Source organism: Anser brachyrhynchus (genome assembly GCF_964034855.1).
Source record: "Anser brachyrhynchus genome assembly, chromosome: 2".
Taxonomy (NCBI): domain Eukaryota; kingdom Metazoa; phylum Chordata; class Aves; order Anseriformes; family Anatidae; genus Anser; species Anser brachyrhynchus.
The window spans coordinates 154215771-154287205 of record NC_137695.1 but is presented as its reverse complement, the minus strand read 5'-3'; the positions used below and the strand labels follow the sequence as shown (position 1 = coordinate 154287205).

General features: G+C 44.7%; 1 protein-coding gene and 1 long non-coding RNA gene across 16 annotated transcripts; both read left to right on the top strand.

Moving 5' to 3' along the window:
- The first annotated feature begins 1564 nt into the window (after positions 1-1564).
- LOC308189237 lies at positions 1565-29966 on the top strand. Of its 2 annotated transcripts, XR_013946193.1 has the most exons (5): positions 1565-1733; positions 4790-4931; positions 11814-23724; positions 24611-26092; positions 26192-29966. It is a non-coding gene; the product is annotated as an uncharacterized lncRNA (long non-coding RNA). The 2 variants fall into 2 exon arrangements; XR_013946194.1 differs by having other exon boundaries at positions 24611-29966.
- A 13524-nt stretch (positions 29967-43490) lies between these two features.
- On the top strand, positions 43491-69783 carry LOC308189236 (uncharacterized protein). 14 transcript variants are annotated; one of them, XM_080579034.1, is made up of 6 exons: positions 43491-43595; positions 44385-44593; positions 45343-45550; positions 59679-59867; positions 60423-60514; positions 65525-69783. In XM_080579034.1, exons 3-6 carry the CDS (start codon positions 45413-45415, stop codon positions 65547-65549), a joined length of 444 nt encoding a protein of 147 aa, XP_080435160.1. In that variant the 5' UTR covers positions 43491-43595; positions 44385-44593; positions 45343-45412; the 3' UTR covers positions 65550-69783. The 14 variants fall into 14 exon arrangements, 7 of the variants coding, with proteins under 7 accessions (XP_080435160.1, XP_080435159.1, XP_080435164.1 ...); XM_080579033.1 differs by having other exon boundaries at positions 43529-43595; positions 44291-44593; XM_080579038.1 differs by lacking the exon at positions 65525-69783 and adding an exon at positions 63918-65518 and having other exon boundaries at positions 43529-43595; positions 44291-44593.
- The last annotated feature ends 1652 nt before the right edge of the window (positions 69784-71435 follow it).

The following is a 71435-nucleotide window of genomic DNA, read 5'->3' as shown; positions in this document are numbered from 1 at the left end:
GCATTGCTATGTGCAGGATAGAGAGTCCGACTAGGGCTTTTTTTTGCTTTTTTTTTTGGTATGATTTTGTATGGTATTGGCATATGACAGTCATTAGAAAGGTGCTCCTAAGGCAGCATTTATCAAATGGTTGTTCCTAAATGAGCAGTTGTCCCTAGGATTTTCTGTCTCTTGGCTATACCATACTCAGAAAGCCATGGACCAAATAAAGAAGCTGAAGCTCTTTGAAACGATTTGGCTACTGCAGATCACCCTACAGGATGCAGCAAAGAGTCAAAACTCAGGTCAGATGGTCACAGCAGGCAACTGGGAACCAAGAGTTCTTGCATTAGCACATTATCCTCAAATGCTGGCATAAAGCAATTGACATTTTTGTACTTCACTCAACATGAGCATTGCTAGCATTACTTGAATTAATAGGAGGCACAATACCTGGGAAATGCTTTAAAATTGTGAAATCGTTAAGTATGGTAACATAGGAGAACCAGTTCCCCAGTCTGTTTGTATTGATAGATATGAAAATCAAGGCTCCTGCCGTCTCCATTTTCAGGGTAATTGCTAAAAGAGAAAATGATCTATGTGTCAAGTCAACTCATTAAACAAATTGAGACTTTGAACTACTTGATTTGGGTGCAAATTTAATCACAGAGAGAAAGGGTGAATTGACACTGAACACACTTCCTATCTTCTGCCCTCAGGCCGTTTTAGACGTTACAGTAACACAATATTCTTATTGTTATTTTATAAGCTAGCTGAAAATCAGCATTACTCTGTGTGCTTCTTTTCCACAGTGAACAGAGGAAGCACTTATTCATACATCTGTAGTGAGGATGCATTAAAAAAGTAAACAGAGACTGTAAGGGGCTTAAATGTCTCTTGCCTGCACTAATACAGGCAATAGGAGGACAGGGAGTGTGGTGCAGACATGCCAATACTTTCACCTCGGCAACTGCCGAGGTACCCATTCGTTCATGACTTTGACATAAGCAGGCAGAAGAGCAAAGAACCAAGACCTGTCTACCTCCCTCCCATCTTGCTGCTGGCACGTTTCATGCTCCAGCACTGTGTAAGGTGGTCCTGGCTCCAACAGTGCGCTTCAACAAACTTTCCTCCAGCCTCTCAAGTTGCAGCTGCTATCACCAGATTTCCCAAGGATTCGTTTCAGTATGTGAACAAGATCAATCCTACTCATTACAATTAGGCAGCCAGTAAATAAGTCTTGTGTCCTGTCTTTGCAGGTTTTTCTGTTGTGTTGCAGAGTGCTTGGAAACGTTCTCAAAGCACCTGCAGTGCTCCATTGGTTTCATTTTGACATTAAAAACTTTTTACTTTTGTGTAACCACAGAGTGTTTGTTCAAGTCATACTTCTGTGCCGAGCAGAATCTGTGCTGTATTTACCAAGCATAAGCCAATACAAAGAGTGCTCACTGTAATGAACAGTGTTTGGAGTGAAAAGTCTAATGAGTATAGATGCTATCAAAGCTGTTCTCTTGCTCAGAAGTGAATGTTAATGCCAATTACTCATGTTTCTTGATTAAACTCTCTCCGAACATTAAGTACCGCAGAAAAAATCCTCCGTCTCAAAATATGCACATTGCAGTTGAGTCAGAAGCTGGTACCAGGGACAGAGTGTGCTCTGTGCTGTGAACCATCAAGTAACGTTGCCATGAAAGTGCCCTGGATGGGATTTATAAGAGATGACTGTGCTGAGTATTCCACTGGATCGTAGTCAGGTAAGTGGACAGCAGACTAAGATGTACTACCAGGGCAAGGGATGTACTTGCATAAGTAAATGACTGGAAGAGGACATTTTACATGGGGAAATAGGAGGTTTTGCTAAAGATGGGTCAGTCCTCATACTTACAGCAGGGTGTTATATAAGCCATGAGAACCAGCTAATGATCTCTCATAGTCGGAGTTGGGGCTACTCCCTCAGGTTGACTGATCCATGTTCACTATTCTGTTGGAGAAACTGTTGGGGGTTATGTCTGCAGCAATTCTTTTCCATCAGTATTTCAATATGATACAAAAGGGACAGGCAGCTGGTTATGTACCTGCACAGCTGACCTCTGGAGTTAGGAGAAATATATACACCAACCAGGATCAAAAAACAACAAAAGGTTTCTCTTTAAAGGTGGAAAGGCTTATTGTCAAAGCTACAGGAATGCATGTTTCTTTTATATTCACCAAATCAGAGTTTAAGAGCAGAAGGGATACTTAAATATTCTATCCTCAGCCACCTCCTTGGTCTCAGGCCATTGCATTTCATACAGCTATCACTGTCTTCAGCCAAATGTTTCCCAAAGCTGTGACATAGTGACCCCTAAAACAGCCCTGGCACCTCAAGGTAAACAACGGATGTAATATTGAGAATAGAAAGTACTAGGAAAGTTGCAATAAACCTGAAGGTGGCTGGTGGAAGACCTGCTCTTCCTCTTCATCTCTGAATTCAGGCCGCACTGAAATCTTCTGTCCAAAGTTTTGAGTGTTGAAGACACCGGTGTACCTTTCAGCCAGCACCTAATCAGAGCAGTGCTCACCACAGTGTTCACAAAACAGATGTATTATAGAATACGGGGGGAGATAAGTGGCAGGAACAGTGAAATGTCTTGTCTGGGAAAAGGCAGGAAGCCGTTAGCAGAGCTGGGAAAGGCCACAGATGTCCCAGTTCCAAAGACTGTGCTTTAAATATTTAACCACCCAATGTTTATCCCATTTGTTATCGACAGATCACAGCCCCTGGCATAAATAATGTTTTACACTTTGCAAATATCACTTCATAAATCTTCACGACAGGTGCGTGTGGTGGGCGGGTGACCAGCGTTATCCCCACCTCACCAAATGGGGACCCGGCGGGCAGAAACAAAACTGCCAAAAGCCAAAAGCTGCTCGGGTTGGGAAGAGCCCGAAGGCTAACCAACTCCCACAGAAAGCACCTCATGAACCTTGCAAGCAGCGGAAGGCAGAAATTTAAAAACTGGAGCTGTTTGGGGATAATTTGTAAGAGGAAGGAGGGTGGCTCCACGACTTGTTAGGAGCTGAAGGACCTCCCATGGCAGGAGGCGGCCTGCAAGGCCGCTGGGCTGGGGCTGGGCCTGCTCGCGCCGAGCACAGTCGCTGCCTGCAGCATTACATTTCTCACACAAATTTAAGTTAGCAGGAGAAAAAGAAAGAGATTGGAAGTAATGGGGGACATATGAATCACATCTGCAAGTCTTTGTGCAATTTAGCTTTGAAATTTAAGATTTAAACTAATGTATTCCTTGGCCAAAAGTTATTCTAGCTTCTCCAGGCAGGTGGTAATAGAAAGAAATGTGATCTTTTTGATTAAGTCAGAACATTTACTGCCACTGGGAAGTGCTGCACATAATGTACCATGGGGACGTGGTGCTTTCTGCAATTTCTGCTACAACTGCAATATCTTACAGTAAGCTTTCAAAAGTACAGTGTATAGGAGGTCTCAAATCATCCTCATTAACTGCATTTATACAGCAGTGCACCTATCTATTAAGGTGTTAGAGATGCTTCCAGTAAAGTAAATTAAGTCCTGATTTTGCTTCCCAACACCCAATATAAATCTAGACAACTTGCCCTATTTCTGTAGCATTATTCCAGAATTAAATCCATTCAATAAGGCTTTTAAATTTATGCCTTACTTGGGCACTTGACTATTTCCACCGGTGTCAACAGGGTTGCCCTTACAAGCTTTAAATTCTTCAGTGTCTTAGAAAATTTAAACGTGTGCTGGGGACCAAAAACTGCCCTCCAAGGCTAAAAACAAGAGATTGGCAGAAAGCTGCAAACTAATACAAAACTATTAATGAAAATCAAAAGGCACAAGACCTCCAGGAGTAAAAAAGAGAACTTGAAATGTTTAGAAAAACAGTCTAATCCTTGGAGGAAACAGGAGAGCTGAAGGCTGTGAACAGGCACCCTCATTTCAAATACACCAATATTTAGTCTTCCTTCAGGATCCCATTGTACTGATGCTGCACAGGGAGAAGTTGGGTCTCTGCCTCCCCTAAAGCTTACACCTGAGATTTCCACACAAGGTTTCCAATTGTCTGTAGCTATTTAAATACCCTACAAATTCCATTGTTATCTGCAATCTACTATTAGGGATAGTAAGAAATAACTTACCTAAGGCCTTACTTATCACACACTCAAACACCAGCAAATGAAGCCTGGCTCTCCCTACTGGCACATATAGGGGAAAATTTAGATATGTTTGGCAGAAGGCTTTGGGGGTTTTGCTTTCATCCAGGCTTACGTAGGAAATGGAAATGTCCTGTTCCTGTCAACCTGAAATGCCTCTGAGGTCACAACTGCTCAGCTAGAAGATATTAAACTACCACAGCCTCATTTTCTAATGAGGGATACACTCAGCCTAAGCTTTTAAGTTTACTTTAGGATCATCTTTATGGTCCAGGTAACTCTCAGCTCAGCCAGTGCAGGATGCTTAAGTGATATTGTAATATGAATAATAAATCTTAACCTGGGACCAGCCAGGAAGCTATTGAATGCTGAGGAAACGATGCTGTAAAAAGCCATTTTAGAGATCTGTGCAAGCACAGGGGCTGTGGGCATGTTCGGTTGTCCAAAGGGGGCATGTGGACACCTGCAGTTGGTTTGCTGTCTGCAGGCAGGTTTTTGCCTACCTTCTCCTGCACCGCACGTTGGACTGCATACCTAATGCAGGTGTTGACTTTCTCCCTGAATAACCAGCCCCCTAATTAAGCTGAACGCTGCTTAATTCAGCCAGCCTGTAAACACTGCATTCATTTTTCAGAATTCTCCAGATCTGAGGGAACTGAAGGGAAACGAAAACAAAGCTCCTCACAGGATCTAACACCTCCTCCTGCTGGTCTGCAGAGACCCAACTTCAGGCACAGCGCAGCTCCAACGCATCACCCGTTGTCCCACGCAAACAGGTATGAGAAGGGACACTTACCCCCCAGGAGGACAAGGGGCTCTTCTTTTAGAGCGGCCAGAGCCAGGGGACATGGGGACAATGCTGGAACAGGAACAGGGGAGGAAGAAATAAGCACAGCCCTTCCAGGTGGTCAGTGCTGACTCTCCCACCCCTTCCCTGAAGCACAGCAGATGCTGCCCATGGAACAGCTGCCAGCCCCCAGGTGTTGGGCCATTGAGCTCTAGCATGCCCATGGCACTCGTACACCAGCTTCCTGGCTCCCAGCTGCCCCATGGCTTGGAGAACTGGAAATATTATACTTTCTCTCCCACCTGCTTGTGCATTAGTCACAAGCCAGAGCAGCATCCAAACCTTTGTCCCACCCCCCAGGGAAGGATGGGATCCGGTCAAGGCTCACGAGAAAATGGCAGCTCGGTGAGGCTACACACAGAGAGCCCTGCCTTGGCAGCGGATCACAGTGGCTGTCTCCACAGGGCTCCGTCTTGGTCTTCATTTTCTTTAAAGGTTGCTGAAAAAATACCAGGAGGAAAGTGCAAGAATAGAACGTGGGAACAGCAAAACATTACCACATAATGGAGCGAGGGAGATCAGGAGTGGAAAGGACCTATTAGCAGCTGGACATGTGGGCATAGAGAGAATTTGATGCAAAAGCACTTAGAAATTTGGGTTGAATTCAGTGAGTCAGAACAAGCTGAAAGCTGAGCTGGTTCCACTTGGAGCAGCAACATTTTTTTTTCACATTTCCCAAGCATTTTGTCTGTCCCTGCACTGGTCCATGAAAAACAAATGGGAGTTGTGTGGCAGCATTTACACTCGCTCCCTTCCCTTGGCTGCCCTCCCTACCTCAGCCACAGCATGGCTTCGTGTCCGTGTTTTCCTCCTCCCAGAGGACTCTACACCAAAATCCAGGCTCTTCTGGATCTTGACATCTCAGCTGTTGACAGCAGCACTCACTGAAAGGAAGACAAGAGAACGACTTACACCTGGTGACAAGGCCACTTACCAAAGTGGGCTGACTTACACCATTGCCTTCATAACCCATGCTTTGGGCTCATTTTAAATTTCTTTAATTGAGAAAAGATCTGAAGGCAGGTGTCTCAGTTCCCCCCCACCTTGTTCTTCTTCCACCTCCTTGCTTCTATGGATCTAGGTTTCCTTTTTTTAAAAAATAAATAAATAAATAAAGACATTTTTCAAGTTGAACGAAACACCCATTTAAATCTAAATGACATTTTTTGAAAATACAGGGGGAAAAAAAAACAGCTTACATTAGATGACAAAAAAATTACAGTATCCTAATTAGATCATGGAATCATAGTATCATTTAGGTTGGAAAAGACCTCTAAGATCGTGTAGTCCAACCTTTAGCCTAGCACTGCCAAGTCCACCATTAAACCATGTCATTAAGCTCTACATCTACACATTTTTTGAAGACCTCCAGGGATGGTGATTCAGCTACTTCCCTGGGCAGCTTGTTCCAATACTTCACAACCCTTTCAGTGAAGAAATTTTTCCTAATATCCAACCTAAACATCCCCTGGCACAACCTGAAACCATTTCCCCTTGTCTTGTCACTTAGTGCCTGGGAGACAAGCCTGATCTTCACCTCACTATAGCCTCTTTTAAAGTAATTGTAATCAATGTAATGACACTGTCAAGGTTTTTCACCACAGTACCTAAGCACTGGAACCAGACAGTAACAATTTCTGGTTATACAAACATGGTTTCCTCCAGGACTTGCCAAATTTTTATTCAATTACTCTTTTTTATTATTATTTTTAATTTTTTTGCCTCTCTCCACAGGCAACGAGAGATTTTTAGGAGGATTTTTTGGGAGTCAATGAGAATTATTCACAAAATATATTTTAATAGCTGTGGCTGTGTTCATAAATTGCACTTTCAAATGCATGTGTGCACATTCAAGTTATTATTGCTTTTCAAAAGAATTGCTAAATAGGTCTGGAAAAAATCCCAAGTTTGAGGCTGTTTGGAAACAACTTTATCCAGCCAGAGCTATTTGATGCTGTCTCTGATTGGACTGTTGGAACATTTCTTTTTTCATATATAGAGAAATAACAAATATATATAAAAACAAACAAACAAAAAACAACAACAACAACAAAAGTACCACCATTCAGCCAACTATTCATATGGATTATGTGAAAGTCTGGTTTTCATGCATAACTGGCAATAGTTTGTATATTCATAAACCACATATTAAGATGCCAGAAATATTAGTAAATAGAATTTAGACTTCAGATTCTGAAATTCCGAATTAGACTTTCCAATATTGTGACACACTCTTCAACAGCCTGGCTTCACTTGCTGACTAGTAATGCCAAATAGGAGGTGGGATACGAGTAGTGTGATTACCAACCATACCATTCCCATTATTCACTCATGTAAAAAAAACACATTTCTTTATAGGACATTGGTCAAAACATTATGCCTATCAGCTTGATTTTTATTTATTTTTTTTTCTTTAAAGAAAACCTATTGCAAAATGTTGGGAGATCTAAGCAAAACTCTAGATTGAAAAGACCAGATCAGTAGCTAGATACTGCAGACATAGCAAGTTACAAAGATGCTATAAACAAGTTGAGCAAATGAAATAAAAGGAAATCAGACTATAATGTGTGTATTTAAATGGAGATAAATAAACTGATAAAAAGGAGAGTGCAGCTCTCAGCACAGATAAACTGGGAGAGATACCCAAAGTAGCCAGGTACAGCAGGGAGGGGGAAACCAATAACAAGCACAAGGAAACAGAGTCCTTCGGGCTAGAAGTTAAACTGTGAAAAATCACACTGCGTTCCCATTTCAGAAGTACTGGAGTTACTTGGTCTATGTGTCATTTACGAAAGTAAGAGAAGCAGCCAGCCAGGTTTGTGAAGGTGCAGAAGACTATAGGAGAGGACTGAAAAAGTGAATGGTATAGTAATGGGAGCATCGACACCCCCAAGGAAATGATGCATCAGCATTTATCATAATGAGAAATACCTTTTATCCATCCCAAGAGTACATAATAATAATAATAATAAATGTGTAGAAACATCATTTACATCATTTTTAGCTTTTTCATTCTCATGTTTCAGAACTGGGAAAGAAAAGAAAAAAAAAAAAAAGTGTTTTCATTGTGAAATGCTCCCAACTGCCTAAGTGGGTGAAGAGTAAGATTTTGCAGGGATTGCAGATGGGCAGGGCAGGGGAAAGCTGTCTTCCCTTATAAATGCTGTGAGCTGAGTAATCTCCCCTCTATCACTATTATTGTTTGCGAAGAGGTGCTACCTCACAGTCCTATTGGGAAGAGAGAAACAATGCAGGGAGGAGATATGCTGTTTTCTTCATTATGGGGCAGCACAAGATGCTTTTTGCCCCAGCTGCTAAATGACTTCTGTGCAGGACCTGTGCAGACAAAACACACAAAGCAGCTGATCACCTGTAAGTGATCGGGATCCCCAGACTTTAACACCAATTATCCCCCTGCATTGAAAATCTAACAGTAAAATGACAGAATGCAAATATTCAACTGCAAAAATGCAAATAGCAGAATTCATTTTTTTGGTGGCCGAGCTGGCCACTAAGCGCAGGAACATGTCACAAGCTGCTCCCCATTTCATCCCTGGTCCCCCAGTTCTCCTTTTGTGAGGGCAGAGCCTCCAGGAGAAAGGTTGCACAGAGAGTTTGTCTTGCTTCTGTGGGAGGATGAGCTCCCACCCTTGCAGAGAAGTGACAGAGACAATTGCATATCACCGAACCACGCAGCGCCTGCCACAGCAGGAAGGCAGCAAGGCCAAACTGATCGAATAGCAGCAGCGCCCAGAAGCACTGGAGATGCTTGGTCCCTTGGGCCACCACTGCTTGCAGGTGGCCACCTCCGGGCCCAGGACATCCCAGCCAATTCTCCAGCTCCCAGCCAGTTCTCCAGCTGAAACACGCGGCTGAAGCCATGCTGCTGCCTGAGAATAATGCGGCTCCGTGGCCCTGCTGGGGACTTAGCAGTCTTTGGTGCCATGTCACATACAGCAAATCAAATTGGTCCCCAGGTAAAATTGTTTCAAAGATGCCTGAAGTGTGACTTGTTGGTTAGATTGCAATTATTTTAATATTTTTTTCTGGGGGGGGAGGAGGAGGGAATCATGCTTTTTAAGGGCTTGGAAAGCATCTTCTGTGAGGCAGGTGCTGCTGTGAATAAATAACAGGCTTCATCGAAGCGAGCAACTTGCAGGTTCCTCCTGCCCGTGTGGTGCCTGAGCTAATGATGCTGAGCTGGAGGGCTGCGTACCCTATTACCCATCCCCGGAGCCAGCTGCTCCCCACACCTGCAAAATCTGTACAGAAATCCGTTCCCTTACAGACTGTGGCGCGAGCTGGGACAGGACATCTCCTGCTTCTGCTGCCCTAAAGGAAACTCTACCTGACGGGAGCTGAGTGTCTGAATCAAGCAGGGTTTTCAATGCTGTGCAATGGCTTTTTTTTTTTTTTTCCCCTAAAGTTAAACTTTTCACAGTTTGAAAACAACTCTGAGTGAAGATGGCAGCAGCTGAAGGAATTTGGCTAGAAATTGCACTGCCTCTTAATCCATCACTGCTGTGCAGCAGCTCTGCCTGTGCAGACTCCCGGCTTGTTTGAAGGTGGTTGGGATGGCTTCAGGGTTTTGGCTTTTTTATGCAAGCAGATTTTCATGCTTTGATATCATCTTTGACATAACTTTTGATCCAGCGGAGGTGATGCTGGCATATTATTTTTTTTCCCACTGGGAATATTTTATTTGTGTGCAGTGCTGCTAGAGCGTTACAGCTGCCTGAGTTACTTTGTGAGAAGGGCATTTTGGAATAGCCAGATTATTCTTAAAAAAAAATAAAAATTAAAAAAAAAATAAAAAAAATAAAAAAGATATTTCAAGCTGTCAGACTGGCAAGCTTTGGGAAAAGTGAAGAAACCTGGTGGAAAGTCTTCAGCTGGCTCTCCCTGCATCCCTGCAGGGTAGAAGTGCCGAGAAGGAGGGTAACAAGCCAAGGAATACTGTGTGCCTCAGGGAACCCCCTGCTGAAGGACGTTCAGCTAACTGAGAAAGTCAAACACCCCTATTCATGCTGAAAAAGGCTGCACTACCTTCTTCAAGCATATGAGCTACAAAGGGAATTGTTCATAAAGGCTGAAGGAATTAAAGGGCGTACTATTTAATGGGCCAGATTGATGCGCACACTGATGAAATATACTGCAAATTGACTAAATGTCTGATTTGGCTGAAATAATCTTCCTTTCTTTATATTTTATTTTATTTCTGGACAATGTTATCTTCTGTGATTTTTGTCATTTGTAAGCCCTATCCTTTGCCGTGACCCCAACCAGAACTGGCATGTGTTTAAAAAAAAAAAAGACAAAATCACTATATGCCCTAATTTATACCATTTTAAGGCCCATTCAAGCAAATTAGCTTCGTGCTAATGTAGTTCTCATCCCACCTAAAATAGATCCCAGCCTGATTGCAGCCTGCCTGCATACAGTACAAGGACTCAGTAGGGCAAATTATACCAGCTACTTACCAACATAGCTGACCTCTGTGCTAACCAAAGGAGAGAGATGGGATTGCACATCATCATTTTCTCTTCCTTTTCCTTGAATTGATGAGGTAGTCTTTTTTTTTTTTTTTTTCTCTCTCTCTCTCTCTCTCTTTTGCGTGATGCTATGAAAGCACAGTTGCTAGGAGCTGGTAGGCATTGCAAAGAGTCGAGACGGTCCGGATTTATATTCATGCAAGTCTTTCGGTTGATGCAGTTACCCAAGTGCAAACCTCTGCAGTGGGACTTCCACCAGAGTAAGGCTTGCGCGGATTTACCTTATGAATGAAAACTATCATTTCGGCGCAGAGCCATTGGAAGAGCTTGTTTACGTGAAGTTCCTCAGAAAAGTTGATCCGAATTTTTAAGTGGATTAGTTAAACTGCATTAATTAAAGCCCTTTGTGGGAGCTGTCAGAATTAAAGTGGCTTTGATTTGATTTGGTTTACTTCTCTTCCAAGGCTAAGTCATATTAAGGCCACTTTAATTGTGAAATGGGAGGTTTAATGCAATTTAGCTAATTCACATTAGACTCCTGCCTATAGTTAATTTAAATCAACTTCCTGATTGTCCCTTTATAGACAAACCCAAGCAGAAAGCCAGGACCACTATAACAGAAACATCTAAGAGCAGCTTTGAAAAAAAATCCAAATATTTATTAGCACATTCAGGATGTTACTATCTTTATCACTAACAAGCTTTGGGAATTGCAGGGAGTGATGTCAAGGTCCAAAGGGACACCATGAGAAACAGATCCTCAGAGCTGAGCTACAGTTGCCCATCAGAGACAGGATGGCCAGTCCTGCACAAAAAGCTTTACACCAGCCTAAAATAAGGATAACAAGTTAGGAAAATTCTTTTCAGCCCTGAGACAAGAAGAGGGGTCGGACCATGGGCTGCAGAGGGGGAAGAAGAGAATCTAAGAAAGAAGATGCTATTTAAAGCTCTTCTGATAAATTCTGCATCCTTTCTTCCTCCTCAGCCGGAAGGGAGAAATAAAATTGGTAAAATGGTGTTGGTTGTCTTTGTCCTGGAAGCATCACGCAGACCTGGTTGAGGCAGTGGTACAAGGCAATAGCTATACAGCAACCTGGAGATCGGGCATTTGGGACATGGTGGCACCCAGGTGGCTTCTCAGGACCAACACTGAGCCAAGAGCCAACCTGCCATGCCATGGGTTACCTACAAATTCAAGATTTTAAGGCAAATCTTTGAAAACTATGTCTTTGAAAACTATCTCTACAGGTGTGAGTAGCTTCCATAAGACCCTTCAATGCCTACGGAAATCTAAACCCTTTTTGCATCATCTTTTTAAGGGTTGTAGGTTGACCTAAAGCAACAGCGCCGCCGACAGTGCATGTTCCCGTGAGGATGTTTGCCAAGACGGCGCTACTCCCCGCAGCAGATGAACGGCTGTGCCTCGGCGTGGATTAAACTAAGATCCACCACGTTAAATGAGAGGGAGTGCGAGACAGGCTTCTTGTGCTGCCGAGATCCGTTATAGCATTGAATCATACTCCAAACAGCGGGGTAAGCGAGAGGAGAGGTGGTAATTAGGGGGCCGTGTCTCTTTGGAGGTGGCTGCGTGCATGGCTGAGCACGAATGGCCCGGTGATGAGTGGCTGGGACTCCAAGGGGCTGAGCGGGCAGAGCTGAGGTAGCAATGATTAGCTGCCACGCAGGGTAAGTTATTGCCTCCTGTGATGCTAAAGATATACTGTATTTAATAGTTCCTCGGCTAAATGCATTCGGATGGTTGATATTGCCCAGCCGGAAACATTCATTCACGTAATTAGTTTACCTTCCGAGTTTAAACCAAATGGAAAATCCCCCTGTAAGGCACTCTTAAGCCAGCTCTCGTGCCGGTGTTGATCAGCGGAGTGATATTGACTTTGCAAATCTGTCTGGTGTTCCCCAGGAGGGCGGTGAAGCCCTATAATCCCCTCCCTTATCACAGTGCCTTATCGCAGCCCTCATAGGGATGCTCTGGAATCTTTTTTGGATAACCTGACCCCAAGACTTGTAACGGCTGCTGATGAAGTCAATGGAAAACGAGCCCCCGTGTGACAGGATGTTACCCACCAGCAGTCCTAATTCCAGGTGTGTGGCAGGGGGGCAGGAGGTGACTCATCCCTTGTCAGAAAGCCTCCCTGTCACGGATTTGCAGTTATACTTTTTTTTTCCAGAGGGTTCCTCAGCAACTTGCCCGTTATAAATGATCTTCAGGTGACTTCCTCTCCGTTCTCTGGGAGATGTGAATATTTGACTTAACAAATTAATCTCTTCACTCCTTTCGTAGCAAGTCAGATACCTTTATACATGGGCTGCACGAGGCAGGGAATAACAACAAGGAGCAGAAAGGAGAGTATCTGATTTTCAACTACCTGTTCATTACAAAGTTTAAGCTAGACCCTCAACCACAACAGGGCAATGCTATCTGAACCAGAAATTGTACTGCTCCCTCTCTCTATCTCACTGGCCCTATTTTGTAGGCAACAGCATTCAAAGCCTATACCTGAATCAAAAATCAGCAATGGCTGAAGTAGCTTTAGTGTAAGGGGCGGTTCCTCAGGGTCTCGCTGCTGTGTAGCTGTGTTTTCTATTAATGTAAGAGAAAACTAATATACAGAGAAGACTCGTAAAAAAGAAGTGTACTGTATGCACCAAATGTCCCAGATCAAATGGCTAACCCAAAGTCTCCGTTGTAGCATGTCCTCAAAAATCTCTCATCCCCACTGGCTATTTGTGTTTGCAAGGTGACTATTTTAATCAAAGAGAAGGCAATCACCTTTCTTTTTTTTTTTTTTTCCCGGCATTTCTAGTACAGAATGTTGTCCTTCACTTTTTTTTTCCAGCATTTCTAGTACAGAATGGCACTGTTCTGTTGTCCTTCACGTAGCACCGGGGGAGAGGCGATGATGGGGCTTCTGTGATGCTCTTTTGCCATTCCATTTTGTTTCGTGCTCTTTGTGTTGTGAGAAAGGCAGGGCAGGGATTCTGGCCTTCTGTGAGGAAAAGTAGTTTTCTTATCAGGTAGCAAAAGCTGTGACCCATAAGGGGAACTGGAACTTCAGTTTCCAAAAATAGGAGCAGAGATCTGCCAGGAGATCCTGATGGGTGAGTCCTTACACTCGAGGGACTGGTCCGCCTAGAAGACCCTGCCAGGAGGGGCTCTTTTTCTAAACAAATGAAGCTTATGCAATCTTTGTACGAAAGGAAAAGCCCCAAAAGATTTCCCTAAAATCAGAAATTTTATTTTGAGATGTTTCACACAGAGAGGGTGGGTGGTGCTGAGCTCCCTTGGTCCATGGCTCAGGGGAGCTTCCAGCTGCCTGGAGGACCATGTTGAGGTACAGCCTAGATCTATGTGCGTTTCCTTCTCCGTAGGTCCATGTCCTTGTAGAAAGTCATGACACTCTCCAGCTGGGTGCTTAATAACTAAATTAACTAAAATAATTAAATAGCTGAAATCAGCTGGCAATGCTGGGGAGGGAAATTAGGTAGCTGCAGCAGCCATTTAAAGAACAGTAGCTCAGTAAAGGTTAAAAGACAACTAAAAGCAGCAGGTCTTACCCACTGCCCAATTTTAAACATTTGTGTGGTACTTGCTGCTGAGATTTGTGGGCTTGAAGACTAAATTCTGGAAGAAAAATGCTTGTCAACTTGACTGAAGGTAATATTTCACGCCTTTGGAGTTAAAGACATGTCCAGTGCCTGTATCCGTGAGTGGCTGACAGTGCTGAGCTTGCTTAGGTTTGAAGTGCAAAACTCACATCTTTCTTTCCTTGATATGAACTGAAGATTTTGCCAAGGACTATCCTGTGCTACCCACTTCAGTTGGACACTAGAAAGAAATACAGGAATCCATCTGTTTTGTTCACTGCAGGCTACTACATATGTCCTTTTTAACTGACAAAACAAGAGGCAACGGGCAGAGAATGAAGCACAGCAGCTTCCAGATGAACATCAGGCAGCACTTTTTTATTGTGTGGGTGACCGAGCACTGGCACAGGTTTCCCAAAGAGGTTGTGGAGTCTCCCTCCTCTGAGATCTTCAAAATCCACCTGGACGTGGGCCTGGGCCCCCTGCTGTAGGTGCCCCTGCTTGAGCAGGAGGTTGGACCAGATGGACTTTGAGGTCCTTCCAACCTCAGCCAGTCTGTGATTCAGGCACATGGAGGCTTAATGCAGATCAGCTGACACAGCTGGTTAAGCCCCATTACCCTTGAATTTGGCCCAAAGGCAGCCACTACAGTAATTGACTGATGCAGTCAGTTTGCACTATGAGAGACCTGACAGCTAGTGGGCTCACGATGAGCACAGTCAGGGACAGAATCCTCTGTGTGCAAACTCTCTTCGTCTGGAGACCACCAAAATGGTAGGCTATAATTGACAGTTATCAGATTGTCAGATTATAATTTTCCAGGCAGTGGATTTGCTAGCTGGGAGAAATCGGGACCTTAAGAAATTAAGAAATCAAGGTCCCCAAAGGCTCGCTAGTGCTACGTATTTTGTACCTAAGCCAAGAAAGTTGTCTAAGGCTGCTCATCTGCTGGCATCTGTAGCCATGTTGCCCTCGAGGAAAGCAGGTGTTTTCTAGACATCAGTAAGGCTGCTGGGATGAGAACCAAATTGAGCAGCTCCGAACGGTTCATTATCCATTTCTGTGCCTGTGTGTGAAAGAAGGTGCTGAAAGGCTGTAATCCACTAGCATCTCGCACCTGCTTTGTTTTCAGCCTTTGCAGGGATAAGTGGTTACATGGGGTGCAAAGCAGTGACCACTCCAGCCGGAGGTGTTTCTAGATGAGACAAGCAGCACGGGCATCTGAGACACTTTCTCATGAGAACTGCCTTTTAAGACACCGGGAGTTCATACACTTCAGATCAGATCCAGATAAATATGTGGACTTTAAGATGCTCTTCCGGATCCAGTGCAAATTTTGAACTATTTAGAGCTTTTGTTCGCTCATCATTTTTTGTTTCCTCTTTTTACCCAGGAATCTTAATCCCTTTGTGAAGATATTGTTTAAGTTATCTCAGCAACTGAGGATGTATAAAGTAAGGTGTAAGTGCACCTTGGCCAGGTTTACAAGCTGCAGAAGGTGCTGCAGTTTAGGGATGACAGAGCAAGTCAATAGCAAATAAATCCTGGCTGCATTTTTTTTTACCTGTTTCCTCTGTAATGAATCCTTTGCAAATCTGGCACAGCTGGGACTTGAGTATGGGGCTCCTTGGCTCCCTCCTTAGCTGTTCCATCATGAAATGCGGTGATAGTCAGAAAAGTAACTGCATAAAAATGGCACCTAGGCACTGTAAATATGTGCTCTCTGTGGGTCTCCTGAGGCACATGTGCTGAGTTTAATGACCGCTTTTCTTTTTTTTCTCTTTCCTGTAGCTGGGGATGTGCTAGCCATGTCATACTCAGCAATCCTGCCTCTCCCACTGCATTGCCAGTTAATGTCTGCTTCCAGAAGCTTTGCAGTTGGCAATGTTTTAATAAGCAGAAAGAACACAGCTTGATTCTCAGGTAACAGGCTGAGCTAGCTGTGCTGGCAGCCAGAGAAAAAAACACGGTATTGACTTGAAGACTGAGTGAATTTGGAATAGAAATTGCGGAGGAGGAATAAATGTGGCATACCAGGATGTCACTTTTACACTTTCCAGATGATAACTGCACTTTAAAGTGGAGAATCTCTGACAGTGACGTCCTCTTTTAAGCATCCAACATCTATGCCCGTACTTGGTCCTCCCGTAAACCCCTTGCTTTTGCAGCTCTGCCTGACTCACATAGTGTAGTCTTCACAAAATGCACTGACAGAGGCTCTGTTTATCAGAGTTACTCAAGTTTGTTTCCAAGTTAGAATTACCATTTTATGAGGAGGTGGCGGGGTTAAGAGAGGAGAAGTTTGCATTTGTTGGGCAAGGACATTGAAAAGCACTCACCGGGAATAAAAGTTGTAAGCTAAGTAGCACACATCTGACTGCGGTGCATAAAAAAAGTGCCTGGAAACTCGTTTCTTGTCTCTTGCTGCAATATCTTGAGAGAGCTGGGGTTGTTCAGCCTAGAGAGGAGAAGTCTCCAGGGAGATCTTACAGTGGCCTGCCAGGCCTAAAGGGGCCTACAGGAAAGCCAGGAAGGGCCTCTTCGTCAGGGAGTGCAGTGATAGGACAAGGGGGGAATGGCTTTAAACTAAAAGAGGGTAGGTTTAGATTAGATGTAAGGAAGAAATTCTTTACCCTGAGAGTGGTGAGGCCCTGGCACAGGCTGCCCAGAGAAGCTGTGGATGCCCCATCCCTGGAGGTGCTCAAGGCCAGGCTGGATGGGGCTTTGGGCAACCTGGTCTGGTGGGAGGTGTCCCTGCCCATGGCAGGGGGTTGGAATTAGGTGGGCTTTAAGGCCCCTTCCAACCCAAACCATTCCATATTTCTATAATATTACAAGGCACCTGTGAAATCAGCATCCAAGAGAAGTTTTAGCACCCTCTGCTGCAGCAGTCCAGGGTACCCATTTCTGGGAAATCAGTAAATCGGATGGAATCTGTCAATTGTCTGAGATATTTGGGGCGTCACCAAGTGGTGACGGAGGTGGCAGAGGGAAGGCCACATCTGTGTGTGACAGCAGCGTGCCCACAGCACCCTGGTAAAGAGGGGAAGGAGAGCTGTGGCTGGCTAACAGTAGCTAGTGTCCTTTGGGGTGGCAGGATCTGTCCTTACTGGCAGACCCCGCGGCACAGAAACATCTAATTTATTTTCAGGAGAGGGTGAAAAAGGATTAAAAGCAGGAAATCAGGCTTTTTGCTTTTTCTGGAAGAGAGAGGCTGTTTGAGAATAAGCTGCTTTCACATCGGCAGCTCAAGGTGATGCACTTCCAAGAGCCACGTCCCTCAGTGGAGGGACAAGTACAGCTGACCCCCTGGTAATTTTGTTAGTGTGAAAGCCAATGTCTGTGCAAAGGATGCTAAAGCCTATTCCAGAAGGTGAGGAGGCTCCACAAAATGCCCTGCTCTGGGATGTTAAATTCCCAGGAGAAATCCACCCCTCTCCACCTGCTGCATCTGCTCCTAGAGGCAACCCCTCTCTTCCAGGGCTCCAAGGACATATCAAGACCAGTGCCTCCGAAAGACATCAAATCTCTATTTTACCCAGCCACATTTGACACCACATATCAAAATTAAAAATTAAAAATCAAAATTAACCCTACATAAAAATCACTAGCAATATGTGATTCAGGGAAAAGTCAAAAGCAAGCAAAAGCGATCATTTGTTTGCCTCTCAAAGACATGTTTGCAGCCTGATTATAAAAGTCCTGGAGAACCAGAATGTGAAAATAACCATAAAGGAAAGCTCTGAATGTCAAACTCCATGTCCAAACCTTGCATAATATAAACAGTGAATAAATGTTAATATAAAAAAAGGCAAATGAGTTATTTTTAAAAGTTACTTTTAATGGTTACTGTGTTATTAATAATACAGTTGGAGAATTATTTCCAGCCGTGTCCCTAGATCCAGTGGAATAATTACGTGCTCCAGGACAGCAGTAAAAAGATGAGGAACTCCATATATCTTAGTGACCAGATCTATAAATATGCTACTAAAAATTAGCAACCATTGTCATAGCTGGCTCAAGAGAGACTTGTTAACTAATTATAGATCAAGATGTGCATGAAAATTAATGCAATTTTCAAGATATTATAGGAACTGTCATGTTCCTCAGATTGATAGGTGGACAGTCTTGGAACCCGAAGTGTCCGTGTAACCTCTGCAGCTCGGTCTGTGTAAGAACAAGTTTTCAAACACCATTTTCCTGTCATGCCTCTGACTTGAGGCATGGTAGAAATATTACCTAGGTAGACCAGGTAGAAATATTACCTAGGATTGGTCACTCTTTGGCCAGGGAGTCTGTGACCTCTCAGGATGCTGCCAGGTGGGGCGAACACGTGTCTGGCAAGGTCTGGACTGAGCCCACACCAGGCTCTGCAGAGACCACCAGAACATTTTCACACATTTTACTGAGCCAATCCCATTTGAGACCTCACAATATGATGCCTAACCTGTTGAATTTCTTGATCTGAAGACCTTGTAGCAGATGTGCTAAATACCATACCTAATGCTAAAACTACTCAGATTGTAAGATTTTGGCCATTGCCAGCCATTATAAATCATACAGAATAATGCCAGAGACATTATGCTATTCAAACTGTATTTCAAGACAGTGAAGTTTGTTTCCTCATTTAATGCTGCCACAGTCATAAAATCACAGAATCACGGGATATCTGAAGTTGGAAAGGAATCACAAGTATCACAAGTCCAACTCCTGGCTCCACACAGGACCACCCAAAAATTGGACTGTGTTTTCTGAGAGCGTTGTCCTGATGCTTCCTGAACTCTGGCAGGCTCGGTGCTGTGACCACGTCCCTGGGGAGCCTGTCCCAGTGCCCGACCACCTCTGGGTGCAGAACCTTTCCCTCACACCCAGCCTGACCCTCCCCTGTCCCAGCTCCATGCCGTCCCCTCGGGTCCTGTCGCTGTCCCCAGAGAGCAGAGCTCAGCGCCTGCCCCTCCGCTCCCCTCGTGAGGGAGCTGCAGGCCGCCACGAGTCAAGCAGACTCAGTGCATTACATGGATGAAATAAGAAGGCTTCATAACTATTTTCAAATGTGAGAAATGGGAGAAAGACAGGGTATATTGGCAAGTAAGTCATATTTATAAATCATACACAGAATTTCCAGGATTTAATCCAGGAACAAAATCTGGGGCTGAGTGGCTGACAAAGGTTACAACCCAGTGAGCACAGACAGGGAATCTTTATCACCTACCTTGCACTGTAGCTTGATCACTGGGAAAAAAAAAAAAATAAATAAATAAAAGGAAAAAAAAAGAAGAAAAAAAAAAAAAAGCAATACACAGTGCAACCTTGAACATCAAAAGGACTAAGCAAGCTGCCAGAGAGGAGTGGGTTATTTCCACTTGCTTGATCTTTTTGCTTTGGCTAAAATATTATTAATATTTTAGTATATTGACTGCTGCATACTTTTCTGGAGCAACACCTTTAAGAGCCAAGCCCATGCAACGCGGAGATGAACATAGATGACTACTGATTGACATCAACTGCAGGAGACAGCATTGTAAAAGTATGGAGAAAAATATGGCCTGAGGCTAAACTTTCTATGTATTTTTATTTTTAAAAAACATTTGGATTGAATTTTCCATTTACCTATGAAGAAAGGAGCATCTGGTTGCAAAGAAGCTGGAGCTGGACTGCAGCATTCAATTACAAGTAATCTGCATCACTAGATACTTGTAATGAGCCTGAAAACTATTTTGATCCAACAGAAATTGGTTTACTGTATGCATTTAGAGGTACACAAAGAGAACAAAAATTACAACTGAGCTAAAATCCAGGCCATTATTTGCTATTGTGACATTAATTATTGACCAGATTCTTATGATACTGTACAATTTGTCTGCCACTAGCAGCAGTCATTCTTCTGAATAACATGTTGGAAGCTGGTGTAGGAGAAATGAGCACTTAAAATGTAGAGTAATAGCACAGCCCAGTGGCTTATCAAAGAAGAAACCACCATTTAAGAAATGTAGCGATCCACACAATTTATTGCTGTAGTTTGTTGAGAAGTCTGGAAAATGAGAGGATGGGAAATTATTCTAGGGTCAGATAGGAGTAAGTGATCTTTATTCAAATCCCTTTTCTTTATCTAAAATCGCTCTGTAAACTGCTTCCAATTATGCTGACTACAAAACCCAGCTGTCACTCTCATGTTATTTTATATAGAATTATGTAAATTAGTATTAAAAATTATACTTAGAATTTTTTTTTTTAGATTTTTTTTTGTTCTACATTCTATTATTATTATAATCCTATTGTTATCAAAAATTGTTCTGTATCTCATTATTCCTTTACACACATGCTTGGATCTGCTTTTATTCTCTTGTACATTTTGCATATATCCCGGCAGTCATCTGAAAGCTACCTGCACTGACTTTCCTCTTCCTATTTATCCCAGAAAATACGTGTTGCTTGAGAACAACACACACAAATGCACACTCCACAGATTAGTCCTGGACATCTGATGTTGCGTTACGGCAACATATCAGAGGAAAGGAGCTGCTCGTTGTTGCGGCATGGGCATCAGCCCGCATGCTGGGAGTTTCAGGACCACACACAGACTGATGAAGATATCGTGGCGCAGGTATCTTGTGGCACCAATTGCAGTTATGACCCTCAGCTGTGCAACCTGAGGGTCTTCTCGACACCCTTCTGGCCCACACGTGCGTGTTGCCTCCTATAAAGCACGAGGAATGGGGCAGGAGGATGTTGTGTGCCCAAGTCTCATCCCGTCAGAGATGCGACACATTTTGGGGTGTCCTGGGACACAGACCAAAGAAGGGCTCTCCAGTTCCTCTCAAAAAATGCCTTGATGGGCCAAAGTACAGCAGACAGGTCCACAGAGGGCTTCTGAACACCTGAAAATGGAGTCCGTGCACGTTAGCACATGGGGAAGGCAAGTACCTGGCCAACATCACCAGGAAATACAGCAGAAAGTGCTGTGCCTTAGGCCTAGTTCCCATAAGAGAATAGATATGGCTTAATTTAGGAAAAACTACTCATTTTCCTGGGGTGAAATGCCAACCCTGTCCCTTCACAGGCAGCACAGCTCGGGTGTTTGGACTGCAGCAAAACCTGCACAGAACAAAGTCCAGAGCTGGAGTACGGATATGCCAGCTGGGAGGAAGGGGCTGGGAGGGCAGCGGGACAGTCCAGACAGAGATGAGGTGCTGGATTTAATTAACGTGGTAACTAATGAAAAGATGACCCGACAGGAAAAAAAAAAAAAAAAAGGGCTGTAGGAGGACAGCAAGGTCCTGGTCCCATTATCCATTTCAAAAGGGACTGTGTAATTTTAAGTGGAGTTATCTGTAAAGTACCAGAGCAGGGATTCCTACATTTTCAGTGAGAACTTTTGAAAGGGAACACAAAGACCATGTAGTGATCAAGCAATATAAAAAAAAAAAAAAAAAAAAAGAGAGAAATAAAAAATAAAATGAAATAAAAACCACAGTGAAAATAAATATTTGAGGTATGCCACATGAACCAGAAATCAGGTCAAAGAGCTCATGCTGACAGTGTAGCAAACATGGATCCCCACGAGTTAGATAGGCATGGATTTCCCTATATTCACTAGAGAAAGCGATGTATCTGTCCTAGATAATTCCCTAAATTGATTCTTCCAGAAGATGCTAGTGAAGATAAGAGATGACTTTGCACATTCAGTTAATTTGCTAGACAGTGAATAGATGGCATGGCTTAGTCCTTTACACCATTAAGTCTCTGAATTTGAATTTTAGCACTGCATGTGGCTTAGACTCCTCACCTCATGTATCCATCACAGCTGGTCCCATGGATAGCAAAGAACTGAATTAAAATAATAATTGGTAATAAAGCTAAAAAACCGCCGACTCTGGGCTGAGTTCTTAGTTCTTTTACACTTCTGTACAGCCCCAGAGAAAAATAAATGTAATCTGCTGCCATTTTGGTCCAGAAAAAAAAAAAAAAAGACAGAAAAAAAAAAAAGTTACAACCCTCCAGTAACAAAGTCCAGAGTAACAACACTCCAGTAACAGAGTCTGATGGCAGAGAAGGAAATACAGTAACAGAAGAAAGTCCACAACTGTGGAGTCCAGCTCCATAGGGAAGCTTCCCCGCAAGCCTTCATGTGGTGTGTGGTGTGAGGGAGGACCTGCCCTGTCCTAAATAATCTCCGGTCGGTCATCTGTAGGCAGCAGCATACCGAGTAGGATAATTTGGGGCACCTCCGTGTCTTTCTTTTGTGTACCACACTCTTCCTCGACGTTTCAATGTCTGATTAGGGCTGACATTGTCTCTTCTCTTTCGGAAGGGCACACCGTGCCTCCTGGCTGTTCAGATTTTCTTCGGTCTCTCAGGCACCAAATCTGTTCATCAACCCATTTTCTCCTGCTTGGGCTCCTCTCTTACACTGAACTTTGTATCTGTGTAGCTGGTCCTCCAGAGCCATTCTGCCCTTCTGGCACTCTTGTTCTCAGCATCTGAATTTATACAGGGCTTGAAATGGTTTCAGATGGATAAAATGTGTCATCCATGAATGGCTTGGGCTCTTCCTGGTGTGTTTCCTTTCCCCACTCAGAAGGTGAAGAGTTTCAATAAAACGATTGTCCTTTCTGTCTAATTTCCTGCTTTGACTTGATCTTTTCACTCTCCTTGAATGCAGAATGAGTAAGTACTTGGGGACTATGTAATTCACTTATAATTGAAACAATAGACCATAAAGGCTCCTTGAGAGCAATTACATCTATTGAGCCAACAAGTCAGTTGTGCATTTGCACCAAATCCAAGCAGTAAAATATATTTATGATTTTTTTTTTTTTTTAAATGAAAGCCACTGCTCACTAAGTCTTTAGAGGCAGCACGATGCATCATTCAGACAGTGAGGTTTAAATGTGAATCTACATAAGCAATGCGCATTACTCTACAGGAAAAACAGTCCAATGTACCGCGTCAGCATGATGCATACACCCAAAAAGTAAGTGTGTGTGTGATTAGATCCAGCCTGAGACATCGTGGTTAATCTAAGAAACTACAGTAAAAATCAACGTAAGTTTGCCAGTGCTGTGCTCAAGACTGAGTGGTGAGAAGAGGATAAACTGTATATTACGAAAATTAGAAGTGTCTAACTGCCTTTGTTTGCTTTTATCCTCAGCTACGTCATAGGCTGACTCTGCTGACAAGCTTAGTTGAGGGCAGGAAAAAAAAAAAAAGCAATTAGATTGTATTAAGCCATCTGCCCAAGAGGGATTCTGGACAAATCAGATTCCGTGCAAGGCACTGGACTGGGATCAGCTAGTAACTGTGTCAGGAACAGCTGTATGCGCGACCTCCGATACAGCCGCCTGTGCCCTGTGCCCCTCCAGGCTAGGTAGCACCGTGTGTTAGCGTGGGCAGGGTTTTGCACTAGCACGGTGTGCCGCTTCCAGCATCTGAGCTGAGAGCTCCTGCCTTCAGCACCACGTAAACGCAGCAGCACGTTTGGAGCCTGCTCAGAGATCTCTTCTGCACCTCCGCAGCGTGGCTTTGCGAGATATACGTGCTTTATGTGCTTTATGTGCTGAGGCTTGTTCTCTGCTCCGTGAACATGCTCTTTTCCACGGCGGGCGTTTCAGCTCCCTTTTAAAGGTAAGCGTGCGTTAAAGTGCTTTTCACAACGCAGATAATTGAGTACAGGTATAACGTCTATCACAATAAAAGCCAAATCCCAGTCAGATACTAGGCCACTATTAAAGAAAAAAAAAATAAATAAGAACTCAGAAGTTTTTCAGTCCAACGCTTCCCACCAGCACTAAATCCATTAAAAAAAAAAAAATCAAGCTGCTTTTACTACACCTAATTATACAGACTACATGGGCACTATTGTAATATAAATAAAACTATTGTTACTGCTAATAATTAATATTGCCGTCACTTGTGAATTCTCTCTTTTTTAAAACCACCTTTCTTTTTTGTTTTCTGAAACAGTCTGTATTTGCCTACTTTAAAAATCATTAAAAAGAAAATTGATCATTCTTATAACAAATACCAAGCGACAGCAAATGTGCACACCCAGGTTACAGAGATGAGGTTTATAATGGCAGTGCTGATGGATCGTTACTGTTTCCACCTCAGCGGGGCACCACCAGAACATAGTGCTCCACAAAAATGACATACCGAGTGGTACTGAAAATAACAAGAAAGTCCTCGGCAGGCCTGTATTTTTCACCGTTACATCAATGAGACAGCAACCCTGATTTTCTTATTTTAGTTTTTTGGTTTGGTTGGTTTCCTTGGGCATTTTCCTTAGACGGGGAGGAGGTTGCTAGAAAACGGTGCTTTTATCTGCGCCATTTTAATTTTTATATTTTCCCTCGATTTTCAGAGGAAAAATGTTATTCAAATATCAGTTTTACAGCACGGGTAACAAAGAGAACAGAGACTATAACTTTCCTTTCACGAGGTCAGATGTTCTTTAGGAATAAAACATAGGCTTTTTCACAGCCTTTTACATTTTCTTTCTGTTTCTTGACAGAATAGCAGCAAATTCTCGAAAGGACAGACCACCTGCGGCTCCAGCTTCACTGAAAAAGTGATGGAAGTGCTGAGCGCTTCGCCACATTCAGGCCAGATTCTTTATTTACAATGGCATTTATTTAAAACTGATTAATGTGTTTGTGCTAACAGAGCTAATGCTCAAGAAGAAAGCCACCTGTCGCCAAGCTGGGCATCCCATCCAAGCTCGTGTGCCAGGTGGTCAACCTCATCGACCATCAGTTTGTGAATCCTCCAAGCCATTACTCCTATGAGCATCCCTGGCACAAGCAACACTAGCTCCTCCAAGCTTTAGTACCCCTTCCTCTACATCTTTGCAGGCATTTCCAGGAAGTTTGTGATCTTTTTGCTAAGACATAGATGTATTGAATGTTAAAAATAGTAATTTAAAAACTTAGAACTGAAAACTCTCTAATTCTGAGTACGCATAAGGGCTCTCTCTTATTTTCTGAATTACGCAAGGCATAGAACATCTTATATAGTTTTTGGGATAATTTCCTCAAAGACATGCAAATTCCTCCCCTCTGCTCCTGAAGAGCTCCGCTCATAATAAGCTAAAATCTACAAAGCATCTTCACTGAAAAATAAATAAATAAATAAATAAATAAATAAAATAAAAATAAAATAAAAAAATAAAATAAAAAATAAAATAAAATAAAATAAAATAAAATAAAATAAAATAAAATAAAATAAAATAAAATAAAATAAAATAAAATAAAATAATAAAATAGAGTAAAAGAGTTCAGTGCAATGCAATCCACCTCATCCATATCCAGTAGAAAGGAAAGCACAGGCAAATTCATTTTCAGAAGCTTTTTAAAATGGGACAAATCTCGTGTTGACTGGGTTTTCAACCTGTGTTATAATGAAAATATATCTGCAAAATCTGCATCTGTCTGCCTCGAGCACCCATGCACTACTACGCACACCACTTGCACAGTGCAAGATGTGCTGGGACTGAACGTCAGGCTGGGGTTAGGACAAAGGATGCAAAGCTTACAGCCAACTATAAGATGCCACAAATGACTTGCAAAAGCACATTTCCTTTTCTTCAGGCTTAAAAACAACCACAGCCCTCCTCCCACCTTCCGGCAGGGCACAGAGGAAGCAAAGACGAGAAGATGCGGATTGGGGCAGTTCAGAAGAGAGCGATGTTTGTTATGACAGCTCCTGACTTCCTGGGCACGAGTTGGTAGGATTTTCCTTGGCTTTAAAACTGTTGCTTCAAAACTCAGCGTGCCCAAAAAGACTGTGCCAACAAATTAATGTAATTTCAGACTCAGGGGAGAACAGCTAATCAGAGTAGGAGGGTAGAAGAGTAGAGAGACATTAAAGAAGAACATCCTGAAGGAATAAATTACTGCCCTTTTTTTTTTTTTCCTGGATCCTCTTTTGAATGCTTTCTTTTGTTGTACTTCTTCTTCGCATTCATTTGATGAAAGACGATAAAAAATATAACACGGTAAGAATAGGCAAACCCTGAATACATAAAACACCTGCCAGAGGGGGGTCTAAAATTAGGGAGAAGCTGTGCATTCACATATTATTGCTTTTTCTTTAGGCTGAAGAAATGGTGTGAGCTTCATCTGTCCTTCAGGCCTCATCCTACTTCACCAGCCACGCATCCCTCCTCGCCAAGCTGCTTTGTGCTTGCGAGACCTCATCAGGGAAACCGTTGCTGACCTGGCAGCTCCCACCTGGCGGCGTAGGGCTGCAGAGAAAACACTGCCTTTCTGTTCCCTGGACCTGCTTGGCCTGAGACTGTGGATCTGGACAGCTTCCAGAGTGTGAATGTGGTGATAAGGGAAGGCAGAAAGGATTCGGAAGGCATATAGCGTTACACTGGGCACCAGCAAGGAAGGCAATGTAATTACCGTGATGCTGGCACGTGCTACCGCAGGGTGATACAGGGAAAGCTCAGCCATACAGCCACAATTTATCTCGACTCTTGGAAGTGACTGAGCTAAATATTCAGGCTAACAGAAAAGATGTCATTTGTAATGGTACCAAGTGAAAAAAAAAAAAAAAAAGTAGCAATTCTTGCTTTGAAAACATCATCAATGTGAATTCAATGGAGAGTTTAAGAATATCCTAAGGGATGGAAACAGAGAACAGAGATTAAAAGAAAAAAGAAATGCAAAACCAAAACCTAAGCAGACCTCTGTTTGTAGCCACTGGAAATGTCTCTTGCCCTGTAGTGGAGGCTGACAGAAAGCAGACAAATGTGCAGCGAACCACAGAGCCAGGGGGGAACTCAAACCATGCCACTTCCACACTGCGAGGTGTGACGAGACACACCTACACCCTCTGGATGCCTGTCACCCTCATCCTGGGCTTTCACAGCCTTCCGTGTAACGTGTCCCGTCCTCATAATTGCTACGACTTTCCTTTTATTTAAGTAAAATTGCTCTGAATGTACAACAAACATCTCTCAAGTCCTGTCCTCAGCCTGGTGAACAAACAGTGAGCAACCCCTTTGTAGCACTGCTAGCTGTTTGAAGCTTGTTCCCATGCCCACATTTGATGTTCTCTTTACAAAACAAAACAAAACAAAACTTGGGTCGCCTGTTCTTGATAGGTCATGCTGTCTAAATCTCTTAGCACTCCTGTTGCTTGCACTGAGCTCTCCTCTTATATACACAGATGTCTGCATGCACATACACACACCTTACTTATTAAAGCATACGTTCCTCCAAAACAGGACAAGCTCTTGCCCCTGATAAATAGAATGGCGTAATAGCCTTTCACCTTTTACATGTGGCATGCACACAAGAATAGCCAGACAGGATCTTATCTGCTGGCTTTAATTCAGTCTTTGGCCTAGCACAGCCCTAGACTCTTTTTTTTTACTATACTGGGGCATAAACCAATATCTGGCATTTTGTTGGTGTTTTTGCATTCCGTTTTCCCTTCACAGGTGAAACGCTTTCCACTCACCAATATTGAATTTTACTGTATTGATTACAGACTATTTCTCCAAGTTATCACAATTACTTGAATGTTAATGCTGTCTTCAGAAATAATTGCATCTCTTCCCAGTTGGTTATCTTCTGCAAATTGTATAACAGCATGCTTTATATCATCAGGAAACTTGGCAAGAAGAACATCCAATGTTTCTGGAAGGGGGCAAAGCTGTCAGCCCCAAATCCCCAGATGTCCTCCTTGGTGGAAAATGAAAAATTACCAGTTCTATTTGAGTGTAAGTGTTTAAGGACTTTCCTCTGATTGAGTATATTCCTCCTTCTCAGGCATTTTAGCTCATGCTTTGCTCCTGCCGGTAGAAAATTCTTGATGCCTTATCACAGAAAGTGGCCTCAGACTTGATGAGTTAGACTTTGTCTTCTGATGTGGGGTATCATCTGGGTTAAGCAGTGCTCGTCTGGATCCGTTTTCTTAGTCTGTCAGAGAGGACATTTCACAGGGCTATGCCAAGAGTTTTACTACAGCCAAAACTGTTTTGCCTTTATCCACTGGGTCAGAGAACTAAACCAAATTAATATAATATGCTTTGTTCTTAACAAATCCATGTTGGCTGCTTCGTGTAGGTTTATGATCCTCTTGGGATGAGCAAATAATTCATTTCGGTATTTTACCAAGTATGAGAGATGCAATGTTTGATTTACAGTTGTGGGTCCTCCCTTCCCCTGTTTTTTAAAGACATTGTTTGTATTTTAACACAAATCATCAGAACTGCCATGCAGGTTGCACCCATACAGATGAATAGAACAGAGCGGGGAAAGTTCTTGGGCACTGGGGCTGAATCCTCCCTATCGTACACTGCTAGAAGAGTTATGGTCTTATCTCAGGCACCCATCATTTGCACAAACAATTCCTGTACACCATTCATAATATGATTCAGGCCTTGAAACAGCCCCAGCTTGGATGAGACCATCCTGTTTTGAATGCTAAAGCTCACAAATACAGATGTAGCCAACCACGCCAGTCAGCCTTGAACGAGATAATGGCCCCGATGTTGTTTACCATAGTCTGTAGATATTGCCTCACTGATCATTGTAGAAAAAGAGCACGCTTTCAGAGATCTGAAATAATAAATCAAGTATGTAAAAGAAGGAACATGAGCCACTTCCTACAAAAGAAGAGAACTCTGGGGAAATGGCTAATGCCAAAAGTCTTTATATATACAATATATTCCCATCAGCAGGGGTCTAACACAGTAAAACAACATCGTGCACCACCCTTTAGGACTGGAGATCAGTTGCTGGGTCTAGATCACTCCCTCTGCCCTCCATGCAGCCTGTTCTCAGCACCTGAGGTGGTTCAAAAGAAATTCTTGGATGGGTTAGAGTTAGCTGTAGTAATTAATTCATAGCCCGTCTCTGGAGCTACATTAAGCAATGTTTCCATTAATGTTTCCAATTAGTTTTCAGGTAATAGTGGTGCATGGCGTTCTGAGAGGAACACGGAAAGTTGGTAGAGGTCCATTCATCAAAAAATGATAGGAACCATGGCCTCCATGGTATACACAGATGTTGTCCTAATCTAGGGGGGAAATTGAGAGAAAATTTAACACAGCAAATACAAAAGATATATCACAGTTAAAGACTTCTAGCCTTATAATTAAAAAGAGAATAAGGCAAAAGCGTATCTATTCAGCAGAGAGAGAGCGGAGTAATATCTAAAGGTAATCTAATTATGGTTTTAAATGAAAAAAAACACATTTTTTTTTTCAGTTTTCAGTGAGACAGATGACTCTCTAATAAGGAGGAGATTCAAAAGTGGGTAGAGACTTAAACGATCTCTAGCAAAATTATTCCAGCACGTGTAGCAGGATGGAAGAGGTGTGAAAAGGGTATCCTGATGGCAGGTTTGACACTCTGTGATGGGAACAGAGTGGACCCAAAGGCTTAATGCAGACCCACTTGCAAACTGTTGTCAAAGTGAGCACACCAGACCACAAACAAAAGGTTGACTATGAAGAGTTTGTTTATATCAGAAGGTAAATTAGAACAATCAATTTTTAAACTAGAGAAAATTGGATGTTCTGGGTGAAAGATTCCAATATTAAAGATTTTCTAAGGAAGTTTTTCTTTGTATGCTCTCTACTTGCGAAACAATCAATGGAAACTTCTCAAGGCTAGATCATGTCTGACCAGCCTCATGTGATGAGCTGAGGGGCAATTCTGATGACAGATGAATGGCTCATCATGTAGGTTTTGTCGGGTTTTTGTCAGCTTTTGACCATCCCTACATCACCTGGTGCTGGACAGTGGTTGATGGAGCAGGGCCACATGTGAGGAGGAAGGAGCAGCTGAGAGGGGCTGGGGGACCTGAGTGCAGCCCCCGTCCCGTCCCATCCCACCCCACCCCATCCCATCCCATCCCATTCCATCCCATCCTCTGCTCTGCTCTGCTGCGGGAGAGGGAGCGGGAGTGAAGGGGGAATGTTGGACATGGAGAGTGGGGTAGACAGTGTTTAAATTTTGTCTCTGTTCCTTGCTATCTGAATCCATTTTAATTGACAATACATTAAATTATTTTTTTCCAAGCCACCTGCGTTTTGCTTGTGATGCTAACTGGTAAGTGATCCTGTCTTTAAAGGTTAACCCACCACAGTCATGTGAGCTTGACTTTAATAAGGCTTTTGACATGGTCTCCCACCACAATATCACCTGGGAGCTGAGGGAGCCTGAGCTCAGCTAACAACAGAGGAGCTGAGCTTGAAAACTGGCTGGATAGCTGGCTTATGTGGCCGCGAGCAATAGCATAATGTCCAGCTGCAAGCTGGCAAGGAAGGACGGCAGGGACCAGCAGGGCTCCAAACACTCATCAGCAACCAGGAAGATGGTGGAGAGTGCAACTACAGCAAAATGGGAGATGCTAATTAAGCAAAAGGGGGCAGAGGAGAAGAGAGAGGTTGACAGAGTGAACGGCAGCACTTCTACCAACAGACAAAGACCCTGATAAGCCCAAGAACTGGGCCAAAAGAAACCTCATCAGGTTCAAGAAGGAAAAGCACAACGCTCTGCACCCAGGGCAGAATAACCCCAGGCATCAGCGCAGGCTGGGGAGAGCTGGCTGAGCAACAGCCCTGCTGGCAAGGGCCCAGAAGCTGGGGGAGAAGCCAGCTGAAACGGGAGGCAACAGCTCCCTGCAGGGAAGGCAAACTGCACACAGGCCTGTGGGTAAGGGACACTGTCCCCCCCTCCACAAGGACACTGTCTGCCATGGGCAAGGCCACCCCGTAAATCCTGGGCTCTCCGGTGAGGACACCCCTGTCAAGGAGGGTGCTGCAGACCATGGAGCATCCATCCGTGCCCCATCCAGGTGGGCAGGGGCCTCCAGGGCATCAGCCACCGGGACAGGGTAAGGGACATGGGACTGTTCTCTCTGCTCGGGACCCTCTAAGCATTGTCTGCAGCCTCCCAGATGGTGGCTTGTGTAGGGTTTATGTGGCAAGGTTTTGGTAGCGGGGGGCTGCAGGGGTGGCCTCTGTGAGAAGAGTACAGGAGCTGCCCGGTGTTAGGTAAGAGCCAGCTCCAGACAGCTCCAAAAGGGACCCGCTGCTGGCCAGAGCTGAGCCATTAAGTGATGTTGTTTGTGCCTCTGTGAGAGCAGATTTAAAAAGGGCTAAATAAATAAATAAATAAATAAATAAATAAATAAATAAATAAATAAATAAATAAACCTGCTGTACAACAGCAGCTGGGAGAGAGGAGTGAGAAGCAGCCCTGCAGCCCCCAAGGTGAGTGCAGCAGGAGGGCAGGAGGTGCTCCAGGCACGCAGCAGCAGTTCCCCTGCGGCCTGTGGAGAGGCCCCTGGTGGAGCAGGCTGTCCCCCTGCAGCCCACGGGTCCCACACGGAGCAGATCTCCACGCTGCAGCCCCCCCGTGGAGGAGCCCCCGGTGGAGCAGGTGGATGTGGCCTGGAGGAGGCTGCGGCCCACGGAGAGCCCCCGCAGGAGCAGGCCCCGGGCCGGAGCTGCAGCCCGTGGAGAGGAGCCCACGCAGGAGCAGGGGGTCTGGGGGGAGCTGCCGCCCGTGGGGGACCCGTGCTGGAGCAGTTTGCTCCTGGGGGATGGACCCCGTGGGACGGAGCCGTGTGGGAGCAGTTCCTGAAGAGCTGCTGCCTGTGGGCAGCCCCCGCAGGCTCAGTTCGGGCAGGACGGCATCCCGTGGGAGGGACCCCACGGGGAGCAGGGGCAGAGAGGGACCGTGAGGGAGCGGCGGAGACGAAGCGTCAGGGACTGACCACAGCCCCCAGTCCCCAGTCACCTGCGCCGCTTTGTGGGGAGGAGGTGGAAGAGGGTGGGTGGGGGGAAGGTGTTTTTAATTTGTTTGTAGTTTGTTACTGCTCTAGTCTGTTAGTAATATGCAATAAATTATATTAATCTCCCTGTGGTGAGTCTGTTTTGCCTGTCACAATAATTGTTGATTGATCTCCCTGTCCCGATCTCAACCTTTGAGCCCATTCCATCGTATTTTCTCCACTTTCCACTTTGAGGAGGGGGACTGAGAGAGCGATGTGGTGGAGTTCAGCTGCCCAGCTGGGTAAAACCACATCACAGCTGTTACAACATTCAAACCAAACACTTTCTCAACACTGGCAGACACGATAACAAGAAGGAGCCATGGCTGCAAAAGGCAGCATAGACAATTCAGGCTGGATACAATGACAAGCTTTGCCAGTAGTAGGCGACAGGGCACAGAGGCTTCCCAGAGAGGCTGTGGATTCTCCATGCTTGGGAGTTTTCATGCCTTAGTTGGGCACAGACTCCACCAAGTGTTAGAGTTGTGCTATGAACATGTGTTTGGACCAAAAACCAAAACCAAAAACAAAAACAAACAAACAAACAAAAAAAAACAAACAGAAAAAACTTGTACACTATTGCAACACATGCGGGCAGCAGAGTAGAGAACACACGAGAACACACAATGCAGAATGTGAAACGTTTGCTATGGAAAATAGAGGTCTCTGTGAAATAGCTCCCATGTCTGGGATAAACATTTTGAAGGTTAGATCCTTCTGAGGAAAAACTGCAATAAAAATAAATGTGGTTGAAAGAAAGTTGGTGAAATCATAAAGGAAGATGACCTGGGGGATTACACCTTCTTTATTTTGAACATTTGTTTTGTTTTGTTCTGATTTTTAGGAGAAAAAAAAAAAAATCCTGCTCTCTGTTCAAGGAAAGCATAGCAGGGGATGCTCCTTGTAGCAGATACAGCTGAGCAACTGCTACTCTGTTCCTGCAAATGCTGGAGGGTCACTGGGAATGGGGGGGCCTGCAGACCCCAATAATGCTGCTCAGCTGAGTGTCAGCATCTTCCCCACATGCACTCCAGGATTTGGTGCTCCCTGGTAATCAATGACAGGACTCACGGAACAGCCAAAGCTGCGCCAGGGGAGGTTCAGACTGGATATTAGGAAAAATTTCCCTACCGTGAGGGTGGTCAGGCACTTGCACAGGCTTCCTAGAGAGGTGGTTGATGCCCCATGCCTGCCAATGTTCAAGAGGCATTTAGGTAATGCCCTCATTAATAAGCTTTAACTTTTGTTTTGCCCTGACGTGGTCAGGCAGTTGGACTAGATGATCTTGGAAGTTTCCTTCCAACTGAACTATTCTATTCTATTCTATTCTATTCTATTCTATTCTATTCTATTCTATTCTATTCTATTCTATTCTATTCTATTCTATTCTATTCTATTCTATTCTATTCTATTCTATTCTATTCTATTCTATTCTATTCTACCCTACTCTACCCTACCCTACCCTACTCTACCCTACTCTACCCTACTCTACCCTACTCTACCCTACTCTACCCTACTCTACAGTAGGTCTTGGAACACCTGCAGAGTGCAGCTGTGGTCCCAACAAAATGTTGCCTTCCATCTGGCTTCGGTGAAGACCTGTGACCAAATCTGACTGAACGAGTTCAGGGAAGATGAATTCAGTGTGGACTAGGTGAAAGGAAGGCCTTTTTGAAGGGTCATGTGAATGTAGAGCCTATTTTATAATGTCCTGTTTCATAATGACTCTTGTTTAGTCTGGCAGAAGACTGGCTGCAAGGGAACATGACTGCTTTCTATAAATACAGCAGGGAGGAAAACACTGGGGAGAACTATTTAAGTGAAAAGCCAATTCTAGTGCAAAAACAAGTGGTATAAATCAGATAATAAAAAATAGTCCAGAAGGTCTCTAAGATCTCTAACCAGCTGATTAGGCATGTCCTGAGGCTTCCAAATAGCAGCAGTATGTGTGTGTGGTGGTGGTGGGGGGATCCAAACTATTTTTCTGACAGAGTTTGACTGTTTATGAACCATTTGTAATAGAAGACGAAGGGACTCAGTCACTCAGGAGCTGCCTCTGGCCCCGTGGGGCGGCTGCGTCAGCGGGCAGAGATGCTGCGCCCCTCAGGCTGCTCTGCCATCAGGGCAAAGTTGCGCAGCTATTGAAAGTGCTCTACTAAGCACAGCCTAAATGCTTTCTTTTGCTTTCACAGATTTCTTGTTAATCTCAGCACTGTTGTTCCTTGTTTCTTCCCCTGGTATCCTGAGGAGACACCCCAGTCCATTACAGCAGGATCAATACCTTCTTCCCTGCTTTATCCTCTGTTTTTTTTCCAGCACCATCTGACACTGACTCTTCAACAGCATACCCATTATTCCTCCTTTCCATTAATCTCCATGCTCTCCCATCCATCTCACTCTTCCTCCTTATTTCTTCTTCGCTGCCTTATGCTACCACCTGTGTGATCTTCCTTATCATCCCGGATTTCTAATCCAGCTCCCAGCTCTTCTCACCACCATTCACTGCTTGCCCCCCGTGTCTTCCTGAAAAGGGTGTGATATTACTTACCTGCAAACTGATATTGCATGGGAATCTACACCTGCCAGATTCTGTGTGGAGCGTGTACCTAACCAGAGTATCGTATGACGGAGGCAATAAATTAAACAAGGGCAGATTTACATTGATATAAACTGTGGCTTGAGTAGCTACAGCTGCTCACTTCTATGAATGGGCCAACAAAGACTCCAGGACATTGCAAAGCATGTGTTGGGGGACAGAGAAGCAGCTGGTTAAGAAAGGATTTTTTTTTTCCTTTTTTTTTTTTTTTTCTCAAGAATTCACCTTCCTCTTCATGGTGCTGGCCTTCTAAATGGAAAGAAAGACCCAGGTCCCTGGCCCCTTGGTGCATGGCTCTTTCTGTGTGTGAACACTTTGTCTGGTGTCAAGACAGGTCCTGCCCTTGCAAAATATCTCATCTGAAAGGCAATCACAGAAGCACGATGATTATATACCCTAAAGTGGTCACTTCAGGTCCGGTCAGCTGGATGCTTTCCATGCTCCACCACCTGGATCTCCACTGACTTCAACAGGAGCTCAGACCCCAGCTCAGAGGTACGTGCACCCACACAGACACCGACATTTAACCAACTGACCTGTGCCAAGTGTCACTGGAGATGCCCCAGGACATCTGAGATGTATTTAAGCGACCAGCAGAAATTAGACAGGATCCACGGTGGACTTGTGACCTTCCAAAGGAGGAGACGGAGGTTAGGCAGTGTCCTCCAGGACATCTTAAATGGCACTGGAGGTCTACGTGCTGTCAGTCGAGCTCTGTGTGTCTTAATCCGGAGCCGGATCATCCCAGAGAGGGTTTCCGGCTGAAACAAAAGTTTTCGTGTGTGGCTGAAGAAAGCAAACAGGCCAGTTTTGCAAGCTCCAGAGTCTGAGAGAAACACTTGCAACTCGATATCGATTATCCGCTGAGAACAGCTCAGGCCCAGACAAAAGAAACCACTCGCGTCTCCGAAGAGGAGCGAAAGCAAAGCCCGAGTGAAAAATGATAAAGGCAGGTGACCGCTAATGGATTTATATCACGAGATACAGTGGATAAAGACTTTGATATTGTAAATAAGAAAACTGTTAGAAATGGCCTAAGTTGAAATCAGACGGACTTTGAATGAAAACAAAGCGTTCGCTGGCTCAGAGATGTGAGATTAACTCTGCTGCTGATTCAATGGATCAAAAATTGCATTGATCCAGTGCCTCGGACTTTCCACATTAAGCCCAGCAAAGGTAACCTAAGAACAGCTAAACTGGAAGATTGCTGCCTGACAAATGTGTTTTGTTTTGTTGTTGTTTTTTTTTGCCTCTTAATGGAAAATTTCGGCTCCGCTCTTCCAGCGGTCCGAAACAATCTCTGCTCTCCCCGTTATGAGATGACAACAACGCTCGGCCTGCTTTGGCCTGAGCTACGGCGCTGTGCCAGCGGGCGTCTCGAGTTGTGGAAAGCCTTAAATCAACACGTTTTACCAGGGAAGAGTGAGGAAAAAAACAGTTCCTAAGCTGTATGAAATATTCATGTCTAGCGTCTTGTGAGATACCATCTGGTTAGATCAAGCCGGAGCTGAGCTGCTGGTGACACAGAAACACACTGGGTAGGAAGGAGGAGGGTGAGACTTGGAGATTCGTTGTTTCATGACCTACAAAAGGCCACTGCAAAACCAGCAAGGGTTACTTCAGCACCAATTAACTTTTCAAACAAAGAATGATCTGAAAGGAAAATGTTGATCCTTTGGGTCTGTGATGAGGAAAATTGTAATGTGCTTCAAGTAAAATCATGCCTCTCATGAAGGCATTGACAATTTAATGGCAATGTAATATTTGCTTAAATATCAAAGTGTCTAAAAACAAAGCAAAATAAACAAAAGCCCCATAATAACTCAACAAGCGCTTCTACAACCACAAGAATAAACAAAGGGCAAATCTTGCTAAAGACACTGTAATCTCCCAGCACTTTACATTTTATATGTATAGTCCTGGAAGTAAATACATCCTTTTTTCCTTAAAAGCCATTTCTGACAGGGCATTGCTCTGGGACTTGGGAGACCCGAGTTTTGCTCCTGCCAGAGCTACTTCTCTGATATATGACCTTGAGACAAACATTTTGCTTCTGTTAACCGCTTCCTCTCCCATTGTCAGTCTATTCCAGATCAAGACAGTTTTACCGTGCCTCATGCAATGGGGCCTCTAGGTGCTATTGCAATGTAAATAGTGTCAGCACAGGTGCACTCAAGAGCGGGATGTGGCTTTTATCATCCAGTTACAAGGTCACCGTTGGGTGAAAGGATTGCTGCATAAAACAAGACCGAGCCATCAGCCTATGGCCGCCTCCCAGTTATACAATAATGTTATTTCAAACACCCAGAAAGTATTTGAGGCCGTCCCAGGCTGGGTGAGTTTGCAGCGCCTCGGAGCTTCGCGGGCCAAATGGACTCGTGCGGGTGGGATGCTTGAGCTGCTGGGGCCTTACCCTGCTGACCCTTTTGATTGCAATGTGCCCGTTCCTTTTTGCGAGGTGAACTGAGCTCTGAGGCACCTCCGAGGATGAGGAAATATTGCTCCCAGCTCTGTGGAGGGGGAAGAATGAACGACGCAGCAATGAAATGGCCGCCTTGGAGTGACAGAGACGGGGATAATGTCCCTTCCCTCGCTGTGTTGCATACCTTGTGATAAAACCCCACTGCTACCCCTCGAACAGCAGCGTCAGTCACGCAGTATGGGCTCTGCACAGGCTTTGAAAACGAGGGAAGGGAGTATCAAATGTTCCAGCCCACTTAATTTGAAAGCTGCCTATAATAACCCCTTTGGGAACATGTAAAACAGACAGGTCAAATTGCATGGTTACACAAATATCACCGGATTCTGGCATTTAGGAACGAAAAGCTTTGATCTGTTCAATCTGAAAGTGCCTAAAACATGCGTACGCTATGTTAAAATGTAACATTAAATGCTTTGTTTTTTGTGTTTTCCGAAAGCCTAGCTAGAAACAATTCGTACACAGCACGAGAAAACTTCGCCTTGACAATGTAAATATCTATGCACAAGTTATTTGGCACAGTGTGCTATTGCAAAAATATTTTATTTTCCGTAAAATGAGAGCTCTTAAAGAGTCCTCAGCTACAGAAACCGTTAAAGGAACAACCTACTGTCCTTTAAAAGCCTCGCTCCATTCCTCGCTCCCATCTGTCTTATTTATAGCTCTCCTTTGTGAAGCCCTCCCCGATCCATGAATGAAAAGCACTCATCAAAACCCTGTGTGGGATCTGAAGCCAGCAGTCCTTATGGATGCTGTGCGTACGCAGGAAAGACTTCAGCAGCTCGATCATCCCAAATCAACCCCATATTGCAGTGTCCTCGTCAACAATTTGGCTGTAAAGCAGCGCTCGCTCGACGTCCGCGTAAATGCGTCAGAACGCTTCTCAGTCGTCCTCCCACCGATTTTCGGCAGGCGTTTTGCTGCAGCTCAGCTAGGAGCAGGGATCCTCTCTCCTCGTATTCCCTGGCTGCACATTTGGCTTTCCTCGGGCCTCTGTGGCAGCTCCAGCCCCTTTGGAGAGGCGAATTTCTTGCCCCCCTCCTCTTTCAGCGTGGCACTGAGGGGGCGCGCATTGTCGCGGGATGTCAGTGCCAGAAGTGGCCCTTTCTCATGGAAATCAGGCAAAATAGTCCGGCATTATCCACCAGAAGGAAGGAGAGACCTTGCTTTTTCTTTGCCCTTCCTGGGAGGTTGCGTTTGAAGCGATGAGCACTGGCTCTGATATCTCGTAAGCCTCGGCTCCTTCCCCACCTCCTCCTCGCCTGCCTTGTGGCACCGTCTCCTCTTCCTCAGGTCCCACCGGTCCTTACACACTCACCTTGGTGCTCTTAAGATTTCTGGGATAAAGATGCCAAATAGGTGGCTTTGACGTGAAGGTGACAGCCGAAATCTGTGCTCACCTGCGCCGATGTACGGCACGTCGGCACCGACGACACCTTCTGATCCCTGGGGGAAGGGGAGCGCTGTCCTCGCAGAGCGGGAGGGCAAAGGGCAACGGGAGATGTGCAGGGACAAAACCGCTTCCCTGGGGACACGCTGGGGTCACGTTTACCCATCCCTTGTGCCGTATTTACAGATGGCCTTCCCAGCAGCTTGCAGGTCTTCCCAAGTTTTTAACCCGATTTGACTCAGCGGGGATTTCGGCGCGTGCGCCTGCGGGGCTTAAATATCAAAGTGTGCAAATATCTGCGTGTGCAAGCACGAAGGCTCACGTCGTGACGCTTTAATTATGAAGCACAATGCGACTGAGGCGGGCTCGTGGTTCGGATGTCAGAAGAAAAAGGCCACCCAGCAAAAATCAAGCAGTGCACACCGTCTGTGTTGCAAATTTACATTAGCACCAGCTCTGGTTAAGATGAGACGATGCACCATAGGTGGACAACATTATAATTCAGCAGACTTGTGGAATATGCAAGCTTCCTCTTATGTGACCTCAAAAAACGGGAGGCGAATATACAGCTCCGGTAGCTCTTGCCCACTTTTGGAGAAAAATCGATAAGGCATTGTGGCAACAACAGCTCAACAAACCTGTTTGTTTCGAAGCTTTTATTCTATGTTTTCCCAAACAAAAACAAACCAACAACAAAGCCTTCAAAGTTTTTATTCTATGTTTTCCCAAAACAACAAAACCAGAAAACAAAAAAAATGCTGTTTGGTGTGACAGCGACTGACCTTGTGCTGAAATTTCAGCTACTTCGGGTAAACAGTGTATATTATCTTGTAAATTAACGTATAAAGTTGTTTATAGAAAAGTGTCGATTGACGGGCTGCTTATAGCACTTCAGATTATTCTAGAAATGAAATAAAAGCCAAAATGGTTTGACTTAAGTAGATGTAGTTGTATATTTCAAAATAGTTAGATCTTTGGGAAGTTTTAAACACTTATTTTTCAGTCTGAGTGTTCGGCAGGCGGCAACGCAACAGCAAGTTGCACGTTGATGAGAAATCAGCCAGGTCACCACTTCAGGGCTAGTTAAAAAAACTCTTTTTAAAAATAATTTCCTTGCTGGATCTCTGCCTTCAAATAAGCAAGACAGACCACATTCGAGCTGTGCTCTCTGCAGATCCTGGTCTCGATGTGATAGGAATTAAACGGGTCTGTTAATGCTCTGGGAGGACGGTGTCCTGCACTTCAAAGGCGTGGAAACGGCATCCTTTCCCCTTTATCTGCCTTCAGGCAGGGCCTTCTGGATACATCTCGAGAGGAAAATGAGTATTTCTGATGCAAAATTGGTGCAAAATTGATGCAAAAACGTTGGAGCACATAAATAGCTACGGGGCACATGTGAAGCACACTGCGTTCCGCATACAGCGTGGAAGACACAGCGCGACTGCTAATCGAGAGGGTATTTAAATATCACGACTGCGTATTTATCTCAGCTCAGAGCTCGCGACGTGCAGTGTGTCACTAACACACACGCCTCCCGTGAAACGAGCTAGGAACCCCGAGTGCCTGCTGCGCCGGCCTTGCACAGAAGGGTGCTTGCTGTGCCTGCGTAACCTTTCCATGTTGACAGCGTTTGAAGCAAAGAATACATACATTAAAAAAAATAACAGTCATACACGCCGTACTGAGGCACTGAGATGTGCACCCTGCCATATGTTGCATGGGTTATGTGTGTGTGGTATCTACGCCAAATATTTGGGGAAAATTCGACGCGATCGCCCATATGCTCCCCAAACAATGGGAACGTGCTTCGAGTCATTGGGGCGGGGGGGGGGAGCAGCCCGACCCCTGGGGGATGCTGAAACACGGAGGGAGAGGGAAGAACACCAGAGATGGAGAGGAGTAGGCAAACCACCACCGCACTAGCTTGGCTATGCATGCGTCTGCAGGGAAGAGGAAGTGTTTAAACTCACATATTACGATTTCCTTTCTGCCTCCGGGCTAGAGGGAATAAGGGTTTACTCCACTGAGGAGTGTAAGAACGTGTCTTTTTCCCTTCCTCCTTCATCCTTACCTATCCACCAAGGGATTAGAGGCCTTCACTTCAAGGCACGGTTCTGCCCTTGGCTCCGCAGCCCACGTGCAGGATTCCTCCTGCTCCTGCTCTTCCCCTGCTCTCACTGCAATGTCTCCTTCACAAGAACTTTCTTTTGCCCCAAATGTGCTTTCCTGGACGCTCAGGGCTTCCACCACCACTCTTCCCCCTTGCATTGCTAGCAATTATTTCTAGGGCTTGTGGGGTGAAAGCAGTAAACTGGTTGGGGCTGCAGTGCTGAGCGGGCTACAATGTGAATGGCATGCACAGTTCGCTGTGCACCACGCGTGCAACGCACGCACACGGAGCTGCGACTGTGCACTCTGTGCCCCACACCCCTTGTGGGCCATGTACCCCTTGCACATCACACACACCGCACACAGTGCAGTGCTACACGCCACGCACCACACACCCCGTGCACTGTGTGCACCATACAGACCGTGCACACCGTGCAGTGGAACATGCCACACACTGTGCACCATACACGCAGCACGCACTCCAAGCAGCCCTGTGCACCGTGCATGCATCATGCATGCCCCAAACAGAGTACCCTCTATGCGCCATGCATGCAGCACACGCTCTGAGCAGCCCTGTGTACCTTGCATACCCCATGCACTCCAAGCACCCCGGTGCACCATGCCTGCAGCATGCATGCCCCTCACACTCAGAGTACCCCCTGAGCACCACGCATGCCCCACGCACACCCCACGCACGCCCCATGCACTCCAAGCACCCCCGTGCAGCACGCATGCACCATGCATGCTCCATGAATAACCCACACCCTCTGAGCACCCCTATGCACCATGCATGCCCCCATGCACTGAGTACCCCCATGCACATGCATACGCCATGCATGCACCATGCACTCTGAGCACCCCTGTGCATCATGCACACAGCACACTCTTGAGCACCTCTGCACACAATGTATAGCCCACGCATGACCGCATGCACTCCAAGCACCTCTGTGCACCACACATGCACCATGCATGTCCCAGGCACTCCAAGCACCCCCATGCACCACGCATGCAGCATGCACTCCAAGAACCTCTGTGCACCATCCATGCACCACGCACGCACCATACAAGACCGAGGCACTCTAAGCACTCCTGTGCACCATGCACACCCCCAAGCACTCTGAGCACCCCCTGTGCACCATAAGCACCCCATGCACTCTGAGCACCCTTATGCATCATGCATGCACCATGCATGCAGCACACTCTGAGCACCCCGTATCCCATGCATGCACCATGCATGCTCGAGTACCCTGAGCACCATGCATGCCCACGCATGCCCCACGCACTCCGAGCACCCCTGCACACCATGCATGAACCATACATACACCACAGATGCCCCCATGCGCTCCGAGCACCCCTGCACTTCATGCATGCACCATGTGCACACCATGCACTCCGAGCACCCCCATACCCCACGCATGCACCATGCACTCCAAGCACCCCCATGCACCATGCATGTCCCATGCACTGAGCACCCGTGCAGCATGCATGCTCCATGCATAACCCACACACTCCCAGCATCCCTATGCACCATGCATTCACTATGCACACCCCATGCATGCCCCCAAGCAGTCCCTGTGCATCACGCCTGCCCCAATGCACTCAGAGCATCCCCATGCACATGCATGCACCATGCATGCAGCACACGCTCTGAGCACCCCTGTGCCACCATACATGCACCATGCACTCTTAGCACCCCTGCTATGCACCATGTATGCGCCACGCACTCTGAGCACCCTTATGCATCATGCATGCACCATGCATGCAGCACACTCAGAGCACCCCCATGCCCTATGCATAAAGCACATGCCCCAAGCACCCCATGCACCATTCATGCACCATGCATGCACCATACATACCTGATGCACTCTGAGCACCCGTGCACTATGCACGCTGCATGCATGTCCCACACAGAGTACCCCCTGAGCACCATGCACACCCATGCATGCCCTACGCACTCCAAGCACCTCTGCACACCATGCATGCACCATGCACGCACCGCACACTCTGAGCACCCCAATTTCCCGCGCATGCCCCACTCACTCTGAGCACCCTGCACACCATGCATGCACCACGCATGCAACACACTCCAAGCACCCCCATATTCCACGCATGCCCCTCGCACTCCAAACACCCCCTAAACACCATGCATGCACCATGCACTCCGAGCATCCCTGCACCCCATGCATGCACCATGCACGCACCACACACTCTGAGCACCCCCATGCCCCACGCACTCCAAGCACCCTGCACACCATGCACGCACCATACACATACCATAGATGCCCTACCCACTGCGAGCACCCCTGCACCCCATGCATGCACCATGCATGGACCACACACTCCAAGCACCGCCACGCATGAACCTCCATGCAAGCACCACCATGCATGAACCAGACACACACCACAGATGCCCCCATGCACTCCGAGCACCCCTGCACACCATGCATGCACCATGCATGCACCATACATGCACCACACACTCCAAGCACCCCCATGCCCCACGCATGCCCCACGCACTCCGAGCACCCCTGCACGCCATGCATGCACCATGCATGCCCCATACATGCACCACACACTCCGAGCACCCCCATGCCCCACGCATGCCCCACGCACAACGAGCACCCCTGCACACCATGCATGCACCATGCACGCACCACACACTCCAAGCACCCCCATGCCCCATGCATTCCCCACGCACTCCAAGCACCCTGCACCCCATGCATGCACCATACACATACCATAGATGTCCCTACACACTCCGAGCACCCCTGCACACCATGGATACACCATGCATGCACCATGCATGCACCATACATGCACCACACACTCTGAGCACCCCCATGCCCCACGCACGCCCCACGCAACCCGACCACCCCCGTGCACCGTGCACGCCCCGCGCACGCCCCGCTCCCGCCCCCAGCACTCCCGCGCGCGCGCCCGCAGCCGTGTGGGCGGGGCTCCGATTAGCCCCGCCCCCCTCGCTCAGCGCGTGCGCGCCTCCGTGCGTCCGTGAGGGCGGGGGGGGAGGCGAAAGGGGCGTGGCCTCGGCGGGGCGGGGCGGGGCCCGGTTGCCATGGCAGTGACGTCAAAGGGCGGCGGGGAGCGGGAGCGGAGGCCCGGCAGAGGTCAGAGGAAAGGCGAGGGCCGGGGGGGGCCCGGGGGGCTCGGGGGGGGCCGGGGGAGGCCGCCCCTGCCCGGGGCCCGCCGCTGCCGCTCCTCACAGGTACGGGGAGGGGGCCCGGGGGGTCTTGGGAGGGGTATGGGGCTCGGGGGGGGAGGCGGAGAGGGGGGTTGGGGGCGATGGGGGGGGGTTGAGGGGGGTTGGGAGAGGGCTGAGGGGCTGGGGAGCCTCCCCGGGGGGAGCCGGGGGGTTATGGGGGCCGCAAGGAGTCGTGGCTTCCCCTCAGAAGGAGCCCGGCACCCCCCCCCCCCCCCCCCCCCCAACAAGAGGAGAGATTCCCTCCCCAAAAGAGGAGGACCTCCCCCCCCCCCAAAAGAGAGGAGGAATCCCCCCCCAAAAGGAGGAATCCCCCCCAAAAGGAGGAGCCCCCCCCGAAGAGGAAGAGGAGATACCCCCCCAAAAAAGAGGAGACCCCCCAATAAGAGAATACCCCCCCCAAAATGAGGAGACCCCCCCCAAAATGAGGATACCCCCCCAAAAGGAGTAGACCCCCCCAAAAGGAGCATACCCCCCAAAAAGAGTCCCTCCCCCCCCCCCTCCTCCCCAGCACCTTGCCCCCTATAGCGTGGTGGCCTCCAACCCTGCGAGGACTGCCGTTATTTTTATTTTTATTTTATTATTTTTTTTTTTTTTGTCTAGCGAAAGACCTGTACCTCAAGGCGAGCGGGCCGCCTAATTACATAACTATAACTCCGTATCTCCGTGTTTCTACGTCTCCCTTTCCCCCCCCCAGCCCACCCGCTGCTGGAGGAGGATGCTGCGGCCGCGCGCGGAGCCAGGCCCCGGGCGCGCTTCTTGCTGGAAAACCCCAGAGCGAGGCCGTCAGCGTGTGGGGCTTGGTGCCACGGGCAGCCCGCCGCCGCCCCCGCGCCCAGGGGATGATGTAGAGGGCCAGGAGCGGCTGGGTGATAGGGAGCAGCGGTCGCGCTAAGGCAAAACCAGGTAAAGCTCTAGTTTGGTCCCGGGGCTGACTCCGTGACCTTGGATCCGTCGCTCTGCGTCTGCTTATCGGTCAGGAGGGGTAGCGCTTTCCAGGCTCGGCGCGAATAAATACCCTAATGACTGAAGTACTGAATAAATGCCCTAATGACTCTGAGGTGCTTATCTGCTGTAGCAATAACAGGTAGATAGCGCCGGTGTTTATACTGTAATAGCACAGGCGCCGCAGCCAGGTCTGCGTTTTGCGGACGAGGTTTCCCAGGAGTAGCTAACCTTGGCTGGAAACAGGCACTCGCTCCTAAAAGCCTGTTAAAACGTGCGGTGCTGCCTGACGTGCGGTGTTTTGTCGCCCTGTATTCCGTACTTTCATGTGGAGCGTGCTCCAGTTTGCTTCTCAAGAGCTGCCATTCCGCAGTGCACATACTTGGTGGGTTTTTTTTTTCCTCCTCCTCCTTGCTTAGGACAATGCTGGTGTCCTCTTCCACTGCTGAGGGAGCCCTTGTGAGTTTCTAACGTGGCTGGTTATCTCTGAGCTGTGTGGTAGGTCCGGTGTTTGGGTCGGGGATTAGAAGAGAGGCGTTCGGGTATATCTGGCCGTATCTTGGTACGATGGAGAAATGACTTTAGGGAGCGGTTGGGAAGTTATTGTGATACCTTTAGGTGTACCTGCCAGGGCTGAGTCGTCGCTCTAACTCCTCCGCGCTGTCTCGGGCGGGCTCCAACATCCACAAGTAAATACAAATTCCTTCCAGGCAGGCGTCAACGAAAACAACCCTTGTAGCTCAGTTTGGGGAACGATATTTTTGCTCTCAACACCGTACGATGCTCTGCGTAGAGAATCAAGTGTCTAAAGCGTGCCACAGGCAAGCCCTTCAACGCAGGAATCTGAAAACCGTGGAGGAGTTGCCCGGAGTGGTTCCCATGCTGCTGTGCAGTGGCGCGCAGCCGCTGCCAGGACAGGTGAGTGCAGCCGGGCGCGGAGCTGGGAGCTGAGTTTCCCTCTCTGCAGTTCTCCCTCGTGCAAGCTGGAGCAGCCGGGTTACTCGTCCGGTGGCTTTTTGCTTTGTTTTGCCCTTTTATTTCTTATTTTTAAATCTGTTGTGGGAGGGCACGCCAGGCAGAAGCGCTAATTGCCTGGTATCTGAAGCTTGGGTGCTTTTTCGAGAGTAATTTGTCCGGTGGCTTATCGCTGGTCTGCCGAAGTTGGCGTGAAACTTCCATAACGCTGAGCAGGAACGCTGCGCCGAGGAGGAGGTAAGCACAACACACGGTTTTAGTTTATCTTTTTAACAACAAAACTGAAAGCTGCTCTAGCTGAATGGCACCACGCCGTGAATTCGTGCTATGTAGGTGCCCTGGAAAAACCGCATACCCAGTTCCGCAGCCACCCTTAGGCATCTCTAATTTATGCAGGCAGGGCTCGCTGAGTGACTGCTCTAAGTCCCAGTGACCTTAGCAGGTTTGCAGAGGTCACATTTTAACGCAGATAAGTTGTGCTTGAACTATTTCTTCAGCAAATATTAAGAGCAAGTGTTTGTGTACGCAGTCACATGCTTTTTTTTTTTTTTCCCCCAGTCCTCTGCTGCATTTTCTGTTTTCCTTCAGGTTCTTGCTTACAAACGCTGCAGTGAACGTGGCATTTTTGTTTTGCATGTTTCCAGTCTATCACTTTAATAGTGGTAAGAAGCACGGGGGGTCGAGAACGACTTCTTTTTTTGAGGTCTCAGGAGCAAACGGCAGGGTTTTCCGAACAGGGACGCCGCTTTTAGGATCAGAACAACTTGGCGCGTGGGAAGCCCGTGCAGCTGGGTGCCGTCGGCACGCTGAGAGCCGCTCGGGCAAGTCGCTTCTGCCGCTTCCAGCAGCGCCGTGCGCCTTACGTAAGCTGGCCCCGTACGCCCCGTCCCCGCTCCCACGCGTGGAAATCGGCGTTACCTTACCGCGCGCCCCGAGAGCGGAGCGCTTAGCGGCGGCTCGCCGGCTCGAGCGTCAGCGCGCAGAGCTCTCGCGAGCTGAAGGGAGAGGTCGATGCCAAGAGCGTAACGCCGGCCTCCTTGGGGACCTGGGGAGAAAGGCAGCTCCTCCTGCTGCTTTTGGTCGGGGGCGCTGGAGGTGTAAAGGTGAGCCAGGAGTTCCTGGAGCTTTGAGCCGCATGGCACGCAAATGGACCACTGGCGCTGTGCTGATGGCTGCTGATAAAACAGGCGTGGATACCAAAGGACTAGGGTTTCAACAGTGGCTTCAGTAATATTTAGGACTGGAAAAAAAGGCTTTTACGTACTGTTAGTGTGCTCTTCCTGCTACAAGGTCTTGGGAAGGAATTGGGAGATGCTTTCAGGTAGGCTGGTGCTTTAACCTTGTTCCTCTAGCTAGCGTTTAGTCGTGCATAACGAAGGTACTGACACTTGCTGGGTGGGCTTGGAACGAACCTTCCATTACAAGGCTTTGGGAACAAACAACCCCTCCGCTTTTCTTTCTTGCTGAAGCTATCTGGCATAAAATCCCGCAGTAATGCGAGGTTTCTAGTTGGAATCAAAGTGAATCGTTCACCTTTTTTGAACACCACCTAATGCTTCGGTTACAAAGCAAAGCCACTTCTTAAATGCTCTTGTCTCCCCTGCTGGTGCTCCGCCAGCCTGAGGCAGCCAAATTCCTGCTCGCCTGTCCCGGTGAGCGCTTGTCTGGCTCTCGGGGTCGCTCGGGGAAAGTTTCCTCCCGAGCACAGGGCTGGGAAGGGCTGGCTGGAGGAGAAGCGCGCTGGATTGGAGGGCTCGCGTGGAAAGGCCGTGGGAGGAACGCGGGAATCTGTCGTGGCTTCCCCCATGTGATCTGTGCCGTACCCCATGAAACAATTTCTCATTGTGCTGGGGCCACGTGGAACACAAGGCAAGCACACCGGCTATCTGCAAAGGAGCAGGTGCAGCGCTTTGACGCTCAAAAGCTGAACAAATTCCTGTAAGCGAGTAGTTCGTGCAGAGTTTAAGGAAAATTACTGGCAGAACATCTAAGAGGGACTTGAGTTTTCATTTTGAGTAGGGAATTGAATCATCCCTGCTGCTTTTATCACGCAAATCGGGGAATGCACTGGCTTTTTTTTTTTTTCAGTGCTTTTGTTATTTTTTGAGGGTATGAAATCTGTTTTCAAACCTTGTGCAGGAAGATGGGCAGCAGCGTAGTTTTCTGCGTTTTAGCAAGCTTGCAGCAGCTGTAAGAGTGTAAAAATTATTTAAAAACCACCTGTGCGGTGTACATTCAGGACTGCATGGCACCGTATTTTGTTGCTTTATGGATATTTATGCGGATATCCAAGTCCACGTGTATGTTGTCAGTACTCAGTAGCGTTTTCGTGTTGTTGACGTAGACAAAATCTATTCTGGATGCTTAAATCTGCTAAAATATTTCTAAGAGAGCTGGCTGCTGGAGCAAGTTTCCCACAGGATGCAGTGGGTGTCAGGTCCAGAGGTCAGTGGCAGACAAAGTCAAGTGAAGGCTCCTCTGGATTTATCTTCCGGCTTTTTTTGAGGAGGAGAAGTTTCTCTTTCTAAAGAGGCGTGGAACTTCTCCTTGTTACTTCCTACCTTTCCAGATGCTACTAGGTATGTACAGGGCCCTTCCCGCTTAATTTTTTTTTATCAAAAACTTTTATTTTCTGTAGGAGAGAAAAAAAGGAAAAAAACGGAATCAGTGCAGTTAATATATTCCTGAACTCTCAGCACGGAAGTTGCTGGTGTAAATCATAAAGCCAGATGGAGTTTGAAGCGCCTGTCATGCACGGCGTCGGAAACGAACGTTCCCGATACCAATAAAAGGGCCAGATTGGGACTACGTAATTAATCCCTTCTCAACACATGATAAGGTTTGGCTACAGCAGTCGGAGAGCTGCTGGAGACAGCTGTCAAGTACTTTGAGGCAGTGCATTGTTTGCCGAAAATAAAAATACCGACGTGGTTATTCTCATAAATGTAGGTGTCTTTGGGTGATTTTTTAGTACTCATGTTAATATTAGTACTCATAACACCATTTAAATGGGAGAATAAATGTGAGTAGCAGCTGATTTGGGCTTGAATCTATCTCCTGGCTTAAGTACCTACATAACTACATTTATATACGTGAAATATGGATGTAAATAAAGTATATTTAAGACAGGAAATGTATAGAGATTAGTTTTTTGGAGAGTTACGTAGCAAAGCCTGCTCTCCGTTGGAGCCTACGTGAAATGCAGTGACTGGTGAGCCCCAGGGAGCGATCTTGCAATTAAGGTTATTCACGGTACGTATCGGTGACCTGGCAGAAGTGCGCAGGAAGGTGCTAAAAAAGAAAGTGCTCGTGAGCTGGTACGGTGCCTGTGCCGGAGGCAGCCGGGAGGAGGAGTGGGCAGATGGCAGTCGGTACAAAACAGGTGAGTAATGAGATTGAGAGCAGGCTGAATAGACTTTGCAGCCGCCCGTGCTGTTTGCATTTGTGGTTTGGTTAAGCGATAGGGATTTTTTTTTTTTTATGATCTGCGCAAAGGAAAGGTAAAACTCCTGAGCTGGCACCGTAGGTGGTGGTGGAAGCGTGGCTGCTGGGATGAATGGGACGGTCAGAGCTTCAGGAGCTGGGAGAACTCTTTAAAACAAACAAAACCCCGTTTTATACCCCTCACCTGCAAGTTTATTCAGATTAGTTTGGCACGTGTAACACGGAGTATTAAGGAAGCACTCAAAAAATCTTAGTGCCTGGATAACGCAGATTTGCTGCCTGATGACAGATCGTTCTGAAGCAGCTCAGAGGCTGCAAGGCCTGTTTGTGATACTTGGGTTGCTTAATTCACCCAGTTAGTTTTCAGACTTCCTAGACCAGAACACTGCCCGAGTGCGCATTGCCTAGCGCCCTGATCTCTTCCAGATTGTTGCTTGGAGGCACTAGGGCAAAGGGATGGCTGTCGGGGGCAATGGTTGATCCCTTAACCCTTAGCATTGTGCTAGGTGTTGTAATAAAAAAATAAAATATCCAGAAGCAGAAACGCTGTCCCCGCCTCCATTCTTGCTTCAGGAAATTTATGGTATCGGTTTCTAATAATAATAAAGGCCTGCAGGTGTAAGAGGATCCACTGAGATCCTGGTGATGTGCCCAGCAGAAACTTTAGCAGGGCGGCAGCAATCTCGATCTTTCCTTTTAGATACCTGCCTCAAAATCTTCCTGCTTTTTTTACTTTTTTAGGGTTCGGTAAGTTACACCAGCTGGGAGCTGGTCTAGCTGGAGAATGCCCTGCTAACAAAAGGGAATCGCTCCGCCTAAGCTGGCACTTAGCAGGAGCACAAGCTGCCTTGCGGATCATTTGGTGCAGATAAGTTTTCTGTGCTTGAAGTTATTCTTTTTGGAATATCAGTTTGCTCCTTGGATGCTGTCACCTTGCGATGCCTCAGTCCGAATGAGACCTGCAAAGAGTTTTAACTGCACGAGGATGCTGAGGGCAGGAGGTCTCTATTTCTGCAGAACCGAAGGTTAGAAAGATAAAGGAAGAAGATTAAAATATCCCCAAGAAATGCCCTAGCTAAGGTTTGTTTCCTGACTGAGGGCATATTGAATCCTGTGGGAATGAGGAAGCTAAACTACTGAAGGGCTGTTTAATTCCTGTGTTTCACACTGAGTCAACACCGCGTTAGATAAGGAAGTGCTATTCGTGGCATCTGTAAGAGCGCTGGCATTTCTATGAAGAACACAGAAATAAAACAAGTTAGTCCAAACCAGATCTTTTTGCTGTGTAAGAGCTGCGTGGAGAGTGAACGCTGGGGGCTGAAGATGAGTATAATAAATCAAAACGCCAGAGGAACCTCGGAGGACTTTCTTCGTCTATTCACTTCATTGTTTTCTTTGCAGATACAGCACAGCTCAGCCAAATGCAGGGTCATCATTGTTCTGGTGCTCAGAGTGTTTTCTAAACGTTTTTGAAGACTGAACTCTCTTTTCTGTGCGTTGCCTTACGCTGGTCAGTGTGTTGCTTGGCTCGTTTAACGCGCCGAGTGTTTTTACATGCAGGAGTCACGGTGAGAGCCCGCCGTTTGGGGTGAGTGGTGAGGTGCGTTGTGTTGCTGCTGATAACCCACAGAAAGGACTCGAATCTGTACCTTCTGGAAACTGCTGCCGTTTCCCAAAGCCGATGCTTGGCAACAGAAGATGCCCTGCTGACCTCTGCGGCTTGGCAGAAAATGCTCCTGTGCGTGTGAGCTTGCGAAGCGTACATCCCAGGGTACCGACTGCTCGGGGCTGCTGGCACGGCGTGCTTACATAAGAGGGAAACAGAAGACAGAGTTATTTAGTGAAATAGAAATTGGAAGTAAAAGGGGAAATTAGAACAGATTGAAAACTCAGCTCTTGCGTTTAACGGCGACCTTTCTAGCTGTTCAGCTGCTCTTACCTGGAATTTCTGAGATATGTCTCAGATATTGGACCTGGAGTGCTTACAGCAAAAGCCTCATGTCAGTGCTGCTTCGGGTAGCTTTTGGTTAAGTATATTTTTTCATCTCAGCTTCTTTTGTGTTTCTGGTACGTACTGGTGCTCTGCCTGCGGTTGCAGAAGCTGTTCATGGCTTTTCCTGGAGAGGGGCACCTTCATGCTTAAAGGCTGTTTTGTTTTTTTTCTTTTTTATCCATATTCGTTCTGCTGAGTGGTCTGTTTGATATGCATCATCGTTTTAAAATGTTCTTACAGCATCCTCATGTGTACTTAGTGTAATGTGTTTTGTTAACCTCCTGGGTTCTGAGAGTGCGTCTAGCTTCCTGTGCAGGGCACATGTCAGCAGTGCTAATAATATATCATAAAGCCTACCAATAACTGATCTGGTCATATATGGGCCGTGCTTATAAATAAATACAACTCCCAAAGCAGTAGATTGAGGGGCAACAATGAGGAAAAAACACTTACCCTATTTATTATTTTGGAGATTTAACCAGTAAAACTTTTTGAGAAATTGATATTACATTCACTTTTAGAAGGATAACTAAGCACATTTTTTTATTTTTTATTTTTTTTTACCAAATCAGGCTAAGACAAGAAGCCTAGCTAACTCATTTTTAATATTAGTTTCAGACAGGACTCTCTGTTTTCTGGGGGAGACGAAGGCAGTGTTTTCAAGAATGTTTCTCCTGATGGCAGCTCTGTGAGCCTAATTCCCCGGTCTCTCTGTAGGTCAAGGACACCTTCATTTTCACGCAGCCCTTTGCTGTGGGATAGCTAAGCCGTCTGCTGACGGGATCAGGCACGCTGGGGTGGATTCAGGTCACTGGAACACTGGGAATGTTCTGGTACTGGGGAAGGTAATTCTGCAACCTGTCCCTCATCTGCTCCGAAGGTACCCGGGGAGTGCTTCAAGGAAGTAGCAAGGGAAGTTAAGGCGACTCCGAGAGCTTTAGGAAGATGGGTGCGCTGTGTCTGTAGGCTTTCTAGCAGAAAAGAAGGCTGTGACACTAAACAGAGCTTGCAGCGTTCAAAACTTGAATCAGCTGTGAGATAAGACAGATTGTTTGAACAAGGGAACTTGAGAAACTTTCTTTGCCTAAAATACCCGTCTGTTTACTTTGTCTCTTTCCTCTCTGATTTTTTAATTTCTCTGTGACTTGTCAAATGGCTTGGCATAGCTGATCCGATGCTTTTAATGCAATTAATTACAAATGGCTGCAATAGTTAATATCCTGAGCTGCTATGTGATTAGGCACGATTGTCTAAGCTGGCATTTTGCATTTGATTTCAGCCTGTATGACAGCTTTGGGTTCAGAAGTCTAATCCAACTTTTATGATGTTTTTTTTTCCAGTTTGAATTTGGTGACAAGTGACTTGTCCTGATAAACACCCTGACCCAGGATCTGTGAACCTGGTGATTCAGTTAAAAGGCAGGTTATGCCAAATATTAACTAGAAGCAATAAAATCTCAGGAAGGAGAAATGAATCTGTGTACTTAACCATCCTCGGTTCTAACAAACCGCAGTTGTGATTTTGAGTGTTAACGTGAAGTTGCGTACTAGAGTAGCAGGAAGAACTGCTGGATTATTTGCCTCTGTTTCTTATACAACACAAATTTCAGCGTGAACTTCCTTATCGTTGTGGTTAATATCTGATTTCTTGCTTACATCTAGATTTTACAAAAGGGACCTGTGTTTACACAGCTTGGATTGCTGCTTTGCATGGTATTACCTGTACATTTCACGTAAGAATAGCAGGCATCCCAATAAAACCAAATCTCTGCTGCACTTCTCGAAGACTGTTAATCATTAACTGTCCACAAAAAAAAGAAAAGAATTGTGAGTTTTCATAAGTCAGCTACTTAAAATGAAACTGAATACTAGTTTTATGTCAGTTTACTGATGGAGTATAACTGCACTGTTGTAGAAGTCTATTGAATAGTAAGCTGTTAATAGAACTATGTGGCTGTGGCTTCAGTCACTTCTTCATTCCCTTTCCCCCCCGCATAGAAGCAAAATTTATTTTAGCTGTCCAGTTAATATTTGCACAGTTAGGAGTTTTAGATCAGTGTACCGGTTACTGAGAATTGTGATGTTTTCTGTCTTTAAGCTGGAAAATACAATTCGTCTGAGGAATTCTGCTTTTAAATAGTATCATAGAATTAAGTTGGATTTAGACTGAATGTGAGATTTTGTTTGCTTACGGGAAGTTGAAGGCAGATATTGCCAACTGTAGCACTAATTTTCTTGCACTTAAGTGGAGCCTAAGGCAATTAACTGGGACTGTGCAGAGGCAATGAGGTTTGGTCTGTTAATGGTGCTAAAGTTTATTTTTACACGATGATTAGAAGTCTATATTTGCAACCTTTCCTTGAGTGTCCCATTGAACAGGTTAATTTTTACTTAATTATTTGCACAGAACGTCTTTGCCATAGAAATGAGGGGGCTAATGTTCACTTTTCTGGTTTCAGTTACATCTTAATTCTTAGCATGGAGGGGAAGATCACAAGCTCCACGTGGAACTGACTTCTGAAACTGAATCATTTCTTAGCAATTTCTTGATGTTTTTATGTTTCTGGAGAGCGAATATGGTTTTCACTAATTCCTGCTTGAAGTGCAGAAGTTCTGCAAAACCAACTGAGAATTTGCAGTTGGCCACTAAAATGGCAAATAAAAGTTGGGGGTCTGTGATAAGGGCTTTCAGTGACTTGTCCTGTGCTTGAAGTCAAAAATATGTATTGAACAGGGTGAAGAAGGCAGCTTGATTTATAAGTTGAATAAGTCTCTGAACACTCGGTTTTCTTCACTGTCCTGGTTTCTTTGGCTTGCTTTATGTAGGAAAAAAAAGAAAAAGGTGTGTGAGGGGGTGTCAGTTGACACAGATCATAGATGATAGCCCTTGTGGGAAGCTGAATGAGGGTAGTGTTCAGCTCTTTCAGTAGGTGAAATAAGTCTTATGGGCTTGAAACCTCTTCCAGGGAATGGCAACTAGTTTACGAACTAAACATGGCAGGATTCCTGTAAGAAGGTGTTTTATTGTTGTTTTCTTTTTTTTTTGTAGATACATTACTGTTTATATGCAAATGTGTTGAAATGAGTTGATATGGGCAGCATTACTACCCTTTGTAATTTCTTTTTTTTCCTGTTGTGGTTCATTTTGTCCCTGCCCATGGCAGGGGGGTGGAACTAGGTCATCTTTAAGGTCCCTTCCAACACAAACCGTTCTGTGAGTCCTTTATTTGTGTTGGAGAGAGGTCTTCTTTTGAATGAGATCGTTGTCCTCTAGGAAGGTTCCCTTATAAATCCTGATAAAATCGAATTTATCGTGTAGAACCTCGAGACTTAATGATGTTTTTGTGTGGGAGCTCCTCTTTGGGTTTGACTTGAATCTCTTGGGCAAACGTTTCCACCGACCTGTACCCTTGACCTAATGAAGCAACTGATGTTCATTTGTTAATAGCTGCTGAAGGAGGATCAAACCACATCCTTGGTTAGAGAGTTTCCTTAAATATTATTTAGGAGTGGTAGCATTCAGAAATCTGTTGCACTGCCAAGTTCTCCAGGGGAGCTTTTGCCTTAGGTAGCTGAGATGCTTAGGAATGCTCAGAAGTGTTTCTGTTTGGTTTTGCATTTATTTGGACTTTCTTTTGCAACCTTCTTTAAGGACAGAGTACTTTCTGGACTCATCTGTACTACACGTATACCAGCAGGTGGAGCATCGGTAGCGTAAAATGGACTTCTCACTTGGAGGTCAGGTGGTTGGTAGGAAAATAGCCCCTCCAGCACTTCAGGAAGGTGATTGCCGTGCACGTCTTGCTCACTTGATGTCCATGGAGGTGGAGTCTGACTCTGTTTGGCACAGAGGTTTGGGGGACAGCTCCATGTTAACGTGATGTAGTGTTAGCAAAAAATGTTGGAGGACAATTTTCAGACTTGCACTTGGGATGAATTTGGATGCAGAGAGTGAAAGGTAACTTGCTATTTCTCTGGTGCTGTTTTAAATGTCTGTTTCCTGCTGCAAGGCTTGGAAGTACTGATGCTGGGTCTAAATAGCTATAAAGTTGTTCTTTTAAGGGACTGTGGCTTTACCAAGTTTGTGGTTTGTTTCTGGTTTTTTTGTTGTTTACTGTGGCACGGGGGCAGGTTCTTGCTGTGGTTTCACAGGTCACCTTTATTGGTTTAGTGCTGTACTGCTACCAAAACAGAGTCCTGCCCCCCGGGAACTACAAACAGTGGCTTCTTCCTGCCAGCACCAAGGGTTGTCCTGCTGCAGTAACCGAGACCAGCTACCTGCTGTAGCAGAAAACTGATCTTTTTTTTTTTTTTCCCAGGGTTAGTTTGCAGCTAAATACAGTGTCTGGTCCAAGTAACTTGCATCAGAATTGTATCAAATCTCTATGACGCTAGAGGAAATAGGAATCCTTCGTCCAGAAGAGAGCTAGCGAGACTACTCTTCTGCTACTATGCTCTTACTGTGATCAATTTAAACCATCCTGAAAGTGCACCAGTAGTCAGAGTCCTTGGTGTGAGTGTCCTAGTAGTCTGTTCGTATCTTTGGAATGGTCCTTGTGCAACAGCCACCCAATAAACAACATTAAATATCGCTGAATGGTGTTCATACCACACGGTTTTTGCTTTCACACGTTGCTCTGTATTTTGCGGGCATGCATATATTTTAAGTGTCTGTGTTCTGTGACTTAAAGTTTAGCTAGTAAAAATGTCTTCAGGATGAACTTTGGAGTAACTTCGCCTTTTCATCTGCAGAGTGCCTGTCACTGTGGGCTGGGTAGTGGCGTTCCTTGCTGCTGGTCGTGCTTTCCCTCGTCAGAAGTGAGTTTGTGTTTTCCCTGTTTGGTTGGCTGGTTTCATATGAACAGCAGATGGGAAGAAGATGAAGTTTACCTCCTTCTCTTTGAGAGAACACTTTTCCCAAATTCAGTCTCGGTATAAGTTGTAGCAGATCTCACACAGCTCTTGGAAAGGACCTTGCTCAGGACAGAGCTCTCCAAGTAGCAGCAACTCTGACTGGATGGCATTTGGCAGTGCAGGTTTAGGATGGTTTTGACATTGCGGACATCAATATAAACCCAAGAATGGACCTGTAAATTTCCGACTTTTTATATAAATTGCTGCGTAACGAAACCTTGCAGCGGGATAGTATTCAGGTTTGTATTGCAGCCCAACCATCTTCAGGAAAGATTTCTTACATGAAGTGCTTCTCCTGCCATTTATTTTGGGAGTCATTGAACATCTCATTAAACTGATTCAACTGGCGCAGTAGTTGCAAGTTCACTTAGCAGATTACACTGGTTTTAGTTGGGATCAGGAATGCGGTTTTGATCAGCCTGTTCAGGTGGCCTCTAGTCGCTGGTCTGCAGTTCTTGTGGAGCATTTAAAGCCGATACCTTCTGGATGAAACAGAATGGGGAGATGGTTTGACTGATGCATTGAGATAAATGATACTTAAACCACAGGCAGGACTAGAGCTGATTTGGGAGTAAAACCTTGTGGATTACATGTAGGTTGAGCATTTTCTTCAGCTCAAACTGCCTTGTTTTGCAGATCTCCTCCTGTCGCGCTATGCTACCTGCAGAATTTCTTTCAGATGAATCCATTGGTTCACCAAAAGGTGTGAAAAGAAACAGTCGATGCAAGGAAGAGAGTACATCTTAGCTCCTCGTCTATTGACTGAGTACATCTCGTTCTTATTCTGAAATTCAGTGACAGCATGAGGCGATTCAAGATTAACTGGACCAAGAATATCCAAAGAGCAGGGTTGTGATGTGGTCTGAATATCTGAAGTTTCTCTTTGCCAAGCTGTTCAGTGCACTGCATCCAATTGTTGCTTAACCTGCGGGGTCCTAGGAGTTAGTAGGAGGAGGAACCAGTTCCTCTGCTCCACAGGTACTCGTAAAATGCTCGTTTATTGGTTTAATTCTGCTTATCAGTCAAGTACTTGTAGTGTGACAGAAGAACAGTTCGGAGGGTAGTACAATCAGTCTTCTGTGATGAGTTTTGTTATGGTTTGGAAAGCCATGCTTACTACTGTGAGGAAACAAAATTGAGACTTAGGGAAAACAGAGACCTGAAATCTGTAGTTTATCCCAAAATGTAAAGCTTTCTTGTGTATTGTTTAAGAGCAGGAATTTTAAAATTCAGTCTTGAAAATTAAGTCTTGTGAGAGATGAGCAATGCTTTCTGGGGCCTCTGCGTATTATTCTGTACATCAGTGCTGAGAAAGTGTTTGGCTTGAATCTCATTACGGCTGCCGTCTTGGCTGCAGCCACCGCTTATAGGGCCCTTGTGGGGTGGGGACGATGTCCCTTACCCTGTATGCAGTTTGCCTTCCCTGCAGGGAGCTGTTGCCTTCCGTTTCAGCTGGCTTCTCCCCCAGCTTCTGGGCCCTTGCCAGCAGGGCTGTTGCTCAGCCAGCTCTCCCCAGCCTGCGCTGATGCCTGGGGTTATTCTGCCCTGGGTGCAGAGTGTTGTGCTTTTCCTTCTTGAACCTGATGAGGTTTCTTTTGGCCCAGTTCTTGGGCTTATCAGGGTCTCTGTTGGTAGAAGTGCTGCTGCTCGCTCTGTCAACCTCCACATGGAGCTTGTTCTACGTGGGTGCCTCAAATGTGTCTTCCAGAAGCTGGTGGTAATCTCTGTTCCCTCTTTTGACTTCCTTGGATGGGAGTCTGGTGGTTCTTGTGCTTGTCACATGGAATTGTGCGAATTCCGTGGCATTTTGTATCGGTGATGCTGGTAGTTCTGTCTAGAGTACAGAAAAAGAAGGCTTGTGCATTTGGTAGTTGCTAAGCAAAATCTCCAACAGTATAAAAATCAAAGATTGTTTTTGTGATGTCGAAAACAAAATCCAGCTAAAAGTTACTTCTGTCTTCTCCAAACAACAACTGAGCAATGATTGCCTTCTCTTATTGTAGTCCAGTAACTAAATGTTACTTTGCTCCAAGTAAGGAAATACGACTCAAAATCACCAGATAGACTTTCCTGATCTATAAACATGTCAGGGGTATATCTTACTACCTCTTGTGTTATAAATTGTATAGGGAGGTGGCTTGATTCTAGAACAAGTGTTGTTTGCAAGGCCATGAAAGTGGTCATTTTTTATAGATACTTGTCAGATCCTGTGCAAGAGTGACTTGAGAATACGGAGAAATTTCAAAATGAGCTGTTTTGGCGGTGCATTGTCTTTTAGTTACTAATACCTGAAAACTGATTTCCTGAAAGCAACTTGGTGAAATCCTACCTTTAGAGAGACCTTTCAAGTACTCTTAAAGCTATTTTTGTTGCTGTTGTCTGATTTTTGCGTCTGAGGTGGTTGATGCTCAAACGGATGCCGTGACCGCATGCTGTTCTTGTGTGGACTGCTTCCTTTGGGGAAGCAGGCTGTATAGGGGCACTTAAACGAATGGGCCCCTTGGGTATTACTGCAAAACAAATAATTAACTTTTTTTTTTTTGAACTTGTAATACCAAATGCCACACACTTATCTGATGTTCTTGACCTGCGTGCTTGCTGGGTTGAGCTTATTTTCTTGGAAGTAATTAAAAAAAAAACACATATATGCTTTGCTGGGAGCAAGGTTAAGATTTATAGTTTTGTGCAGATCACTTCTCAGTCCGATCTCCTTCAAGGTTCAAGCGCAGCGGAGGAGTTGAGCTGCACTTCATACAGAAAGGAAAATGAGCTGTTGCAGCAGTGCCCTTTCACCAGGCTGCAGCAACAATCTCAGACTCTGCTTACTGAAATTACAGCAGAGGGAATGTCAGAATCTGTCATATTTGTGGCTATACAGGCTTGGAAAGGTTAGAATATGCTCACACAGGGCTGCTCTTAAAACAGGAGCATTTGTTGTGTTGTGTAGCCTCTAGATCTCTTGGTGGCTTGGCCTGAGTTGGGTGTTTCCGTACCGTCTTCTCTAGTAATATGGTGTAGGCTTAACTGTTGGATCTCTGATGGCAACAGAGCATCCAAACGTGTCCTCGGGCAGCGAAGGTAAGCGGTGGGACTCTGCAGCACGGATGTCTCATTGCAGTTCTGAGCTTGTTTCCGTCAGTGGTACAGAGGGCTATTGTTGGCAGCTGGTATCACCAGAGAATTATAATTGCAAATGTGAGTGAAAAGTCATTAGATGAAGTGTGCTAAATGTGCCGTTGTTTTGGAGTCTGCTACACCAGACTCAATTTGATAGCAGCTTAAAAAAAAAGGGGGGGGGGGAGGAAAGGGGAGATGCGAAGAGAAACAACCTAACCTAACAAATAACATGTACAGCTTTTCTTTTTTTTTTTTTTAGGGGAGGTTTTTCCATTCATGCTTGGCTGTATTTGAGACAGCAGGCAGGGAGGACTTCAGTGTTGTAGGAGAATTCGTAATGAGCATAGTGTGTGTGTGTTTTTGTTCAGTTGTTGTTTTGTTTTTGAATAACCAGAAAATAAATATTAATTTAACTTTTTAAGAGTAGAGCTCTTCTGATCCTACTGCAAAGAACATCTATTAAATTTATTCTTTATGCTTCTATTTCTTCTCAAGTGTTAGGGTTGTTTTTTTGCCCTCCTACATCTGTCTTCTGCTCTCATTAAGAGATGATCAGATCCATTATTTTGTATTCAGCAGTGTGAACTTTCTTTGTATGTTCCAGATTGAGTACAAGATGGAGATGATCCTCCAAAGACGCCTTTCACCAAAAAAAAAAAAAAGCGCTCACTTTCTGCAGACAACCTCATCGTGTTGGACCAGAGATACTTCTTACCTTGACAGAAAAGACAGGCTATGGGCGCAGATTGGGAATTGGAAGACTCTCAAGATAAAACAGAATTGTCATGTGGAGGTACCTGTAGCCTATGTGAAGTGATTTGTTTTAATAATTTCTAGTAAAGCATCTCCAAGACTACACTGGATGAAATGATATAATTTTGTTGTAGCTCCTTGTGAGGAATCAGGCAAAAATTCCTTTTCTGTTAGAGGGACCAAAGAGGCACCCTTTTCCCTCAAAGAGGGACCCTTTTTCTGTTCTTGATTGCAGGTAAACCTACTATTGGGGTTTTTATGAGGGCAATTCGTTGTAAGTTCTTAATAACAGATGTATTTTTATTTTATTTTATTTTTTTTAATTCTAAAGCAAAATGACCTTGGATTAGCCACTTCCTGCCCCCTGAGGTGGTTGCAAAGATGACTGAGTACTGCAGAACTTCCTAGGTTACCTAAAATAAAGACTTAATTTGACTGGGTAACTTCGTGGGTATGTTACTGTACCCAGTAGAGAGACAAGAAGGTGTTTTATAAATACATGATTTCTTCACACTGAACTGTTTTCAGCCAGAGGGAAGAAGAGGCTTGGGGGGGAGGGTGTGTGTGTGTCTAACTGCAGCCTTCAATTGCTTAGTGGATCACAGAGAAGAACCAGGTAATTCTTGAAGGACAGCAAAAGGATGAGACACAATGGACGCAAGTTGCAGCAGGAAATTTCAGTGAAATGTAAGGGAAAAGAAACTTCGGCCTGTGGCTGGTCAGGCACTTGACCAGGTTGCTCAGAGAAGTTGTGAAATACCTGTGTGTCCTTGGAGATGCTCAGAATTTGAGTGGAAAAGACCTTGAGCAACTTGATCTTACTTTAGATTCAGCTGTCCTTTGAGCAGGGAGATTGCTCTAGGTGATGTCCAGAAGCCTCTTCCACTGTAAGATATTTCTGGATTCTGTTTGGTAACTAGCTTGAAATTTTTTCTTCAACAAGCATAGGTTTAGCATTGTTCTAAGCTCTCTTTCTGATCTTCTATTGTAATGACTTTTCGTGTCTTACTTTTTTAATCTGTGCTCACTAGAGTCAGAAATGGGGTCTGCAGAGACCGCTTTTGTAAAGCACGTACTTAACAGCTGTTTGGAGTCTCTGTTGCATAGGAGCTCTGACTCCATTTCGCTTTACTGGATCTGTCCAAGTCAAGCTTTAAGAAAGTGAAACCAATTTCCAAGGTGCTCTTGCAGTGCTGTTTTTGTTACTGTTTTTCAACTTCAGTTTTGTGTATTTACAGTTCACAGCACTAAATTTTAGAAGGAAAATATTTTGGAGTAGAGTGAGCTAAGAAGTTGAAGGCAAATTGTAGCTTTCTCCTATGGAGAAAAATTTGTGAACTCTGTTGAAGCTGTGCAACTTGATTGTGATAGCATTTCTGCATGCTGTTCCTGTGTTCGTAATTGATGCATATCTGCATTTACATGGGTTATGGCAAATGACAGTGAGCAATCTCTATTTAGTTGCTGCTCATGTACGTTTTGGAGAATTAATGTGAGAAATGAATAGGGCCCAAGTCTGTCTTGCGTAATGGATCTGTGTCAGTGCTTGGGCTTGCTATGCTGTAGGAATTCTCTTTGCTGCAGTTCTAGATTGATAGTCAATTATTTTCTTACCTATTACACCTTGATTCTTTGAAACAGTGAATCATGGAGGGGAGTGCATAAGATAAATGCTTCTTCCTCATCATGTGTAGTCACAGCAGACAAAATTTACAATTTTGTTCTGTGTTAGCTCATGCTCAGTTGTGGGGCAACCGGGTGGACGCCCTTCTGAATCAGGATCTGAACTTTATTTTGGCTCACGCTACCTTGTCTTCTGTAGTTTATCCCCTTCCTTTTGTCAGATGAGAACACTATTTTACAACACAGACATTGTGAAATGCCTGTGTTTTTCTGAAATGATGATATACATGACATTTGCATCCAACCCTCACTTAACTTTATCTTGGCTGCGTTAACAGTATACTGTTTTCACACTTCCCATTCATTGTTAAAACGAGACATACTTTTGCTTTCTTACAGCCCAATTTAAAAAATCTTTATCTATTACACTAAAACTGGTAGTTGTACTGTGTGTGTTTTAGTGATCATAAGCAGGGTGCGTAGTTTCCTTAATACATAAAGGAAATGCCATTTTAAAACCGCTTACATGAATTATGAAGAAGTAGGAATTACATCATGCAGTGCTTAGTGCTACAGTGAACTCTCTGGGGCTATTGTATCAGGAACAGTGAGCCAGCAGGAGCAGGGAGGGGATATAAACTACCTCAGCTCTGGTGAGGCCGCACCTCGAGTGCTGTGTTCAGCTTTGGGCCCCTCAGTACCAGAAGGACATCGAGGCCCTGGAGCGTGCCCAGAGCAGGGCTACGAAGCTGGTGAAGGGCCTGGAGCACAAGTCCTGTGAGGAGCGGCTGAGGGCACTGAGGGTGTTTAGTCTGGAGGGTGCTCAGGGCAGACCTCATTGCTCTCTGCAACTCCGTGAAAGGAAGGTGTGGGGAGCTGGGGGTCGGCCTCTTCTCACAGGTAACTAGTGATAGGACCAGAGGGAATGGCCTCAAGTTGCGCCAGGGGAGGTTCAGGCTGGATATTAGGAGACATTTCTTCTCAGAAAGAGCAGTCAGGCACTGGGACGGGTTGCCCAGGGAGGTGGTGGAGTCACCGTCCCTGGGGGTGTTCAAGGAGAGGTTGGACGTGGTGCCTGGGGACATGGCTTAGTGGGTGACATTGGTGGTAGGGGGATGGTTGGACCAGGTGGTCTTGGAGGGCTTTTCCTGCCTTAATGATTCTATGATTACAAGACCAGAGCCTTTACCTACCCTAGGACGTGCAGTCAGTGTTCAGGATGGTGACACATCTGAACCGCTGCATGACAGAAGTGCTTTTGGAGATGATTTGGAGTACGTAAAAGCTGAAAGCTATGGTTCTTAACAGCTAATGCTGATTCAGATGCCTTACTTTGCACAGGACAAATAGTTTAATTTATCCTGTGTAATCCATGAAAAAGTGAAATAAAAATGCTTGTATGCCATAAGGCTAGTTAAAAATGCGTATTTTTTTTTTTTTTGCTTAGACTTATAAGAGGAGTTTGGTGGGGAGGGAAATGGAGGAAAGAGCATGTAGAGAGCTTATCAGTCCACATATCATTATTCTTTAAGCAGACTACATAGGAGCATGCCGTAGTGTTTTAAAATCCAATTCCTTACTACTAGAAAACTGGTGTACGCTGTCTGTGATTTTCATTGTGAAGTTCTACCATTTTCTCTAACTTACATGCAGTTCAAGAGTTCCTTTATATTTAGGATTTAATGTTTAATTCTCAATTCTGTTCTGGTCAATAAGCATGACTTAAAATAATCAGAGCAGTACTTAGGATCTGGATTCCTTTGTCAGCAGTAACTTTTTTATTTTGCTCGCATCAAGCATCTGTGTCCAAACTGCTTTGACAGGTAGACTGATCGACCAGACCTTGACTCCAAAACACACACGAGCATGCATACTTAGACTCCTTTAACTCCTTTTTCAGTTATTTGTGTGCCAACTGACACTTCAATGAATAATAGTGTAGATTTCATACTACAAGTAATGCTATCGTTATTGCTGTTCTTAACAAAAGCTGTTAACAGCATTTACAACGCCAGCAATTGATATTCTTTAGTTTGTAGTAACATTAGAATAATTAGAAAATTAGAAGAAAAAAAAAGGAATTACCTTTAACAAAAGCTGGAGTATGCTGTCAGCTTATCTTTTTTTATAAAAAGTGTATGGGAGAACACCTGAAGAAGTTTCTTTATGAATACCCGGCTTCAGTTTTCATCAAGCTTTTATTGATTTTTATAGAAGTTGTATCCCTCAAGCATATAGCTGCACAGAATGATCTGTACTGCATATGCCTTTTAATACCATATCTGGCTGGAACTGCAACTCTAACTCCCGTATACAAATACAATCACGTTGTAAGATGCTGTGCAAATATCTGTAGCTGACAGTGAGTTTGATAAAGCAGTAGGAGACTTTGTCTTTTATAGCGTCTGGTTTGTGGTGATTTACGTGTTAAAACAAAAGGAGGCTGACGGGAGTTTGTTCTCTTTAGGTGACATTGCAGTAACCTTTATAACTTCCTCAAGAAGCAAGTGTTAAAGGAGAGCAGTGGAAGAAATGGTTCATTGCAACTTAATGCTCAGCAGCCTAATTAGCCAAATACCATGTGCCTACCTCTGCATGAAATAACCCATTTCTTTCCAAGGTAAAATAGGAATTTTCAGTTTTGGAACAGCCTGAAGAGGCCTTTGTTACAAATGACCACTGGCTTTTTAACTATTTATTCTCAAATAATGAAGGTCAGCATGGTATCCATAGCGACTGCATGCAGCTTCCTCATTAATCTTGGCATTCTCCTGCAATAACTAAATTCTCTTACTGCTAACAAGTTTTCGCATTTCAGAAGGAAACCTTTATTTGAAAACAGGATGCGATTGGGTTTCTGTAACTAAGAAATTGTGAATATGTAGCTTTTCTTCACTCTTAAACTACTTGTCATAATTTCCACTTTCTGACTTTGCTTTGGAGGCCTTAACAGAAAGGCCCAGAACAGGCAAGCTTAAGTTGCGGAAGTCTACATGTAGTCTGGCCATAGAAAACTTCTTAATTGTGAAGTCCTTTTTCTAAAGGGATAAAGAATATTAAATGGGAATGTTGCTCTGTTTTCATCTGTTAGCTAAAGGAAGGTTTTCTACTATAAACTACAAAATAAAGGCATTTAATAATAAAGGCATGTGAATATGATCAAGCCAGAATGATATGGTTAAAAAAAAATCTGCTGATAGACATTTCAGACCCTCCAGGTCTATCACAAGGAAGGGGGGAACTTTTGCATCACCAGGAGCACCACTGAAGTCCTTTGGCATTTGTGGGATTTCTTCTGCCCAGAAAATGGGAATCAAAGTATTAGAGAACATGAAACAACTCAGTGTGATGTACTTAATAAACCAAAGTAATCTAAATTAAATTCTTTTTAATAGTATCTGGAATTGTAAATATTTTTAACATTATAAGAGTTCTTTTAGCTGAGAAGATACTGACTGTATCAGACCAGAATGCTGTCTTACAGGAGTTTTGGTACTTATTTGTCGAAGAAGGGAAGTAAAATGGTTCCATCTGGAGGATGTTATTGTTTCCCTCCTACCCTGTCCCTCTCCTTTAATGCTTAACTCAAAGATAACTGTTTATATTTTTTATTTGGTTGTTTGTAACAGACCCATAAACTGATCAGTCATTCTAACACTGGGGGAAAAGCATACTTTCAGATTTGTTTCTAATACTTTTTTCACTATGAGTATGGCTTGTTTTGTTTGTGTGCTCAATTTTGCATATAGCTTTATATATATATATATTTATACTCTCCTTATATTTTGAGAGCTCTGGAAATGATTGTACAGGAAGAAAAAAGTATAAATTTATAGGTGTATATATAAATATGTGAACCTAACAAGGTCTAAAAATGTGTATTAAAATTGAGTATGTGTATTTTCATATGTTGCATGTAGAAACTTGGTTAAGTAAGCATATGTTGATCTAGAATTGTGTTGGTTTGTTTTAACAAAGCGAAGATGAGATTTTCTTCAGACTTAGTTGAACAGCAATTTGTTGGAATGTTAGAGGACCATGTCTTAAATTTTTTTTATCTCCCCTCCTCTAAAGGTCACCAACTGCTTTGTACAGTTAGACAGTGGCAGTGACGCATCGTAGTCTGTTGCTGTAAACATCCCCGACTGGAAGCTGTAGCAGCTCTAGCTTTCAGTCAGATGTTTGCTGCACCTGGCTACTCTTGGGCAACGTCTGACAGAAAAGGTGCCGTAACGACGCGTGCGTAGATACGTAGCTGTTAGTTTCTGTAGACACAGCCGAGCTGCCTTCAAGCAAGTTAACCTGGTTGTTGGTAATAGTGCTGCTACCATCCATTGAAATCTAATCTGTTATAAGTGGAGATGCAAAGTTACTGCACTTGTGTCACTCAGAAGTGAGTCTGCTGCGTTGCGGTGCGAGCTACGGAATTACGCCTCACTGGAACGTAACAGCAAGGGGGGCTTAATTTCGTGTACAGCTATCTGTAAACCAGACTTTCATAAATTGTCTGTCTTAACAGCTTGTTACTTACGACTCTTAGGAAAAAATATGTTGTCAAGTACTTAGCAGGCAGTTCATCGGATGTGCCTTGCTCCTTGTTGTTCTTTCCGAAATTCTGTGTTCTGGGTCTCCTATGAGTGGGTGGTGCTCTTATTGTTTGTAAGCTGGATGTAACCCAAGGCCAAAATAAAGGTTAAAAAAAATAACACAGGATGTATTTTTGTAGTAACAATGCATAAAAGATATAGTTGTTTGTGGCATGGTCACTTTGGTTTGTGCTACCCTCACCACGGCATTTACGAAGGATTATTCTTTACACAAAAAACAGATTTTGAAAGTAGTTCAAAATTAACTCTTCACTAGCTGTTGACTTAAAGCAATCATTTCAACAAGAACAACTTTGCAAAACAGCTTCAGCACTCTTCACCTTCTTCTCTACTAGGAAGTGAGACCTGCAAATGCTGTTTCCTAGATTTCGTCTGGGATTTCTTTTCTCCTTTGTTTCTCTTTAGTCCTTTACTTGTAACAGATGGGGAGGGGAATCGCATGTACAAGTAAACTCTGCGCTTTAGGCGGAAAGTATTCTTGGTCTGCTTTAGCTCTACATTCCTCCCTCTCCGAAGAATATTAACTTTATATTCCTTGACATGTGAAAGGCAAACTTTATTAAGTTATTTGATGGTATTATTCTAGTGGTTATAGTAATACCTTGCTATTGTTTAATTTCAGCATAGGGATTCTGTAGAAGATCACATCCAAAGATACAAATACTTAATAAATAAAATAGGGTTTTCTTAGTCCTGAAGAAGCTAGACAGCAAGCATTGGAAGGGTAATGATTCTGAAGCAGGTAGTGAATGGCCACTTGTGAACCAAGGACAGCCATTCTTCTACCGTGGTCCCATGACCCTAAATATTAAGCTTCTGTTACCTGGGTCATCTGTCCAGTAACAGTGCCCCGTGGTTAGAGAAGGAAGGTTCTGAACTTGTATATCGATAGCACTGCTACGAAGACTTCTTTTCAAAGTAACGCACGTGCAACCGAACCTCAGTTAAAATCTTTTTTTTAAATATGATGTTTGGTTTGTGTACTTATTTCAAAAAAAATACTTTGAAGCGGGATCTACAAATCTTGGTTTCCTTTTTTAAGGAAAAACACAAGTGCTGATAGTCATTTTCCAAGCTTTCTTTACTGTAAATATTTAGCATTTCCTAGCTCTGTATAGTATTTGGACTTAAAAGCAATGAAGTGTTGCCTGTTAACATTCTTCGCTGAATGATCAAAGTAAATGTTATCTCTTAGTTAATCTAATAGTCATTTTTGTTAGTGCTGTCTTAGTCTTGCCACATGCCAGATAAGTGTAGAGGAAAAACACGCTGTTAGTTCACATGCGGTTTATCAGTCCAGTCTTGTGGAACTTTATTTATGTAATAGTATTAATACATATACTCAAACACAGCTATCATGTCTTCACATGAAAACAAACTGAAGTGGTGTGCGACTGTAGGAAATAAATAAAAAACCCACACTGAGTTTGTTTGGGGTTTTCTTGCTAAGTGTTGGAAATACAAGGATCTCTTGTTTTCTGTACGTGAAATACAAACTACTGAACGTCTTAACGTGTCTCAAACATGGCTGTTGTTTGCGAATGAAGAAAGTGGAGTTTTTTTAAAAGCTGTTGGCCAAATGCATTTTTATGCGGTGATACAAGGTGGGCTTGTAGTACTGGCACTGCTGGGAAGGGGCTGCTGGGTCAATGGATTTTAGGGATGGAAGAGGCAGGCTTGATGTCAGCCTAGTCATCAGCAAAGCAAATTAGTGCATCTTGTTAATATGAATCTTGTTAACGTGAAGGCTGTAACTATGTCTTATGTTAGAAGGAGACATAAATAAGTTTCTCATATTTAAAGTCCACTAATCTGAGAGTGAAAGCAGATATCTAAAGGAAGAAAAGGAGGTTGGTGCTCCAGAGGCCAGTGGTGAAATTGTGAACGTGCAGCTACTACTTCCAGGCGACTGTCATACACAGTGCAGGTGCAATGTTTTGGAAATGAACATGCAGACCTTTGGAAATGGAAGCTAGGGTGAATACCGTGGCCCTTGCTTGCTGAGCAAGTAGAATGCCTGTGAAGCTGAGTGTTTGGGGGCTGGATTAGTTGCCTGTGGTTTTCTTCTAGGTGTTTTCTCTGACCACTTAAAAGCACTACATCAAAGTTCTCAGTAACTTTAGGCTGCATGAAGCACTCTCCCCTTGCTGTGAACTCACGGATGCATTCAGTAGAAATGCTTGATCTCTTTGTTTGTTTGTTTTTCATGTAGTGAACCAACTGTTAATGTTTGGAGGAGCGCTTCCCCCAGCCTTTGCGTATGAAATGATCTGCATCTGTGGTTCACTCTTCCCAGTAAATCTGTAAAACACCTGCTCAGCAAAGAGCTTTGAGAAGGCTGAGACTTGGCCTCTTGGTTGACTGAGTTTGTAGAAGTATTCTTTTTTTCCTGGACTGGTAATATTTTGTTTGTTCAAGGCTGTGGATGCTAGATCAGACACACATTTAAAATAAGATGTTGAAGCTTAAGTAAGTGTCGTGTTCCCTTGCTGTTAAAATGACTCATTTCTGAGTAACTAAGTCTGTGTGGAGGAAAATAAGAAGATTGAAATAACAAGAAGAGTACCTTGAAAAAGTTTTGGAATGGGAATTAATTTAAGAAAATGCAACACAATTAGGAAGACATTCAAATTTAGCAACAAAACTGTAAAATTTAGCACATAAAGGAAGCTATGGATGTTTTTAATACAATACTACAGGAGTTGAATTTTTGCATAAACCATTTGAGATGGACATCTCTGAGGACTGTTACCCGATTTGTACTACCCTGTTCATGTTCCATGTATATTTTGGTGACGAGTATCAATTTTGAAAATGATTTGAATTTGAGATTTCTGGAAGGTGCCTACTTTGAGCGTCAGGAGTCTTGGCAGGTAAGTGCAACAGAACGCTGATCGCCATGGTCTTTGAGAAACTCCTTTTCTTCCTACTTTTTTTCTGATACCTCTACAGTAGTAGGGACTGTGCATGTATATTCCTGTTCTGATATTTACAAGGTTAAATGTTAAAAAAATTTAGTGTTCCAACCTTATTACGTCAGTAAAGCTTGGTAATTTGCATGCGCCTTATGAATTGCGTAAGTTGTAGCTCACACAATGTATTGCAGTATGTCTGTGCCGATTCATTTTTGGATATCTTGAAAGCCAATGCTGTATTTATATTGTTAAGCTAACTTTTAGTTCCTGTAAACATCCTACACTCAGCTATAACAAGTGGTAGGGCTGGGGGGTGGATGTTTACTTCAACTGACTTGGAAAGGCAGCTTTCCTGAATGATCAAGTGACATATTGGCAAGAACGGAATACTATTTTCCAGTAGTATTCAAATAAGTTTATTGTACTGTAAATACTCTTCTTTTGTGGAAGCAATGTATTCCTATAGATGTCTTAATAGTCAATATAAACCTTAATTTGAGCATGTAAATACATGTTTATTGTAAGTCAGTCTTTAACTGCGAAAACGTGTATCTTTTTTCTGATTGTGAATAAACTGTGCTCCTACTTCCTTGTCTTGAAAGGTGAACTTCTGGTGTCCTTAGTTCACCCAGGATACACTGGCGATAGGGAAATACCTAAAATCTAATATCGAATGTTCAGTTCTCAGTTGCAGCAGTGATTTGTTATTTGTCATCTACTTGTTCGTTGTCAAAGGAAGAAGGGATGATAATGGGTAGTGGTAAATAAAAAGAGAAATAAATAAATGAAACGTTAAAGTGGTAAAAAAAAATAATTTAACTGTTTCTGTTGCCCTTTGTATCAAACAAAATCAGAAACATCTCATTTTGATGGGGAAAATTTGTATAGCAGAACACAGAAGCAGCCAATCTTTAGCTTTGCAGCTTAACTCTTCTTACTAGATTCTAGCACATCTTATGTGCTAGAATCTCATTCCTGCTAATGTTTTAAATACTGATCTCATACTGATGGATGTATTAAATGAAATACAGCTCCAGTATTGGACAATATTAAATATTATCTCTAACTGTTCAAAAAAAGTTAAAAAATAATTTTCTTCAGACCTGACAGATGAGGGACCTGGGATTCATCACCATTGTGAACTATAACTGGGTTTCTTGAGGATCACTTTTCATGGAAATACAAAAAGTTAATACTAGGATTGTGACTCCTTAGATGTAACCACTTAAGGTGAACATGAAAAATATCAAGAGGGTTTTTCTCATTTAAATTCACATACACAAGCACTTTTTTGTTATAAACACTGCCGTGCTTCTTATTTTAGTTTCTAAGCTGAAGAAGTATTTTTGTCCTGAGCACATTTTATAAAATACACAGCACTGCAACCACCGGCACGCACGAAAATGCATCAGAAGTTCTGTATTTGCATAGAACTTTGTGTGAACGCTGCAGTACAGCCATGTATTTACTATGGACAAGTGCATGCACATTAAAAAAAAATAAATCCTATGAGATCTTGATCAAATGCATCTGTCCAATTGATGCAAACCTCTGGATTTTCAAATTGGGGTGAACGAAGGAAGCATTACAGATGGCAGTTGCCTCTTCAGAAGAGATCATGTAATAGAGGGGAAAAAAGCTTGCCTGCAGAATAATCAGCGTGCTTCTCTATTTTATTTCCTGGAGTTAAATGCCCCATGTCATCGCTAATTAGGAGAACTTCACTGTTTCTGGTGTAGCTCTTTCTGTTCCGGAAAGTCACCCTGCCGTGGGTTGTCGAGCTCCGGGAATGGCGGATGTTGAGAGCAGGGCAGAGGCGAGAGGAGGATTTACCTGTAACGCTGCATCTTGCCCCTTCGCTGGCTTGCGTTACGTGGTGACTCGTGGTGGATGCTCTTGAGCTAGTTCACTGGTGATTTCTCCTCTTGCTTCTTGTATGTAGGAACGCAAGGTGTTTGCGCAGCACGTCTTTACAGCACGTCGCAGAGCGCAGCGCAGCACGCTGCTCTTCCTGCTCAGCGTGGATCAGGTCCCTGGCTTGGCACACTGTGCGGCCCCACAGCCGCTCGTGCTCATGTAGCCGCGGGGTTTGCAGCCAGAAGGAATCCTCGGGTCAGCGCTGCCACCGCTCACCAGGCACAGGGAGTCATCTTTTCGGCAAAGCGTCTGTGTCTGGAACTAATTGGTACTGCGGATATCAAGTAAGCAACCTGAGCAGATCAGATGGGGGTGGGTATTTGGTGTTTCGGCAGGCTTGTTTTAGGTGCATTTGAGACATAAAATTCATGGTGCAGAAACATGCATGAACAAAACTGCAGTCTTTTTACAATTACAGAAAAAAAACCTTTTTGATATGACTATTAGAAGTTAAGTAGTAGAAAAAGTTAAAATTTGTAAAACCAAAGAGCCTATCGATGTTTGTATTTCAATTAAGGCTATCATTTGAGTATTTGGGATTTGCAG

Bases quoted from the DNA above. Each gene is read 5' to 3' on its own strand.
- LOC308189236 (XM_080579034.1), top strand. From the start codon at position 45,413: ATGCTCTGCGTAGAGAATCAAGTGTCTAAAGCGTGCCACAGGCAAGCC. The intron at 59,868-60,422 runs GTACCTGTAGCC...TCAATTGCTTAG, and splicing joins AACAGAATTGTCATGTGGAG to TGGATCACAGAGAAGAACCA. The intron at 60,515-65,524 runs GTAAGGGAAAAG...CCTCCTCTAAAG, and splicing joins GCAGGAAATTTCAGTGAAAT to GTCACCAACTGCTTTGTACA.